Source organism: Helianthus annuus, chromosome 10 (genome assembly GCF_002127325.2).
Source record: "Helianthus annuus cultivar XRQ/B chromosome 10, HanXRQr2.0-SUNRISE, whole genome shotgun sequence".
In the NCBI taxonomy this organism is placed as follows: domain Eukaryota; kingdom Viridiplantae; phylum Streptophyta; class Magnoliopsida; order Asterales; family Asteraceae; genus Helianthus; species Helianthus annuus.
In genome coordinates, this window is record NC_035442.2 from 61,519,034 (window position 1) to 61,591,122 (window position 72,089).

The 72,089-nt window shown below is 36.5% G+C and overlaps 3 protein-coding genes and 2 long non-coding RNA genes across 7 annotated transcripts in view; 1 reads left to right on the top strand and 4 right to left on the bottom strand.

Moving 5' to 3' along the window:
* Positions 1–84, top strand: part of LOC110882312 — a 12,732-nt gene extending 12,648 nt beyond the window's left edge. For both annotated transcript variants that reach the window (XM_022130363.2, XM_022130364.2), the window contains exon 8: positions 1–84. This exon is cut by the window's left edge and continues 430 nt beyond it. The gene's annotated coding sequence lies outside the window, so the exon portion shown is untranslated.
* An 856-nt stretch (positions 85–940) lies between these two features.
* On the bottom strand, positions 941–8,232 carry LOC110882276. The gene is made up of 13 exons (XM_035978196.1): positions 8,175–8,232; positions 7,068–7,106; positions 6,933–7,025; positions 6,615–6,776; positions 6,381–6,527; positions 6,139–6,306; positions 5,895–6,041; positions 5,677–5,787; positions 5,138–5,576; positions 4,078–5,042; positions 2,688–3,905; positions 1,816–2,604; positions 941–1,749 (listed from the first exon to the last, which is right to left on the bottom strand). The coding sequence occupies exons 1-13, from the start codon at positions 8,230–8,232 to the stop codon at positions 941–943; spliced, it is 5,145 nt and encodes a 1,714-aa protein (XP_035834089.1).
* A 17,763-nt stretch (positions 8,233–25,995) lies between these two features.
* On the bottom strand, positions 25,996–29,604 carry LOC110882275 (replication protein A 70 kDa DNA-binding subunit B-like). The gene is made up of 10 exons (XM_022130340.2): positions 29,520–29,604; positions 29,296–29,437; positions 28,938–29,007; positions 27,642–27,839; positions 27,456–27,555; positions 27,142–27,354; positions 26,905–27,037; positions 26,629–26,834; positions 26,420–26,540; positions 25,996–26,336 (listed from the first exon to the last, which is right to left on the bottom strand). Exons 1-10 carry the CDS (start codon positions 29,528–29,530, stop codon positions 26,151–26,153), a joined length of 1,380 nt encoding a protein of 459 aa, XP_021986032.2. The 5' UTR covers positions 29,531–29,604; the 3' UTR covers positions 25,996–26,150.
* A 32,233-nt stretch (positions 29,605–61,837) lies between these two features.
* LOC110882309 lies at positions 61,838–64,305 on the bottom strand. 2 transcript variants are annotated; one of them, XR_004869429.1, is made up of 4 exons: positions 64,041–64,305; positions 63,229–63,299; positions 62,101–62,185; positions 61,838–62,019 (listed from the first exon to the last, which is right to left on the bottom strand). It is a non-coding gene; the product is annotated as an uncharacterized LOC110882309 (long non-coding RNA). The 2 variants fall into 2 exon arrangements; XR_002560052.2 differs by having other exon boundaries at positions 61,838–62,185.
* A 3,650-nt stretch (positions 64,306–67,955) lies between these two features.
* On the bottom strand, positions 67,956–70,276 carry LOC110882308. Its single transcript, XR_002560050.2, has 3 exons — positions 70,157–70,276; positions 69,345–69,415; positions 67,956–68,302 (listed from the first exon to the last, which is right to left on the bottom strand). It is a non-coding gene; the product is annotated as an uncharacterized LOC110882308 (long non-coding RNA).
* Positions 70,277–72,089: the final 1,813 nt, after the last annotated feature.

Here is a 72,089-nt window from a genome sequence, read left to right on the forward strand (position 1 = left end):
GTAAATCAAGGTTAACAGGTAGTCAGGTACATGCATGGTTGGTTGTTATTTTTGGGTAGAATAACTTGACTAATTTTGATATTATGTCTTACGTTTAATGGTAATAGACAGTTGACGTGTGACGCACGGGTTTAAAAAATACAATTAATAACCTATTATTCAATATGATGTTTTATATCTTAACAATCAAAATAACATCTAAGAGCATTGACATTGATGCCTTCATCTTCATTTATATAATTTAATCAAAAAATTTATTTTTCTCTAAATTATCTTAAGTTTTAAAAAACCTATCACGTCCATCTCTATATGTATATCTTTATCTAACTCACAAACACTAATTTTATTATTTATTTCTCTTTCCTACACACTCACAACGAAAAATATAGTGGATGGATATGAGCCTCTAAATATACAGGTTTACTTTAACGTCTTCACAAATTCTCTATTATAGAGATATCAATGTAATGGTATTTTTGTTGTTTCCTCTATTTCTTTACGTATGATTAATTATCGTTCGCATCCTTCTATACTTTGATTATCTAAATTATTATTACCATATGTAACAAATTTAAAATATAAATGTATAAGAGGTCTTTAAAATTAAATAGATGAAAAGTAATTATTTTGATATAACACAATTATAATTTAATAAATAAATACGTATATATGACTAAATAAGTTAAATATAAAAAAACACAACTTATACAATGTTAATACATATGATATAAATAAAATGTTACTTTAAATTTAAATTACATCTGAATTTTTATATATACTACTAAAGTTATCATTATATTACATTTTAAACAATGGCAATAAATGAAAATAAGGATAATAATATTCATACAATATACTAACGTGTCTGACTTAAACTAAACATAAAGCGACATACACGTACACTTCACTGTTACTGAACACATGATATTTTAAATTTACATTACAAATTTCTAAAAACTTCTTTGTATACGACATTTGAGGTTGTATCAGAAAGATTTCCATCATTATCTAGAATAACAATTTTGAGGCCATCTCGTCGGGTAACTCTTGATAATGCAACATACAATTGACCATGTGTGAAAACTGGGTTTTTCAAAAACAAACCAACTCTAGAGAGTGATTGTCCTTGACTTTTGTTTATGGTCATTGCAAAAGATACCGCAAGTGGAAATTGTCTTCTTTGTAACTTAATGTGAAGTTTTTTGTCTGTAGGTATCAACGTAATTCTAGGAATATAATGACGATCTCCAATGTGACTTCCAGAGATAATCTCTACCTGTATAACACGTTTACCCAAAGAGACCACCTTTAATCTTGTTCCGTTACACAAACCCCTTTTTTGGTCAATATTTCTAAGAAGCATGACCGGAACACCTACCTTGAAAACTAACCTATGATTCGGCAAACCAGAAGCTTTAATTCCATTAAGAATATCCGGGGAGCATAATGTATCATCTAAATTCTCATTAACCATTTCTGTTGGACAGATACTATCTGAGCTTAAATATTCCTTCTCAACTCCCGGAAAAAGTGACAGCATACGATCGTTAATTTCTTGAACAACATCATTTGTTGGAGCCAGAATGGCTCTTTGATGGAAGTAATTTTGTTCATTGAAATTATATATAAGAGAAGGATATACAAACTCGATTAACTCTGAAATGGGATCAGACGAATGTTTGATGAGAAGATCTTCGGGTATTTGTAAATTTGCATTGCCGTCATTCACACCACCGACATTACCTTCCCCTATATCCAAAAGCCAGTTTGCAAAGTTGGTAGTTTATTGTATTTCAGATGGATCATTTGAGGTACTCAACCTCAAATTTTTGGTCAATTTTAGGACTTTGCAAGTTCTCGAAATATAAGAAGAACTTAAAGAAGCATTTACAATTTGTTGTCTGCTTCCTCCTGGCACCACAGGTAGTATTTGTCGGAAGTCTCCTCCAAAAACTATAACTTTCCCACCAAATGGTAATTCTGATGATGCTCCGGATACAGATCTAAAAAGGTCTTTTAACGATCTGTCCAAAGCTTCAAATCCATGTTTATGTACCATTGGTGCTTCGTCCCAAATAATAAGTGATGTTTCTTGTAATAAACGTGCAAGATCGCTATCTGGCTTAATGAAACAAAAAGAATCCTCATCTAAATTGATAGGAATGTGGAACCGGGAGTGAGCAGTCCTCCCTCCTGATAGCAAAAGAGATGCAATTCCACTGGAAGCCACACTTAAAACAATTTTCCCTTCAGATCTTATAGATGCACATAAAGTCTTCCAAAGATATGTTTTTCCAGTTCCACCGTAACCATAAACAAAAAAAACCCCTCCTTTGTTGTTATCCACCGCTGTGATGATTTCTTCATATATAACCCGTTGTTCATGAGTTAATGAAGAGAAAAGGTTACGAAACTCTTCAGCTAATATCTCCTTATCGTAAGCCAACTCTTCACTAAGTAAAAGATTGTTTGCGGAAGATATACAATCATGATTAGGAAAAGGCATACTGGAATACCTTTTAAGAGTGGGATTATTTCGAAGTAAAAACTTTTGGATCTCAAACAATGTTAGGTTCTTAATTTGATCTTCGTTAAGTACTAAACCTGTCAAATAATAAAATTAACGTCTAAATTATATATTACATTAACTTAAACATTTATATAAAAATTATTATAATGGAAAATACCTGGATGTTTTAAAATACGACGTTGCTTGTAGAGAATGTCATCTGATAAGTAAGTGAAAGTTTTTTCCCACACAAATTCAGGTCTAGACATACTCTCGGACATTAACATTGTACAAAACAAACTTCTTAAATAATAACCCGATCCGGTGAAACTGGCTTCTATAATTGCTTCAACATATTCATTGTCATCATCCAAAAGGCCATATGCATAACATACATCTCTAAAAGTAGGATACTCAACATCATTTACGGTTCTAATATCCTCAAAATTTCTTGGACCTTTCACCTTGTTCAACAAAATCCTCAAATAATAAGCTTCACCGACTGAAGGAGAAACCGAATGAATTCTGCCAATTGAAAACCCTCTTTTCCTTGGTTTCCACTTATGTTTGTTGCTCTTCCAGACAAATTTTGTTGGGAATTCGACATAAGTAAGTTGACGTGCGGCTGGGTATTTTTGATTACAAAGAAACCACTGTAAAAACATTGAAGCATTCACTGACGGTTTATCTAACACATCTTCTATTTCTTCAAATTCTTCATAGATAACATGTTGTTGTCCTGGAAGATGAAAAGGAAGCCTAATGACAGAAGGATTCCTATAATGTATATCATAAGAAAAAATCCGCCAAGACGCTTCACAAGCAGATATGTATCTACAACTATAGTAGTCTTTGATTTCATCAACCGTCTTTTCTTGATCATTTGCTTCTTTACTTGGTACAAAACAAATTGATGCCCTATCATGACCTTTGTTTATATATTTAAACAAATATTTTATTGATCCGGCCTGATTGCACCACTCAACATTGATGTGTGCTTGATATCTTTGTAACAGAATTTTGTTGTATGGCACAACACTGCGGTTATCTAACTTGACATCTGACTTCTCAATAAAAACACCATTGTTACGTCTTCTATAAACGGGAAAACCATCACCATCTATGCATGTAGATTCACGGAATTTTTTGGGAAAGTTTTTTGAACACTTTCCGTCAATCATGCAGGGACAATTCATATTTTCAACACCACAAGGACCATGAATCATGAACTCACTTACAAGAAAATATAACTCTGGTTCTTTGTCTTTGTCAGGTATTTCGGCAGAAATGAATGGATCGATATAATCAACGGTTGGAAGTTTGTGGTCGGCATGCATAAATAAGCACAAATGAGCATGAGGCAAGCCACGCTTTTGAAACTCCACCGTATATACAACTAAAAATAGAAAAAAACAAATTTTAAATTGTGTATTATATTTACTTTTTAATGTTTCCTACCGTTTACTAACTAAATACGCATATATAACATAGTTTATAGTTTATTTATTATAAATGTCGAAAAAAATGTAGAAACGTTTGAAGACAAAAACAAAAAAAAATTAAAATACCTGCTTGAAGCTTTCCCAGAATTGCATTATCCCTTAAGTCTTTAATGATGGAATCCAACTTGATTTTAAATAACCTACATAAAATATCAGGCCTATCTTCCAGGTTAAGAGTCGTGTCCTTATGAAACCTCTTCACTTCAGGCCATTTTGGGTTACATGTGATTGTTATGAAAAAATCAGGATATCCATACCATTTACAAAGGGACATGGCATCTAAATAATTTTGAAACATGTACCGTGCACTACCAGTAAAAGACGAAGGTAATATAACACGCTGACCGATTTTAGAGACATCACTTTTGCCTTGTTCTTTAACGGAACATAAATTCTCAAAAGTCTCGCATCTTAATTTCTTTTGTTGAGTACGTATGTATAAGAGCCTTTCGCTTTCAATCATAGTATACGCATCAACCAAAAATTGTTGAAAAAGCCTTCTGGAATTAAGAACCAAAGAAAACGTATTCAATCTGTCTTGGATTCTATAGCAAAAGTATTCTCTCATTGTGCACGTATGTCTTTTACTGGTGGTTGAAGTAGAAACATCACTGCTGGTTGAAGTAGAAACATCACGATGAAGGATATCAATTCTATAACCATCATCACCGTACACAAAAAGTAGGGGATATTGAAGAGCTAAATAAGAAGGATGTAGTTCACTAATACGCTCGAGATAACCTTGTTTACTCTTCACAATAATATCTCTAGGTTCAAACAAAGTGTCAATATCTCCAACTATTAAAGCAGCAACTTCAGAAGCAGTTGGCAAGTTATATGTCCTACCATCTTGATTCCTTTTTGCAATAAGGCGTATCTTTAGATTCTCACGAGGATTTCTTTGAAAACAATATCGCGCCATTCTGTAAGACTTAACCAACTGATTGTGTGAATCTAACATTGCCTTCAATTCTGTAATAATTTCAAAATCCAAATTTTCGGTACTTGAGGTGGAGTCTTTTTTGCTTTGCCTAATTAAAAAAATTAAAATATAAAGTAAATAAGGATTGATAAAAAAAGGTATTTTTGGAATATGAAATTTTGAAATATTACATAAAAAACATACCCTAAAACAAATTGTCTGTTTGCAACCTCATTCTCAGTATCATATATATATAACTGAGAAAATTTAGGCTTGGATCCATTCGTTGGTATAAGACTTCCAATACTATGATAATTTTCACCACTAAGTCTGAATACATACGGAGATTTACCATTGTTAATGGAGTTATCTACTTTTCCACCCATCGAAGTAAAAGAAAACATTGAGTTGTAACGACGAATGTTTTTCAAAAAATGAATGCTTTTTGAGTCCGAAGAAGTATAAAGACTTTTATAATCAGAGGGCGGGGGCTTGAAATCGGGAAGTTTGACTTTGCTGTAACCACAACATAGAGAAAAACTTGATTTAGTCTTTCTTTGATAACTTCTTAAGACTTCATCTTTCCATAATTTTGCATGACATGTTTCACATATATGACTCTGATCACCATGATCCAAGTAATCTGTTAATTGTAAAGTTTAATTTTAGTAGTATATAATTATAACATAGTATTGTTAAATTGAAAAGAATAAATTTAAAAAGCTTTGTAAATGGAATATTACCTTTTGATATGCCACAAAATATATTGGTTATAAATTCTCCGGCAAAATGGAGTTTTTCTCGATAATTGTTCAGGGAAGATAATTGAATATTCTTATTTGACGTATAAGTACCTGAAAAAGGAATTCGTATTTAACAATTGTGAATATATATATATATGTTAACTACTGATAATAATTTGAATTTAGAGTTTGAAAATATAAATAAGTAAGTAACATACTTTGTGGTAATTTGATAGATGCTTGTGTACTTGACCTTTGAAAGTTTACTGATGGAGATTTAATTGCTTGTTTTTGCCTATCACGATATTGTTTCCTGATGCTCCGACAAAACTTTGGGCTAGTATAATCATCATTGGTGATTGAAGCTGTGAAAGATAGAATGTTGTATACAAAGAGAAAAAGTAAATGGAAATATGTACTTTTTTATTAAATGCAAAACAGGAAAATTAATAATTTATATACCATTAGTAATATCTGATAGCATAGGTGTAAAATAGATATTGGAAGAATGAACAGTGGTATGTTGATTTGGATTTGATTGATAAGGAATAACAACTTCCTTCACATAAGGGACAGTTCTATTAATTGGTGAATTGTTATAACTGAATTGGATATTTGATGAAGAAGTACCTGCCAAACATATGACAACTATTAATAATAATTTGAATTAGTATTTTGTAATTAGAAAAATGAGACTACCATACTTTGACAAAATGTGAGACATGGTTGTGTACTTGAAATTGGAATGTTTGGTGATGTAGAATTCATGACTTGTTTTTTGCTATCCAGATATTGTTTCCGGATGCGCCGATTAAACTTCGGGCTAGTATAATCATTATTGGGGATTGAAGCTGTGAAACAAAAAATGTGGATAACAAAGACAAAAACATAATGAAAATATGTAGTTTTTAAAGAATTGATTATAATTAAATATGTACCATTTGTAACATCTGATAGCAATGGTGTATAATAGATATTTGAAGCAGTGTCAGTGGTATGTGTGTTTGGAATTGATTGATAAGTATTGACGACTTCCTTCCCATAATCGGCACTTCTATTAGTTGGTGATTGGTTAGAAGTAAGTGGGACATTTTTCAAACCTGCTTTATGAAAACAAATATTTAGTATTGTAATAATAGTGTACGGTTAATATTTGCATAAAATGAAATTTTTAAATTAAAAAATATGTGAGTAATGAAAATTAACTTTAAAATATAGCTTATTCATAAAAAATTAATGGTAAACAGATAAATTACCTTTAGATTTTCTGTGGGAATTCCTTTTATCGATCTCTTCTTTTCGCATAACTATTCTTTCTTTACAATCTAGAATGAATACAGCTATTTCAGCTATAATCAAATAGGTGAAAAGTAAATAAAGTAAATACATACCATTTGTAATGTTAGAAAGCGGACTTCGCATTTGAAAGTCTGAATAAATATAAAAAACTTTCATTAGTTTCAAATTATTGTTTTATAACCAGGCAAAAATTAATATTGAATGGCATATATTATTGACAAATAGGAGAAGGTAATGAAAACATGACCTTTCCCTGTGGAAGTAAAATCACAAGGTTTCGTTTTTTTAACTGCCATATGTAATTTCCTTTTTTGTCGCATAACCTTTGCTTCAAAAATTCCCTCGTTTTGATCTGTGGATAATATATGGTATAAGTAAGGAAATAAATATTTTACATAGACTCAAACATAAGCCATATTTAGAGAAGTATTTGAAAATTTAAAATTTTCACATGTTGAGTTTTAAAATTACATAATAAGAAGTGGAATACTTTGACATTCAAGGATATGAATGTTTAAAGGGTATAAACTTTTAAAAATGATGTTTTTTGATAAACTATGTAGTACAATCGCAATATAAAGATCAAAGTTAAGTTTAGAATAAAAATTAGTGTTTATCATGTATTATATGTGAATGTCGATATTTACAAAAGATTTGAGGGTTTCCTGTAACTACTATCAACTGAAGATGATAATATATATTCTTAAAAAAGTTGTTGATAAAGGAGCAGAGTTTAAAAAGTGATCAACCTTATCTAGTTATATTTACATTATAATGACATAAAATATAATGTTGTCAAAAATAAAAAGAGAAATGTAACAAAACATTAATACATTAAAAAACAAAACATAATAGTTGCTTTGGAATATTGTCAAGAAGCATTCAGTACAACAAAAGGAAATTAAACTTCTTAAACATAAAAGCTGGAATGATCCAAAGCTTTTGAAGTAGTTCTTAAACGATAAACATAAGTTAAAACACATTAAAATAACATAGGAAAACAACACTTAGAACATAAAGACTGTAAAGTCTTCATTTTTCAATTTTTGGAATTAGGAGAGTTGGTTTCCCAGGTTTAACTGGTTTGGTGGTTGACATTTCTCCATTTTCATCAACATCATAACTCTCAACCAAGTTTTTCTTGAAAGCAGGTTTTTTGGTTTTCCTCTTAAAAATCGCAGGCTCACCAAATGGCTTACTTGCCATGGCATTGTCATCCAAATTTTTGGCCAAAGGGGTGATGACATTATCATCCATGGACTCAGTAGCAACCTAAAAATGATATACAAAATTGGTGTCAAAAAAAAACTGAAAATTGGTCTTAATTATATAAATTAAATTGTAAAATTAAAAGTATATAATTAATTTTACATACCTTCGATTTGACATCTTCGTTTGATTTGGTACCAACAGTGACTCCCATAATAACATCAGTGGAGTTATCATCCTGCATTTTTTGTATAGTACAATTTTTATATCAAATAACTAAAATACTTCATAAACATATAATTGAAGATAAAGTTTAATAATGAGTAATTTTAAAGAGTACACAATGCATACATTCAGGTTAACAGTATCTTCTGAATCCATATCAGTGAACCTGTTGTTCAAAGAAGCAGACTTTTCCACCTACAATGTTTTTCAGAAATTGAGTATGTCAAATATGTTTAAATAGTAAATGAACCGGTAATTAAGTACTGAATCTTAATATTACCTCAATGTTGTTTGCTTTCTTCTCAAGCTCAAATATGATATCCTCATTGTGACAACCCGGACTTTCAAGGTTAGTATCTTTCTATCTTTCTGCCTGGTGATTCCTCATTAGTTCTCTTGCACGTCCTCCGCTTTAGTGAATCTGTTAAAAGCTTGTAATTTCTATAAACTTGTTCTACGCATAACGTATTTGAGTATGTTTGTGTGTGTAGTGTAGTGGGTTTTCTATTGGGTCAATGGCTAGGCTCGGGCCGCACACTTTAGTTCCTCGTATTATCTCGACCCACATGTGAAACCGGCCTGAGTTGAATGAGCCCATCTTCTTTGTCTAAGTAGAGTGTGTATATGAATACTTAAATTATTTGCAAATCCCCTATCAATTGTACCAAGATTATCGGCCCAAAACACTTTGCCAAACCAAGCCCAGTCTTGTTTATAACTTGTGCATGCGGCTATGTATAGATATACGTATAACTCCCTAACCTCGTGGAAACCCTAAGACCTTGAAATCCCACCACAAGTTTGGTGACAGCAGTTCCTTGTCCTCCGATCGGCCATCTCTTCGAAACACACCCACTCTCGTCTCAATTCATCCGTTACTATCTCCTGGTTAGTGTATTATACTTGTTGTGATTCTTGGATGATCATGTTTGATTAGTGTTATGTATTATCCTATTTGTAATTTGTATTATTGTTAATTATGAATATACGTTGACATGAGGGATGGTTCATTCACACAGTCGGAATCCATGAATAATATTGCATAACCAGAATTGTATGTATACCTGTGATGTTTGTATAATTGATTATGCATGGATCGATGATAATGTGATGAATGGATGGTGATTCAGACCTGCATGATGTTAAATAACCATTAATTGATGTTGTTCGATTTGGGTGTAGATAGGATAATTATTAAGTATGACTTAGGGTTGTTGCTAAATTCAATGATAATGTATCACATGGTTGAGTGTTTTGTTGCCGTCAACAGTGATGGGCCACTCAAATTGATGCACTCCATGATTTGACCAAAGACCACTTAGGTACACCTGATTGGGCCGCACAACCATATCCATGTGACTGTCTTACCTTTTGATTCTATTCAAGGTGGGTTAATAATAAATGGCTATGCTAGTTATAGGGGCTCTATGAAACCCAAAATGTATGATAGGTGCTTTGGTTTTTGTTGAGTAGCATAGGATGGATGGGGTATAATGATGATAATATGAAACAAAAGGGTATGCAAGCTCATGAAACCTTGTACAGTAGCCTGCGTAGTGTATGTCCAAATATGTGAATGTATATTGCAATTGTATGGTCATAATATGTAGAATTAAGTGGCTATATATATTAATTAAAAGGAGCAGCACTTAACTATTAATTAATAGGTCTGACTTTGTATATGTGAATATATATGAATTCAGATTTGGCCGAGATGTGATATACATGTGTATGTAAGTCTTTGAATTTAATGGAATTTGATAGTGGGCCGAGGGGTGTAAGATGTTAGCACGTGTATTTCGATTCCCTTTTCATTATTAGTTAGGATACATTACATTGTTCGGTATTATTGGAATAAACAAACACTGACTTCATCAAATCTAATATATTTTTTCAAAGTAATATTATATTTTATGTGGGCTGAAGCCTTGGTTTCTAAGGTGGGCCGATTGAGTAGCCAATGAAATAGAACAATTGATTGGTTAATATGTGTGTATGTAATAATGTTTAGTTTCCTTTTCCTTCTTCATAATTAAAATGTAATATAAATTATTAGATGTTAGAATCTAATATGTTGTAAACCATTACAGTCTAATATAAATGGGTAACCAATTTATGCTATGGGCATATTAGATCTCTAAATAGAATCATTTATATACAGATATGAGTTTGAAAGTAGTGAATAGGTGCCAAGTTTTGTTATTAACCCGATAGCTTAATTTCGCTAAACACTGGAATTGTTTGGACACTAGGGTAATGTGAAACCCTACTCGTATACTCACTATTATGACATTGTACCTTAGGTCGCGTGTAACGAAACTAATCATTAATTAACGTGTAGAAGTACGTTACCATACCGAGCAAACTAAGGTGAGTTCACTGCACTTTTCTAAGCATGCGTCTCGGTGGTTTGGGACATCTGGTAAACGTTTCTGAAGGGGATACTGGGTAAACTGTTTAATTGGGATGTTGGTTATTGAACACAGTATAGATCATGTAAGACCCCGTACATCTACCGTGTTGCTGAAGAAGCAACGAGGTATTTAGTTGATAGCGCTATTAGGTTTGGCACCCTCACACCGGGCTGAATGGACGGGCGTGAACTAATTACCTGGACTTCATGACCAATGCCTAGTTAGAGGCATTGGGGTTGGGCATTCTCAGCGTGTACATATAAGACCCCTTACATCTATTCAAGGTTGTCTGATACCTTGACCTCATGACCAATGCCTAAATGGAGGCATTGGGGTTGGGCATTCACATCTAGTCGCCACATACGGTAATCGAGTAATAACAACATCAAAACAAAACGTTGAACTGTCTTAAACATACATCTGGTAACTGAACACGTTAACAAAACTTTGAACTCACCAGCGTCGTCTGACACACTTGTCTGCATGCTTGCAGGTCGTTAGAATTCGTGACATGGACTTGCTATCTGGGAGTGCTGGAGTGGTCATGGATCGAGGTTCTTGGATTAACATATAGTTGATACATTGCTTTTGAACATTTATTATGAAACAATTGTTAAACGATTTACTATATGCTTCCGCTACACAACTCTTTGAAATAATCTTATGATTGACATTTACTATTGGTAATTAATGACATGTTTTGTTTAAATACTATGCGTGGTTCAATGTGATTGGTGGCTCGAATCCTGGTACGTCACACATCCCGCGGGGTTCCCGCATGTGGTATTTTGGGGGTGTGACAGTTTGGTATCAGAGCCACTGGTTATAGAGAACTTGGTTTTAAAACGTTTTTTATAAAACCAGACTATAACCGAACAGTTTTGACAACAAAGAATATGACCATGACACTCAGCTCCAGATTGCAAGGTTCGTCTTTCGTATACTCATTGTACTACGTAACTAGTGGACACTTACATATGATATTGCATGCTGGTGCACGTTAAACACGATAGTATGAACTTACGTATCCCTTGCACATGTTATATGACTGATAGGGTGGTATTTCCCTAAACATTCGTGACTTATGTTATGTAATGCTCTTTGTATGCTATTCGAGTTTGGGGGAAACATTCGACATGAGTTAGGAGGAACTGAGATGAGCATGCAAATCACAATATTATTGTGGGTGCACACATAATAATAATGTGGGGTGCATGCGAGTCCCAGTGAGGCTTAACAAGTGAAGAAGGGGTTCCGCTCTGTTAATTGATGTTATGTTAGAACTCAGCAGTCTATAGGAGTCACAGTAGTGATTGTCTCCTACCTGAATATGATCTTTTCACCCCTTTCTGAATCCTTACGGATCTCGATACTAACGAGTATCACCTGATCACGCATCCGAACGCCTAGCGAATTGTGTAGAATGTTAGGTGCTAGTACGAACGTCCCTGAGTTGGATGGCTCAGCGTCAAACGAGTAGACTATACTTTTCTCACTTATCTTTGTTTGCTGGAACTTAGCACGTTAATGCCTTAGATCCCGAAGTGCGATCACTTCTGCAGCACTCTCACGACATACCGTCCATTACTCAGTCAACTTGCAAGAACGATGGACAAGAGGGTAAACGTAGTACCTTACCGACTTCAGCATTTGAACGACCCTAGTTACCGGCATCGAGCAACAGCGATTTGACTCTAATCGAATCCTCAACCCCAGACAGCGACTCTTGGGAGTTGACTTTTACGAACCAATCGGGACAAAATCGATGACGATTGACTGTAGAGCGGACTGTGTAACCGCCCGCACTATGAGTAGTGCCTTAGAACATGGCACGGAGTGTGAAAAGATGGACCTTGATGGTGAAAGGATGCGGGACACCGTTACAGGCAACAATATTAGAGGCAACAGTCGTGGCAACATCAAGGTACTCGTGATCGTAGCTTACAATATGGAAACGAAGGCGACCTCGACAAGGATCGACAACCAAGGGAACGGCGGCAGAACTGGAAATTCTCGTGACGAAAACAACACTAGAAATGAAGCTCGTGGGAGGACATTTAGTATTGTCAAAGGCTATACTGGGCGTAATAGCAACACGATAGCTTGGACGGGTAGCTATTCGCTTCGTCTCTGTTCTGTTTAACCCTGATGCTTCTTGAAACCGAACCTGTTGTGGAGTCGGCTGATGCAAGTCAATTGAAGCCCTATATGTTCGCTGGGATGCAAGCTCGACCTTGGGGGAACAGGTGTTCGACATCGACCTTCCTTCCACTACCCCTGATGGTTACAATGCAGTAGTTAGCGTGGATTGGTTATTCGAAAATCGCGCACACATACCTTGTGAGGAGGAAATTTTGTGTGGAGAATCGTTCGAAAACAACAAAGTGTCGCAAAGGTTAGCGCCATATCAGCTATGAAGGCCTAGCAGTGTCTACGGAGGGATCGCCCTGCTACGCTAGCAACCGTTACTGATATTGAGGCTAAGGAAAAGAGGATCAAGGATCCATCAATTGTTCGTGATTCCTCTCAGTGCGCTACCCGAGGAGCTTTCAGATTTACTTCCACCACCGCTAGGCAGAATCTTAGTTTGATCTCACGAAAGGAGCAGCCATGATTGCTCGTGCTACATACCGTCTTGCACCAGGAGGGTTGCAAGGACTATCTACAGGAACTGTTGGACATGAGTTTTATTAGACTTAGTTTTGTTCGCTGTAGGGAGCCCCAGCTATATTCGGGAAGATAAAGCCTTTTCGTATGTGTACTGATTGTCGAAAACTCATCAAGGTGACAGTCAAGAACTGTTCGCTTCGACCATGTAGTAACACCCTGTTGACCAGTTGCGAGGGACGAGCTTCCATTCGAGGGTTGATTAACGAAACGAGCTATTATCCGATGGAAGTCCAAGGGGGGGAATGTTCTTGGAACGACATAGTGGACGCAATGCGGCCAGTGCGACTTTGTACACCATAACCACTGAATTAATCAGCACACCACCAGCTTTATGGATCCTATGGATCGACCGTGTTTATGGATGACGTTTTGGACCATTTCCAAGAGGAAGGAACATCATGGGCGGCATTTGTATCTCATTTTAGAGCTCCTGAGGGAGGGGCCACTCCGCGCGAAGTCTTGTTAAAGGTAATTTCTGGATTCGAGAGATACCTTTTTGGTCATATGATCAACGAAGTGGGAATACACGTGGATCTTGCTAAGGACCCATTTCGTTAGATATTGTTCGGCACCAAAGATCCCTTCGAGGATGCAGCAATTTCTTGGTCACACTAGACTCTATCGCAGATTCACCACATGATTTTCGAAGGTCACGCAGCTTAAATCTCTTTAGCACAGTAGGGTGTTGTGTTCGTGAAAGACAAAACAGGAGGACGTCTTTTCAGCTTTCGAATCCCAGCTCTGCAATGTCTACACACCGACGCAACACGAGAAAGTGATGACTTACGTAATGGACTTACAGGAAGAACTGCACGAGTCACGACCTGAGGTGGAAGCCGTAGTCTTTGGATTTAAATGGGAGGCATTACTTGGACGGTACCAAATATACCACTTAGACCTATCACAAGGGCCTCCCGTGTACCCTTGTTTCAAAAGAGCTAAACACGTGATGGTAACGTTGGGTGGAACTTTTGAATGAATACGACCGCGAAACTTGGACGTGCACGAGCTTTGCAGCCCGCTATCGACTCTAACTTACCTGATCAGACTTGCCTTGCTCAAACTGAAGAACCGAAGGAAGAGAGTTCTCAAGATTAACCCATGCGGGGCATAGGGAAGCAACTTTTTGTAGGTCGGACGATATTTGCTACTTCATGGAACGAATATGGACCTCCCTATACAACAACCTTTGGGAACTGGTACAGGCAAAGCACTCGGGTTTCGATATCCCATTCATTTGAGTTTTGATAGGATGAATTAAAACCTGAAGACCATGTACGGATGACCGGGCCTGAAGGCCCACATAGCAACGCATGAGATCGATGTTTGACTTGTGGGAAAGTCAATCTGGGATATTGGCAACCAGAAACACCCATTTGGAACTGAGAACAGAATTGCCATGGAATCTGTCACTAGTCTGCCTACAACCCGAAACAGAAACAATATCACCTGGGTGATCGATGATTGTCTCACGTAACCAGCACACTTTCTTGCAACCAAGGAAACTGACGAGCCTTCACAATTGTGAATATTCCTCAGAGAGAGGCGGCCTTTAGGCACGAGGTGTGAGCTCTTGTTACATTTGATTTTGAGCTATACCTGATTTATGACCGGCATTACTTATCACTGTAGGACAACCGGATAGAGTAGCGAACCATCCTGACACATGATGACATGCTGCGAGCATATGCGTGATTGACTCTAGTAAACAGTTGGGAAGGACCCCTATCTTTCGCAGCCGTTATCGTATTAGTATGCGTATAGCTCTGCTCGAGGCATTGCATGGATGATGATGCCAATCTCCTCGTGGACTGAGGTGGATTACAACCTAATCACGGGCTCAGGATTTGCACTCGAAACACTTGGAAAGATTAGATTGGCGGCAATGCGTGGCCGTCGGGAAAGTTGATAAGATTAGGGAAACGGGGAGTTCGTTGTAGACGATCGTATCATGTTGAAAGTCTCACTCTGGGAGGGTGTGGTACGCTTGGAAAGCGTGGCAAGCTTAGTTTACGATGCATTGGGAACATTCGGATTTCTGGAACGAATCGGTGACATGGCTCACAAACTCGAGTTAATTGACGAATTGGATAACGTGCACGATATCATTTATGTCTCGAATCTAGGGCAATGTTGTCCAATGAAACGTTTGTGATACCCTTATTAGAGTCTGAGGTTAATGACAAGTTGCAGTTGCTGAGGAATCTACTGAGATCATGGACTAGGACATCAAGATTCGTTAGCATAACTGAATTTCAATCGCGGGAGTTCGTTGGAACTTAAGATGTGGATTGGAGTTCACGTGGGAACGCAATGATCGGAGTAAACCCTAGTATCCCCAGATGATCAAATGGTTGTGTCAACTTCTGATATCGTTGGCGAATTTCGGGACGAAATTCCCTTTCAAGTTAGGGATGATGTGGCACCTGGGAAAAATTGGGAAAAATCCACAGTCATCCTAACCTAAAACATCGCTGTTTTGGATTGCTTATTAAATTTCGGGATGAAATTTCTTTCAAGTTGGGGATGATGTGACAACCCGGACTTTCAAGGTTAGTTTCTTTCTATCTTTCTGCCTGGTGATTTCTCATTAGTTCTCTTGCACGTCCTCCGCTTTAGTGAATCTGTTAAAAGCTTGTAATTTCTATAAACTTGTTCAACGCATAACGTATTTGAGTATGTTTGTGTGTGTAGTGTAGTGGGTTTTCTATTGGGTCAATGGCTAGGCTCGGGCCGCACACTTTAGTTCCTCGTATTATCTCGACCCACATGTGAAACCGTCCTGAGTTGAATGAGCCCATCTTCTTTGTCTAAGTAGAGTGTGTATATGAATACTTAAATTATTTGCAAATCCCCTATCAATTGTACCAAGATTATCGGCCCAAAACACTTTGCCAAACCAAGCCCAGTCTGGTTTATAACTTGTGCATGCGGCTATGTATAGATATACGTATAACTCCCTAACCTCGTGGAAACCCTAAGACCTTGAAATCCCACCACAAGTTTGGTGACAGCAGTTCCTTGTCCTCCGATCGGCCATCTCTTTGAAACACACCCACTCTCGTCTCAATTCATCCGTTACTATCTCCTGGTTAGTGTATTATACTTGTTATGATTCTTGGATGATCATGTTTGATTAGTGTTATGTATTATCCTATTTGTAATTTGTATTATTGTTAATTATGAATATACGTTGACATGAGGGATGGTTCATTCACACAGTCGGAATCCATGAATAATATTACATAACCAGAATTGTATGTATACCTGTGATGTTTGTATAATTGATTATGCATGGATCGATGATAATGTGATGAATGGATGGTGATTCAGACCTGCATGATGTTAAATAACCATTAATTGATGTTGTTCGATTTGGGTGTAGATAGGATAATTATTAAGTATGACTTAGGGTTGTTGCTAAATTCAATGATAATGTATCACATGGTTGAGTGTTTTGTTGCCGTCAACAGTGATGGGCCACTCAAATTGATGCACTCCATGATTTGACCAAAGACCACTTAGGTACACCTGATTGGGCCGCACAACCATATCCATGTGACTGTCTTACCTTTTGATTCTATTCAAGGTGGGTTAATAATAAATGGCTATGCTAGTTATAGGGGCTCTATGAAACCCAAAATGTATGATAGGTGCTTTGGTTTTTGTTGAGTAGCATAGGATGGATGGGGTATAATGATGATAATATGAAACAAAAGGGTATGCAAGCTCATGAAACCTTGTACAGTAGCCTGCGTAGTGTATGTCCAAATATGTGAATGTATATTGCAATTGTATGGTCATAATATGTAGAATTAAGTGGCTATATATATTAATTAAAAGGAGCAGCACTTAACTATTAATTAATAGGTCTGACTTTGTATATGTGAATATATATGAATTCAGATTTGGCCGAGATGTGATATACATGTGTATGTAAGTCTTTGAATTTAATGGAATTTGATAGTGGGCCGAGGGGTGTAAGATGTTAGCACGTGTATTTCGATTCCCTTTTCATTATTAGTTAGGATACATTACATTGTTCGGTATTATTGGAATAAACAAACACTGACTTCATCAAATCTAATATATTTTTTCAAAGTAATATTATATTTTATGTGGGCTGAAGCCTTGGTTTCTAAGGTGGGCCGATTGAGTAGCCAATGAAATAGAACAATTGATTGGTTAATATGTGTGTATGTAATAATGTTTAGTTTCCTTTTCCTTCTTCATAATTAAAATGTAATATAAATTATTAGATGTTAGAATCTAATATGTTGTAAACCATTACAGTCTAATATAAATGGGTAACCAATTTATGCTATGGGCATATTAGATCTCTAAATAGAATCATTTATATACAGATATGAGTTTGAAAGTAGTGAATAGGTGCCAAGTTTTGTTATTAACCCGATAGCTTAATTTCGCTAAACACTGGAATTGTTTGGACACTAGGGTAATGTGAAACCCTACTCGTATACTCACTATTATGACATTGTACCTTAGGTCGCGTGTAACGGAACTAATCATTAATTAACGTGTAGAAGTACGTTACCATACCGAGCAAACTAAGGTGAGTTCACTGCACTTTTCTAAGCATGCGTCTCGGTGGTTTGGGACATCTGGTAAACGTTTCTGAAGGGGATACTGGGTAAACTGTTTAATTGGGATGTTGGTTATTGAACACAGTATAGATCATGTAAGACCCCGTACATCTACCGTGTTGCTGAAGAAGCAACGAGGTATTTAGTTGATAGCGCTATTAGGTTTGGCACCCTCACACCGGGCTGAAAGGACGGGCGTGAACTAATTACCTGGACTTCATGACCAATGCCTAGTTAGAGGCATTGGGGTTGGGCATTCTCAGCGTGTACATATAAGACCCCTTACATCTATTCAAGGTTGTCTGATACCTTGACCTCATGACCAATGCCTAAATGGAGGCATTGGGGTTGGGCATTCACATCTAGTCGCCACATACGGTAATCGAGTAATAACAACATCAAAACAAAACGTTGAACTGTCTTAAACATACATCTGGTAACTGAACACGTTAACAAAACTTTGAACTCACCAGCGTCGTCTGACACACTTGTCTGCATGCTTGCAGGTCGTTAGAATTCGTGACATGGACTTGCTATCTGGGAGTGCTGGAGTGGTCATGGATCGAGGTTCTTGGATTAACATATAGTTGATACATTGCTTTTGAACATTTATTATGAAACAATTGTTAAACGATTTACTATATGCTTCCGCTACACAACTCTTTGAAATAATCTTATGATTGACATTTACTATTGGTAATTAATGACATGTTTTGTTTAAATACTATGCGTGGTTCAATGTGATTGGTGGCTCGAATCCTGGTACGTCACACATCCCGCGGGGTTCCCGCATGTGGTATTTTGGGGGTGTGACAGTTTGGTATCAGAGCCACTGGTTATAGAGAACTTGGTTTTAAAACGTTTTTATAAAACCAGACTATAACCGAACAGTTTTGACAACAAAGAATATGACCATGACACTCAGCTCCAGATTGCAAGGTTCGTCTTTCGTATACTCATTGTACTACGTAACTAGTGGACACTTACATATGATATTGCATGCTGGTGCACGTTAAACACGATAGTATGAACTTACGTATCCCTTGCACATGTTATATGACTGATAGGGTGGTATTTCCCTAATCATTCGTGACTTATGTTATGTAATGCTCTTTGTATGCTATTCGAGTTTGGGGGAAACATTCGACATGAGTTAGGAGGAACTGAGATGAGCATGCAAATCACAATATTATTGTGGGTGCACACATAATAATAATGTGGGGTGCATGCGAGTCCCAATGAGGCTTAACAAGTGAAGAAGGGGTTCCGCTCTGTTAATTGATGTTATGTTAGAACTCAGCAGTCTATAGGAGTCACAGTAGTGATTGTCTCCTACCTGAATATGATCTTTTCACCCCTTTCTGAATCCTTACGGATCTCGATACTAACGAGTATCACCTGATCACGCATCCGAACGCCTAGCGAATTGTGTAGAATGTTAGGTGCTAGTACGAACGTCCCTGAGTTGGATGGCTCAGCGTCAAACGAGTAGACTATACTTTTCTCACTTATCTTTGTTTGCTGGAACTTAGCACGTTAATGCCTTAGATCCCGAAGTGCGATCACTTCTGCAGCACTCTCACGACATACCGTCCATTACTCAGTCAACTTGCAAGAACGATGGACAAGAGGGTAAACGTAGTACCTTACCGACTTCAGCATTTGAACGACCCTAGTTACCAGCATCGAGCAACAGCGATTTGACTCTAATCGAATCCTCAACCCCAGACAGCGACTCTTGGGAGTTGACTTTTACGAACCAATCGGGACAAAATCGATGACGATTGACTGTAGAGCGGACTGTGTAACCGCCCGCACTATGAGTAGTGCCTTAGAACATGGCACGGAGTGTGAAAAGATGGACCTTGATGGTGAAAGGATGTGGGACACCGTTACAGGCAACAATATTAGAGGCAACAGTCGTGGCAACATCAAGGTACTCGTGATCGTAGCTTACAATATGGAAACGAAGGCGACCTCGACAAGGATCGACAACCAAGGGAACGGCGGCAGAACTGGAAATTCTCGTGACGAAAACAACACTAGAAATGAAGCTCGTGGGAGGACATTTAGTATTGTCAAAGGCTATACTGGGCGTAATAGCAACACGATAGCTTGGACGGGTAGCTATTCGCTTCGTCTCTGTTCTGTTTAACCCTGATGCTTCTTGAAACCGAACCTGTTGTGGAGTCGGCTGATGCAAGTCAATTGAAGCCCTATATGTTCGCTGGGATGCAAGCTCGACCTTGGGGGAACAGGTGTTCGACATCGACCTTCCTTCCACTACCCCTGATGGTTACAATGCAGTAGTTAGCGTGGATTGGTTATTCAAAAATCGCGCACACATACCTTGTGAGGAGGAAATTTTGTGTGGAGAATCGTTCGAAAACAACAAAGTGTCGCAAAGGTTAGCGCCATATCAGCTATGAAGGCCTAGCAGTGTCTACGGAGGGATCGCCCTGCTACGCTAGCAACCGTTACTGATGTTGAGGCTAAGGAAAAGAGGATCAAGGATCCATCAATTGTTCGTGATTGCTCTCAGTGCGCTACCCGAGGAGCTTTCAGATTTACTTCCACCACCGCTAGGCAGAATCTTAGTTTGATCTCACGAAAGGAGCAGCCATGATTGCTCGTGCTACATACCGTCTTGCACCAGGAGGGTTGCAAGGACTATCTACAGGAACTGTTGGACATGAGTTTTATTAGACTTAGTTTTGTTCGCTGTAGGGAGCCCCAGCTATATTCGGGAAGATAAAGCCTTTTCGTATGTGTACTGATTGTCGAAAACTCAGCAAGGTGACAGTCAAGAACTGTTCGCTTCGACCATGTAGTAACACCCTGTTGACCAGTTGCGAGGGACGAGCTTCCATTCGAGGGTTGATTAACGAAACGAGCTATTATCCGATGGAAGTCCAAGGGGGGGAATGTTCTTGGAACGACATAGTGGACGCAATGCGGCCAGTGCGACTTTGTACACCATAACCACTGAATTAATCAGCACACCACCAGCTTTATGGATCCTATGGATCGACCGTGTTTATGGATGACGTTTTGGACCATTTCCAAGAGGAAGGAACATCATGGGCGGCATTTGTATCTCATTTTAGAGCTCCTGAGGGAGGGGCCACTCCGCGCGAAGTCTTGTTAAAGGTAATTTCTGGATTCGAGAGATACCTTTTTGGTCATATGATCAACGAAGTGGGAATACACGTGGATCTCGCTAAGGACCCATTTCGTTAGATATTGTTCGGCACCAAAGATCCCTTCGAGGATGCAGCAATTTCTTGGTCACACTAGACTCTATCGCAGATTCACCACATGATTTTCGAAGGTCACGCAGCTTAAATCTCTTTAGCACAGTAGGGTGTTGTGTTCGTGAAAGACAAAACAGGAGGACGTCTTTTCAGCTTTCGAATCCCAGCTCTGCAATGTCTACACACCGACGCAACACCAGAAAGTGATGACTTACGTAATGGACTTACAGGAAGAACTGCACGAGTCACGACCTGAGGTGGAAGCCGTAGTCTTTGGATTTAAATGGGAGGCATTACTTGGACGGTACCAAATATACCACTTAGACCGATCACAAGGGCCTCCCGTGTACCCTTGTTTCAAAAGAGCTAAACACGTGATGGTAACGTTGGGTGGAACTTTTGAATGAATACGACCGCGAAACTTGGACGTGCACGAGCTTTGCAGCCCGCTATCGACTCTAACTTACCTGATCAGACTTGCCTTGCTCAAACTGAAGAACCGAAGGAAGAGAGTTCTCAAGATTAACCCATGCGGGGCATAGGGAAGCAACTTTTTGTAGGTCGGACGATATTTGCTACTTCATGGAACGAATATGGACCTCCCTATACAACAACCTTTGGGAACTGGTACAGGCAAAGCACTCGGGTTTCGATATCCCATTCATTTGAGTTTTGATAGGATGAATTAAAACCTGAAGACCATGTACGGATGACCGGGCCTGAAGGCCCACATAGCAACGCATGAGATCGATGTTTGACTTGTGGGAAAGTCAATCTGGGATATTGGCAACCAGAAACACCCATTTGGAACTGAGAACAGAATTGCCATGGAATCTGTCACTAGTCTGCCTACAACCCGAAACAGAAACAATATCACCTGGGTGATCGATGATTGTCTCACGTAACCAGCACACTTTCTTGCAACCAAGGAAACTGACGAGCCTTCACAATTGTGAATATTCCTCAGAGAGAGGCGGCCTTTAGGCACGAGGTGTGAGCTCTTGTTACATTTGATTTTGAGCTATACCTGATTTATGACCGACATTACTTATCACTGTAGGACAACCGGATAGAGTAGCGAACCATCCTGACACATGATGACATGCTGCGAGCATATGCGTGGTTGACTCTAGTAAACAGTTGGGAAGGACCCCTATCTTTCGCAGCCGTTATCGTATTAGTATGCGTATAGCTCTGCTCGAGGCATTGCATGGATGATGATGCCAATCTCCTCGTGGACTGAGGTGGATTACAACCTAATCACGGGCTCAGGATTTGCACTCGAAACACTTGGAAAGATTAGATTGGCGGCAATGCGTGGCCGTCGGGAAAGTTGATAAGATTAGGGAAACGGAGAGTTCGTTGTAGACGATCGTATCATGTTGAAAGTCTCACTCTGGGAGGGTGTGGTACGCTTGGAAAGCGTGGCAAGCTTAGTTTACGATGCATTGGGAACATTCGGATTTCTGGAACGAATCGGTGACATGGCTCACAAACTCGAGTTAATTGACGAATTGGATAACGTGCACGATATCATTTATGTCTCGAATCTAGGGCAATGTTGTCCAATGAAACGTTTGTGATACCCTTATTAGAGTCTGAGGTTAATGACAAATTGCAGTTGCTGAGGAATCTACTGAGATCATGGACTAGGACATCAAGATTCGTTAGCATAACTGAATTTCAATCGCGGGAGTTCGTTGGAACTTAAGATGTGGATTGGAGTTCACGTGGGAACGCAATGATCGGAGTAAACCCTAGTATCCTCAGATGATCAAATGGTTGTGTCAACTTCTAATATCGTTGGCGAATTTCGGGACGAAATTCCCTTTCAAGTTAGGGATGATGTGGCAACTGGGAAAAATTGGGAAAAATCCACAGTCATCCTAACCTAAAACATCGCTGTTTTGGATTGCTTATTAAATTTCGGGACGAAATTTCTTTCAAGTTGGGGATGATGTGACAACCCGGACTTTCAAGGTTAGTATCTTTCTATCTTTCTGCCTGGTGATTTCTCATTAGTTCTCTTGCACGTCCTCCGCTTTAGTGAATCTGTTAAAAGCTTGTAATTTCTATAAACTTGTTCAACGCATAACGTATTTGAGTATGTTTGTGTGTGTAGTGTAGTGGGTTTTCTATTGGGTCAATGGCTAGGCTCGGGCCGCACACTTTAGTTCCTCGTATTATCTCGACCCACATGTGAAACCGGCCTGAGTTGAATGAGCCCATCTTCTTTGTCTAAGTAGAGTGTGTATATGAATACTTAAATTATTTGCAAATCCCCTATCAATTGTACCAAGATTATCGGCCCAAAACACTTTGCCAAACCAAGCCCAGTCTTGTTTATAACTTGTGCATGCGGCTATGTATAGATATACGTATAACTCCCTAACCTCGTGGAAACCCTAAGACCTTGAAATCCCACCACAAGTTTGGTGACAGCAGTTCCTTGTCCTCCGATCGGCCATCTCTTCAAAACACACCCACTCTCGTCTCAATTCATCCGTTACTATCTCCTGGTTAGTGTATTATACTTGTTGTGATTCTTGGATGATCATGTTTGATTAGTGTTATGTATTATCCTATTTGTAATTTGTATTATTGTTAATTATGAATATACGTTGACATGAGGGATGGTTCATTCACACAGTCGGAATCCATGAATAATATTGCATAACCAGAATTGTATGTATACCTGTGATGTTTGTATAATTGATTATGCATGGATCGATGATAATGTGATGAATGGATGGTGATTCAGACCTGCATGATGTTAAATAACCATTAATTGATGTTGTTCGATTTGGGTGTAGATAGGATAATTATTAAGTATGACTTAGGGTTGTTGCTAAATTCAATGATAATGTATCACATGGTTGAGTGTTTTGTTGCCGTCAACAGTGATGGGCCACTCAAATTGATGCACTCCATGATTTGACCAAAGACCACTTAGGTACACCTGATTGGGCCGCACAACCATATCCATGTGACTGTCTTACCTTTTGATTCTATTCAAGGTGGGTTAATAATAAATGGCTATGCTAGTTATAGGGGCTCTATGAAACCCAAAATGTATGATAGGTGCTTTGGTTTTTGTTGAGTAGCATAGGATGGATGGGGTATAATGATGATAATATGAAACAAAAGGGTATGCAAGCTCATGAAACCTTGTACAGTAGCCTGCGTAGTGTATGTCCAAATATGTGAATGTATATTGCAATTGTATGGTCATAATATGTAGAATTAAGTGGCTATATATATTAATTAAAAGGAGCAGCACTTAACTATTAATTAATAGGTCTGACTTTGTATATGTGAATATATATGAATTCAGATTTGGCCGAGATGTGATATACATGTGTATGTAAGTCTTTGAATTTAATGGAATTTGATAGTGGGCCGAGGGGTGTAAGATGTTAGCACGTGTATTTCGATTCCCTTTTCATTATTAGTTAGGATACATTACATTGTTCGGTATTATTGGAATAAACAAACACTGACTTCATCAAATCTAATATATTTTTTCAAAGTAATATTATATTTTATGTGGGCTGAAGCCTTGGTTTCTAAGGTGGGCCGATTGAGTAGCCAATGAAATAGAACAATTGATTGGTTAATATGTGTGTATGTAATAATGTTTAGTTTCCTTTTCCTTCTTCATAATTAAAATGTAATATAAATTATTAGATGTTAGAATCTAATATGTTGTAAACCATTACAGTCTAATATAAATGGGTAACCAATTTATGCTATGGGCATATTAGATCTCTAAATAGAATCATTTATATACAGATATGAGTTTGAAAGTAGTGAATAGGTGCCAAGTTTTGTTATTAACCCGATAGCTTAATTTCGCTAAACACTGGAATTGTTTGGACACTAGGGTAATGTGAAACCCTACTCGTATACTCACTATTATGACATTGTACCTTAGGTCGCGTGTAACGGAACTAATCATTAATTAACGTGTAGAAGTACGTTACCATACCGAGCAAACTAAGGTGAGTTCACTGCACTTTTCTAAACATGCGTCTCGGTGGTTTGGGACATCTGGTAAACGTTTCTGAAGGGGATACTGGGTAAACTGTTTAATTGGGATGTTGGTTATTGAACACAGTATAGATCATGTAAGACCCCGTACATCTACCGTGTTGCTGAAGAAGCAACGAGGTATTTAGTTGATAGCGCTATTAGGTTTGGCACCCTCACACCGGGCTGAAAGGACGGGCGTGAACTAATTACCTGGACTTCATGACCAATGCCTAGTTAGAGGCATTGGGGTTGGGCATTCTCAGCGTGTACATATAAGACCCCTTACATCTATTCAAGGTTGTCTGATACCTTGACCTCATGACCAATGCCTAAATGGAGGCATTGGGGTTGGGCATTCACATCTAGTCGCCACATACGGTAATCGAGTAATAACAACATCAAAACAAAACGTTGAACTGTCTTAAACATACATCTGGTAACTGAACACGTTAACAAAACTTTGAACTCACCAGCGTCGTCTGACACACTTGTCTGCATGCTTGCAGGTCGTTAGAATTCGTGACATGGACTTGCTATCTGGGAGTGCTGGAGTGGTCATGGATCGAGGTTCTTGGATTAACATATAGTTGATACATTGCTTTTGAACATTTATTATGAAACAATTGTTAAACGATTTACTATATGCTTCCACTACACAACTCTTTGAAATAATCTTATGATTGACATTTACTATTGGTAATTAATGACATGTTTTGTTTAAATACTATGCGTGGTTCAATGTGATTGGTGGCTCGAATCCTGGTACGTCACACATCCCGCGGGGTTCCCGCATGTGGTATTTTGGGGGTGTGACACTCATCATCAGTCAATTTAGAAACACCAAAAAACCAAAAGTTGTTTTCAATGTTGAACTCACTTATATCAATCTTAAATGCAAATTTTTTCCCCAAAAGAGCTTCAAACTCGTCAGGATACAGACCCTTATCACCACCCTGTAGTATATATACAAAAATATTATTGACATATTAGATGGGACAAAAATAAGAATTTGCAAAATTAATAAATGCAAACTTACAGCAACGTGTTTCTCAATTAAGTTAGCTGCAGTTGTTTTTAGAATTCGGCAAGCATCTCTGTCAAACAATGTCAATGACACAGTTCCACTTGAATCTTGAACAGTCAATGGAATTTTAAGCCTAAATCACAAAGTGTCAAAATGTAAGGAATGAAATATAAACAGCTAAGAGAAACAATAACTTTCAAACAATTTAAATTTCTTTAGACCTTTGAGTATATTGAATCACAGTGTCCTTGCAAGTTGCCGTTTTGCACTCATAAACCTCTTCTTCATCAACCAAGACACCAACCGTAGGTGTATCATTATTAACTTTTTGGAAAACCTTCTTGTTACAAGCTTTACAAGCAAAATAATACCATGGCAAATCTTCGGATATCATTTGAACAGTACCAACAACAACAACAGACTTGGCCTATAAAATAAGTAGTTTAGTTATAATGACAGAAATAATGTTAATATAAAAACATAGTCATGTACTTTACCTGATTGAGATTTACTTCAGCTATGTTGTTGAATTCAGATCTAACAACATACTCATCATACAATGATAAAAAAATTCCAGAAAGCCGAGAAGATTGACTCGAACATGAAGAAGCAGCAGAGTTTGTAATAAGCCTGTTACAAATAATTAGATTACATTAATATTTCTGTATTTATAATAAATTACCGAAAAAATTGAATAAATGAATTCTGGGTTTTCATTAATTGAAATGATTAACCTGTTACGAAAAGAAGTCATTTCACCAACATCAGAATTGATGAAAAGCTTTGAAACATTGAAACAGCTGTTAACATAACCAAAACGACCAAAGTACTTCAGTGTAGCAAACTGCAGAATGACAACAATAACACCATGTTGTTCTCTGTTTTCCCAGTGCTCTAAAATCCGATCAGCATAAGAATCCCACAAAGACAGGTATATTGAATCCATCCTTCACAAAAAATATTCTAAAATCAGGCTTAAACTAAAAGGGTAAAAATTATAAATTATGAATTTATAATCAATAGATTGAATACGAATTAAAATACATACTCTAGATCTTGAATGATGACATTGAGTTTCTTGGTGTCTTTACCCCTTGCTGTCTTAAACTTCTTAAGGTCTTTAACATCAACAACAAAACCAATAACATCTAGAAAATGACAGTCGGGTTAAATGTGAAAACATATTACAGTATTTAAAAATTTAACTAAAAACATGTATGAGGTTTTTAGTCACCTATAGATTTGTTTTCTGGAACAGTTTTGTCGATGATATCCTTAAAGGATGTGAATGAGAACCCATAGATGGGACCATTGAAATCCTTACATGGATACACATCGGTATCACAGTAGATTCCCAGCTTGTTTTTGTTGGCCACATACTTGTACTTGGACTCATTTAACCCAATAGTGGGTTTGACAATGAAATAGCAATCTGTTAGAAAATTTGAAAAATAAACATAAAAGAATTTAAAAAACAATAAAAAGTGAACATGTAAGGTACATGTAAAAAAGTTGGTATGTAAAACTTAAAATTTAAAAAATATTTAGAAACTAAAAATACTAAAGTTACAATGCAATGTTGTATTATTAACTTAAAATTAAAACCACCAAACAGTGTACAAATATATTATGCAGTTGCTTATTTATACAGGTTATAAGTTATTGCATATACCTAAGTTATAGGTACCTTTTAGTTCTACACTATGTGGATGTCACCAATTTATTTTTAATAAATTTAAGGATAAGGTAAATGTAAGTATACAAATATTATATGATGTTTAAAATATAAGCATATAAGGTACTTCAATGAGAATGTGGTCAAAACTTGTGGTTGTTCCATTTGAAACTACTCATAACTTATTAGGGATAACATGATAATACAATTGAATATACGTTATTGAATATACCTTAACTTATAACTACCATTTAGTTCTACACTATGTGGATGTAAATAATTTCTTTTAAATAAATTTAAGGATACGGAAAATGGAAGTATACAAATAATTTATGATGTATAAAATAGAAACATGTAAGGGACTTAAATGAGAATATGGTCAAAAGTTGACGTTTTAACATTTGGAACTACTCATAACTTTCTAGGGGTAACATGATATTAGAAGTCCTAAATTAATGACATGTGACTAAAAATAATTTAAAAAAAAAACACATAAACAACCAACCTCCATAATCTGCCATGTATACAGATAAATACAAAAACTAAAATTTCATAACTACATTTATTTAAAACTAACACAGCTGTGAATAACTCTTTATGTAACAATTAAACATGCAAGTTTATGCATAACCAAACATTGTTAAAATATACATGGCAGTTGCTTATTTCAACGGTTATAAGTTATTGAATATACCTAAGCTATAACCCCCTTTTAGTTTTACAATATGTGGATGTAAAAAATAACATTTTATTATAACTAAGGCAGCTGTAAATAAGTTAATATGAAACAGTTAAACAGGCAAGTTGTTGCATTAAATATAACTTTAACAACTTTAAAAGGTTTTAATAATATACCTGATTCATTCAAAAGATGTTCAAATTTCGGAAACCATCTTCGGAGAACATTGGCTTGCATGGTGGTTCCCTGTCAAATAAAACATGAAAAGTAAAAATAAAAAGGTTAAAAAGCACAAAAAATATAAATACTTTACGGAGATTACAGAGGAAAGAGACAGGAAACTTCATTTTGGCATGTTACAGTGAGATGTTCATAAGCAGAAGGATAACACTTTAAATTAAACGGATAAGTAATTAGATAACCAAAACTTTAACAAACTGACTGGATGCAAAGGTTATAAGTTTGTTTGAGATGTAAAATAATTCAATTTGTTCGTTATTTCAAAAACCTCTTCTTGATATGAGAAATATATACCTCTTCATCAACAACGATCATTTCGATTGAGTAAAACTGCTCTGGATTGTTATACATGGGTTGCTTCCATAAACGGAGTACACGAACCTTCACAGTGTAATCACGGCGAGCCAAATCCAAATCCTTCAAATAGGTGATGTTACTGTATCAAAGAAATATGCGTTAATATTAGTATGTATAAAATAGGATATGAAACAGTAAATGGAAAAAAATTCGATCCCTACCCGTGCTCCATTAGTTCACTAAGTTGCTTCACAGATCAAATGGAAGGAGGAGAGTTCTAGTTGGTGAAAAGGAGGAAGGGGGAGTGGATATAAATAATGATGGATGGAAGAAAAAAACAAAACTATATAAGGTATATGAAAGTAAACAGATTCAGTTTTCTTTCTTGGATAGGTAGTAGAATAACTAAAAGGTGAAACAATTTGAATGGTTTATTTGTCCTTATAGTTGACCGAGAAAAAAGTTAAACCTTACATAACCTGCAAATTTAAAAGCATGAACCGTTGAAAGTCCATTTTTTAAAGGAACAAAGAATTCAGTCCCATTTTAGGCTTTCAGTTTTGTTTGTATTATTCTGTTTTTATAACTGTTGTCTTTTCAGGGCCTTAATAGGCTGTATGAATATCAATTGGGTATGTAGAGTTTTTTAAGTTAATACTTGTTCTTAAAATTATTTAAATACATATGTATATCAAATATCCTTTACTATTGTTAAGGACTACTGTTGTAAAGGTTTAAATTATTGATCTTTGTAAAAAAAAAACAGGTTTCCGGTCTTTAAAATGTTTACAAAAGTATGGTTATGAGTAGAAATCGTGACATAATGATTTACCAAAATCAAAATCATATGAACCAAGATTTAGTTTAAATTTTAAAATCGTTCATCCTAAACATGTTAGTAATCAATTTGTGAGTACATTTACAACGATAAGATAAAATGAGACTTAAAAACTTATATACCTTTGGACCATTTCAAACTCAGCTGACTCAGATTTTGGATTCAGGTATGCATCCATCCAATGCTGAAAACTGATGATTCCAGAGAAACTTATTTGTATCACCTACAACAAAAAAAAATTGCTGAAAATCAAAACTCTATTATGAATCTGATATGAACTGAAAAAAAAACATGTTATCCCTTTTTAAAAACTAAAACTAATATCATGCTAAAAAATAGAGGGGACATTATTTCTTGCAAACATCCAGAACACAAATTGGACATTTAACACAATATTTGATTATCAAATATGAAATCATATTCAGATTCTAAATAATTGGTTTTCCAAATCCATAACGCTAAAAAAACCCCAATGTTATTGAAATTAGTTCAACATTAGAAATCTTAATTCGACTTATCTGATTATGGATTTCCAAGAATCGTGCAAAGAAATGTCAATCACATGAAGCCGACCAAGTTGTTTGACTTCGAATCTTAGAATAAACCCTAATATGTTCAACCAAAAACAAAATGTTAGAATAACAAAATGGAATCACAACTCATAAAACTGCTATGAAAGAGAAGAACGATGAAAAAAGATGAAGAAACCCTAACCTGTAATACACGTGGTTCAGATCTACAATAATCACTAACAAAATCAAGTCAACAAACGCCTAGAATCAAGAACAGTGATCAGAAACATGACGAAAACATAACCTATTAAACGCGCTGTTTAAATCTTCATAAAAGTTTAAAAAAAAACAAAAGATTTTTAGGGAGAATAAAACCTGAGACAGAAAAGGATGCAAATTTGGGAAAATTAAAACATCTGCCGATACAAATAGCTTGAACAAACCGTAATATGATCAACGGGTGGTTCAGATCTACAATAATAAGTAACAAAAACAGGTTCAAAACCACCGACAATGAAGAACAATTAACAAAAAAGGAGGAATCCCATACATGTTAATCGCGTGGTTAAGATCTTCAACCATGGATGAATGATAGACATGAACAATGGAAGAATAAACCCTAATATGAAATACGGGGGGTTCAGATCTAGAATAATCAGTAACAAAATCAACTCAACAAACTGCTAAAATCAAGAACAATGAACAAAAATAGAATAAAACCATACCTGTTAATAGCGTGGTTAAGATCCGGAACCATGGATGAGTGATGGAGAAGAAGAATGGTTGAGCGAGTGCAGAGGAGAGAAGAAGGAATCGTAGCGGCTGTGGGGAAGTATTAGGGTTTGTTCAAAAGTGAAACAAAAAACCCGGTTCGGCAAAGGTGTAGACGTGGACCCCTTCTTTGTTGAACACGGTAGTAAAGTGAAGGAGGGGTTGACATGTGTTTAGGGGGAATGTGGGGGTGCCAAGTGGCAGAACCTAGTTCTTTTATTAGAGATAGAGATAGTGGCTTGAAAAGGGTAGTGGATCAACTAGAAGGATGCCTTGTTGGTTGATTTGAGGTGACATAATTCTATTAGTTAGCTTTATGGGTTAAAAATGGGTGCCTCTTCCCCCTAAGAAATCGTAACGTGATTTACTCGATTGCCACCATACACAACAATTAGCGACACAACTTTGAAGGGACGGGGGTGCCCCATTTCGTTGTGAAATGGACTAAGTGTTGGGCTTTGTTTATCTTGGGTATGGATCGTTGCGCGCGACCTAAGTTTGCTTCGTGTGGTCGGCACAAGATTAAGGACCATACCCCTTCAGTTACTAACTTCTCAGCATCCCACTCGTCAAAAGTTGAGGTCACGATGATGAGTTCAAGGTGAGACAACCAACAAACTCCAGACATATGCAGGAAAAAATGGTTATTTCTCAACACAATGGTTTATTAAATGGGATTTTGGAAGGAAATATATGGATGAAGCCTAGAGGATAGGGTAAAATACATAAGTTACCTATTTTTATTTTTTTTAGTTGTGGACCTTAATAAAGTTATATGTATAATGAGTAAAATAACAAAAACCTCTTTCGTTTTTTTATTTGTGTGGCATAAAAAAATAATATGTATAATGATTCATGCATTTCCTAGAGTGACATAAATAAATTAATACTTTTGCTCTATGTGTGAATAATATGAGTGCTAAAAGAGCTGTGTTCCAGATGTGACAATCGTGAACTAGACACAAATATGAAAATCCAATAAAAACACGACTTTCTAACTTTATTTTTACATTTTTTTCTTCTTTAATACTCTTAAATTATAAATCTATAACTAAAATACCAATGTACACAAAGCAGTTATGTTTGCATTACAAAATCCTATATTTAACTATTAACTTTTATTAAAAAAGGACAACAAGCTTAAATATCATTCATTTCAAAGGGAGAAACTTGTTACTTGTTTCGTTCATTTCTTTTCGATTAACTGTTATTTTTTTAAGGCGACGATTAATGTTCTTTAAAACAATTAAAATAAATCTTATTGACCATAACAAATATCACTTAGCTTTAAAAGCAAGATTGGGTTCCACGATAACACCGCTGCAACTCATGTGGGATGGGTACATAGGATCAATTATGGCTTCCCGTTACACAAGTTTATAGAAAGGTAAATGATGTATTGGATAATGATGTGACACAATATTATTGAATAGTGGCTTGAAAAGGGTAGTGGATCAACTAGAAGGATGCCTTGTTGGTTGATTTGAGGTGACATAATTCTATTAGTTAGCTTTATGGGTTAAAAATGGGTGCCTCTTCCCCCTAAGAAATCGTAACGTGATTTACTCGATTGCCACCATACACAACAATTAGCGGCACAACTTTGAAGGGACGGGGGTGCCCCATTTCGTTGTGAAATGGACTAAGTCTTGGGCTTTGTTTATCTTGGGTATGGATCGTTGCGCGCGACCTAAGTTTGCTTCGTGTGGTCGGCACAAGATTAAGGACCATACCCCTTCAGTTACTAACTTCTCAGCATCCCACTCGTCAAAAGTTGAGGTCACGATGATGAGTTCAAGGTGAGACAACCAACAAACTCCAGACATATGCAGGAAAAAATGGTTATTTCTCAACACAATGGTTTATTAAATGGGATTTTGGAAGGAAATATATGGATGAAGCCTAGAGGATAGGGTAAAATACATAAGTTACCTATTTTTATTTTTTTTAGTTGTGGACCTTAACAAAGTTATATGTATAATGAGTAAAATAACAAAAACCTCTTTCGTTTTTTTATTTGTGTGGCATAAAAAAATAATATGTATAATGATTCATGCATTTCCTAGAGTGACATAAATAAATTAATACTTTTGCTCTATGTGTGAATAATATGAGTGCTAAAAGAGCTGTGTTGCAGATGTAACAATCGTGAACTAGACACAAATATGAAAATCCAATAAAAACACGACTTTCTAACTTTATTTTTACATTTTTTTCTTCTTTAATACTCTTAAATTATAAATCTATAACTAAAATACCAATGTACACAAAGCAGTTATGTTTGCATTACAAAATCCTATATTTAACTATTAACTTTTATTAAAACAGGACAACAAGCTTAAATATCATTCATTTCAAAGGGAGAAACTTGTTACTTGTTTCGTTCATTTCTTTTCGATTAACTGTTCTTTTTTTAAGGCGACGATTAATGTTCTTTAAAACAATTAAAATAAATCTTATTGACCATAACAAATATCATTTAGCTTTAAAAGCATCCCTGGCTTCCCACGAGATAAAAGATTGGGTTCCACGATAACACCGCTGCAACTCATGTGGGATGGGTACATAGGATCAATTATGGCTTCCCGTTACACAAGTTTATAGAAAGGTAAATGATGTATTGGATAATAATGTGACACAATATTATTGAATAGTGGCTTGAAAAGGGTAATGGATCAACTAGAAGGATGCCTTATTGGTTGATTTGAGGTGACATAATTCTATTAGTTAGCTTTATGGGTTAAAAATGGGTGCCTCTTCCCCCTAAGAAATCGTAACTTGATTTACTCGATTGCCACCATACACAACAATTAGCGGCACAACTTTGAAGGGACGGGGGTGCCCCATTTCGTTGTGAAATGGACTAAGTGTTGGGCTTTGTTTATCTTGGGTATGGATCGTTGCGCGCGACCTAAGTTTGCTTCGTGTGGTCGGCACAAGATTAAGGACCATACCCCTTCAGTTACTAACTTCTCAGCATCCTACTCGTCAAAAGTTGAGGTCACGATGATGAGTTCAAGGTGAGACAACCAACAAACTCCAGACATATGCAGGAAAAAATGGTTATTTCTCAACACAATGGTTTACTAAATGGGATTTTGGAAGGAAATATATGGATGAAGCCTAGAGGATAGGGTAAAATACATAAGTTACCTATTTTTATTTTTTTTTTAGTTGTGGACCTTAATAAAGTTATATGTATAATGAGTAAAATAACAAAAACCTCTTTCGTTTTTTTATTTGTGTGGCATAAAAAAATAATATGTATAATGATTCATGCATTTCCTAGAGTGACATAAATAAATTAATACTTTTGCTCTATGTGTGAATAATATGAGTGCTAAAAGTGCTGTGTTCCAGATGTGACAATCGTGAACTAGACACAAATATGAAAATCCAATAAAAACACGACTTTCTAACTTTATTTTTACATTTTTTTCTTCTTTAATACTCTTAAATTATAAATCTATAACTAAAATACCAATGTACACAAAGCAGTTATGTTTGCATTACAAAATCCTATATTTAACTATTAACTATTATTAAAACAGGACAATAAGCTTAAATATCATTCATTTCAAAGGGAGAAACTTGTTACTTGTTTCGTTCATTTCCTTTCGATTAACTGTTCTTTTTTTAAGGCGACGATTAATGTTCTTTAAAACAATTAAAATAAATCTTATTGACCATAACAAATATCATTTAGCTTTAAAAGCATCCCTGGCTTCCCACGGGATAAAAGATTGGGTTCCACGATAACACCGCTGCAACTCATGTGGGATGGGTACATAGGATCAATTATGGCTTCCCGTTACACAAGTTTATAGAAAGGTAAATGATGTATTGGTTAATGATGTGACACAATATTATTGAATAGTGGAATAAAAGGGTAGTGGATCAACTAGAAGGATGCCTTGTTGGTTGATTTGAGGTGACATAATTCTATTAGTTAGCTTTATGGGTTAAAAATGGGTGCCTCTTCCCCCTAAGAAATCGTAACGTGATTTACTCGATTGCCACCATACACAACAATTAGCGGCACAACTTTGAAGGGACGGGGGTGCCCCATTTCGTTGTGAAATGGACTAAGTGTTGGGCTTTGTTTATCTTGGGTATGGATCGTTGCGCGCGACCTAAGTTTGCTTCGTGTGGTCGGCACAAGATTAAGGACCATACCCCTTCAGTTACTAACTTCTTAGCATCCCACTCGTCAAAAGTTGAGGTCACGATGATGAGTTCAAGGTGAGACAACCAACAAACTCCAGACATATGCAGGAAAAAATGGTTATTTCTCAACACAATGGTTTATTAAATGGGATTTTGGAAGGAAATATATGGATGAAGCCTAGAGGATAGGGTAAAATACATAAGTTACCTATTTTTATTTTTTTTAGTTGTGGACCTTAATAAAGTTATATGTATAATGAGTAAAATAACAAAAACCTCTTTCGTTTTTTTATTTGTGTGGCATAAAAAAATAATATGTATAATGATTCATGCATTTCCTAGAGTGACATAAATAAATTAATACTTTTGCTCTATGTGTGAATAATATGAGTGCTAAAAGAGCTGTGTTCCAGATGTGACAATCGTGAACTAGACACAAATATGAAAATCCAATAAAAACACGACTTTCTAACTTTATTTTTACATTTTTTTCTTCTTTAATACTCTTAAATTATAAATCTATAACTAAAATACCAATGTACACAAAGCAGTTATGTTTGCATTTCAAAATCCTATATTTAACTATTAACTTTTATTAAAACAGGACAACAAGCTTAAATATCATTCATTTCAAAGGGAGAAACTTGTTACTTGTTTCGTTCATTTCCTTTCGATTAACTGTTCTTTTTTTAAGGCGACGATTAATGTTCTTTAAAACAATTAAAATAAATCTTATTGACCATAACAAATATCATTTAGCTTTAAAAGCATCCCTGGCTTCCCACGGGATAAAAGATTGGGTTCCACGATAACACCGCTGCAACTCATGTGGGATGGGTACATAGGATCAATTATGGCTTCCCGTTACACAAGTTTATAGAAAGGTAAATGATGTATTGGATAATGATGTGACACAATATTATTGAATAGTGGCTTGAAAAGGGTAGTGGATCAACTAGAAGGATGCCTTGTTGGTTGATTTGAGGTGACATAATTCTATTAGTTAGCTTTATGGGTTAAAAATGGGTGCCTCTTCCCCCTAAGAAATCGTAACGTGATTTACTCGATTGCCACCATACACAACAATTAGCGGCACAACTTTGAAGGGACGGGGGTGCCCCATTTCGTTGTGAAATGGACTAAGTGTTGGGCTTTGTTTATCTTGGGTATGGATCGTTGCGCGCGACCTAAGTTTGCTTCGTGTGGTCGGCACAAGATTAAGGACCATACCCCTTCAGTTACTAACTTCTCAGCATCCCACTCGTCAAAAGTTGAGGTCACGATGATGAGTTCAAGGTGAGACAACCAACAAACTCCAGACATATGCAGGAAAAAATGGTTATTTCTCAACACAATGGTTTATTAAATGGGATTTTGGAAGGAAATATATGGATGAAGCCTAGAGGATAGGGTAAAATACATAAGTTACCTATTTTTATTTTTTTTTTAGTTGTGGACCTTAATAAAGTTATATGTATAATGAGTAAAATAACAAAAACCTCTTTCGTTTTTTTTATTTGTGTAGCATAAAAAAATAATATGTATAATGATTCATGCATTTCCTAGAGTGACATAAATAAATTAATACTTTTGCTCTATGTGTGAATAATATGAGTGCTAAAAGAGCTGTGTTCCAGATGTGACAATCGTAAACTAGACACAAATATGAAAATCCAATAAAAACACGACTTTCTAACTTTATTTTTACATTTTTTTCTTCTTTAATACTCTTAAATTATAAATTTATAACTAAAATACCGATGTACACAAAGCAGTTATGTTTGCATTACAAAATCCTATATTTAAATATTAACTTTTATTAAAACAGGACAACAAGCTTAAATATCATTCATTTCAAAGGGAGAAACTTGTTACTTGTTTCGTTCATTTCTTTTCGATTAACTGTTCTTTTTTTAAGGCGACGATTAATGTTCTTTAAAACAATTAAAATAAATCTTATTGACCATAACAAATATCATTTAGCTTTAAAAGCATCCCTGGCTTCCCACGGGATAAAAGATTGGGTTCCACGATAACACCGCTGCAACTCATGTGGGATGGGTACATAGGATCAATTATGGCTTCCCGTTACACAAGTTTATAGAAAGGTAAATGATGTATTGGATAATGATGTGACACAATATTATTGAATAGTGGCTTGAAAAGGGTAGTGGATCAACTAGAAGGATGCCTTGTTGGTTGATTTGAGGTGACATAATTCTATTAGTTAGCTTTATGGGTTAAAAATGGGTGCCTCTTCCCCCTAAGAAATCGTAACGTGATTTACTCGATTGCCACCATACACAACAATTAGCGGCACAACTTTGAAGGGACGGGGGTGCCCCATTTCGTTGTGAAATGGACTAAGTGTTGGGCTTTTTTTATCTTGGGTATGGATCGTTGCGCGCGACCTAAGTTTGCTTCGTGTGGTCGGCACAAGATTAAGGACCATACCCCTTCAGTTACTAACTTCTCAGCATCCCACTCGTCAAAAGTTGAGGTCACGATGATGAGTTCAAGGTGAGACAACCAACAAACTCCAGACATATGCAGGAAAAAATGGTTATTTCTCAACACAATGGTTTATTAAATGGGATTTTGGAAGGAAATATATGGATGAAGCCTAGAGGATAGGGTAAAATACATAAGTTACCTATTTTTATTTTTTTTAGTTGTGGACCTTAATAAAGTTATATGTATAATGAGTAAAATAACAAAAACCTCTTTCGTTTTTTTTATTTGTGTGGCATAAAAAAATAATATGTATAATGATTCATGCATTTCCTAGAGTGACATAAATAAATTAATACTTTTGCTCTATGTGTGAATAATATGAGTGCTAAAAGAGCTGTGTTCTAGATGTGAAAATCGTGAACTAGACACAAATATGAAAATCCAATATAAACACGACTTTCTAACTTTATTTTTACATTTTTTTTCTTCTTTAATACTCTTAAATTATAAATCTATAATTAAAATACCAATGTACACAAAGCAGTTATGTTTGCATTACAAAATCCTATATTTAACTATTAACTTTTATTAAAACAGGACAACAAGCTTAAATATCATTCATTTCAAAGGGAGAAACTTGTTACTTGTTTCGTTCATTTCTTTTCGATTAACTGTTCTTTTTTTAAGGCGACGATTAATGTTCTTTAAAACAATTAAAATAAATCTTATTGACCATAACAAATATCATTTAGCTTTAAAAGCATCCCTGGCTTCCCACGGGATAAAAGATTGGGTTCCACGATAACACCGCTGCAACTCATGTGGGATGGGTACATAGGATCAATTATGGCTTCCCGTTACACAAGTTTATAGAAAGGTAAATGATGTATTGGATAATGATGTGACACAATATTATTGAATAGTGGCTTGAAAAGGGTAGTGGATCAACTAGAAGGATGCCTTGTTGGTTGATTTGAGGTGACATAATTCTATTAGTTAGCTTTATGGGTTAAAAATGGGTGCCTCTTCCCCCTAAGAAATCGTAACGTGATTTACTCGATTGCCACCATACACAACAATTAGCGGCACAACTTTGAAGGGACGGGGGTGCCCCATTTCGTTGTGAAATGGACTAAGTGTTGGGCTTTGTTTATCTTGGGTATGGATCGTTGCGCGCGACCTAAGTTTGCTTCGTGTGGTCGGCACAAGATTAAGGACCATACCCCTTCAGTTACTAACTTCTCAGCATCCCACTCGTCAAAAGTTGAGGTCACGATGATGATTTCAAGGTAAGACAACCAACAAACTCGAGACATATGCAGGAAAAAATGGTTATTTCTCAACACAATGGTTTATTAAATGGGATTTTGGAAGGAAATATATGGATGAAGCCTAGAGGATAGGGTAAAATACATAAGTTACCTATTTTTATTTTTTTTAGTTGTGGACCTTAATAAAGTTATATGTATAATGAGTAAAATAACAAAAACCTCTTTCGTTTTTTTATTTGTGTGGCATAAAAAAATAATATGTATAATGATTCATGCATTTCCTAGAGTGACATAAATAAATTAATACTTTTGCTCTATGTGTGAATAATATGAGTGCTAAAAGAGCTGTGTTCCAGATGTGACAATCGTGAACTAGACAAAAATATGAAAATCCAATAAAAACACGACTTTCTAACTTTATTTTTACATTTTTTTTCTTCTTTAATACTCTTAAATTATAAATCTATAACTAAAGGACCAATGTACACAAAGCAGTTATGTTTGCATTACAAAATCCTATATTTAACTATTAACTTTTATTAAAACAGGACAACAAGCTTAAATATCATTCATTTCAAAGGGAGAAACTTGTTACTTGTTTCGTTCATTTCTTTTCGATTAACTGTTCTTTATTTAAGGCGACGATTAATGTTCTTTAAAACAATTAAAATAAATCTTATTGACCATAACAAATATCATTTAGCTTTAAAAGCATCCCTGGCTTCCCACGGGATACAAGATTGGGTTCCACGATAACACCGCTGCAACTCATGTGGGATGGGTACATAGGATCAATTATGGCTTCCCGTTACACAAGTTTATAGAAAGGTAAATGATGTATTGGATAATGATGTGACACAATATTATTGAATAGTGGCTTAAAAAGGGTAGTGGATCAACTAGAAGGATGCCTTGTTGGTTGATTTGAGGTGACATAATTCTATTAGTTAGCTTTATGGGTTAAAAATGGGTGCCTCTTCCCCCTAAGAAATCGTAACGTGATTTACTCGATTGCCACCATACACAACAATTAGCGGCACAACTTTGAAGGGTTGGGGGTGCCCCATTTCGTTGTGAAATGGACTAAGTGTTGGGCTTTGTTTATCTTGGGTATGGATCGTTGCGCGCGACCTAAGTTTGCTTCGTGTGGTCGGCACAAGATTAAGGACCATACCCCTTCAGTTACTAACTTCTCAGCATCCCACTCATCAAAAGTTGAGGTCACGATGATGAGTTCAAGGTGAGACAACCAACAAACTCCAGACATATGCAGGAAAAAATGGTTATTTCTCAACACAATGGTTTATTAAATGGGATTTTGGAAGGAAATATATGGATGAAGCCTAGAAGATAGGGTAAAATACATAAGTTACCTATTTTTATTTTTTTTAGTTGTGGACCTTAATAAAGTTATATGTATAATGAGTAAAATAACAAAAACCTCTTTCATTTTTTTATTTGTGTGGCATAAAAAAATAATATGTATAATGATTCATGCATTTCCTAGAGTGACATAAATAAATTAATACTTTTGCTCTATGTGTGAATAATATGAGTGCTAAAAGAGCTGTGTTCCAGATGTGACAATCGTGAACTATACACAAATATGAAAATCCAATAAAAACACGACTTTCTAACTTTATTTTTACATTTTTTTCTTCTTTAATACTCTTAAATTATAAATCTATAACTAAAATACCAATGTACACAAAGCAGTTATGTTTGCATTACAAAATCCTATATTTAACTATTAACTTTTATTAAAACAGGACAACAAGCTTAAATATCATTCATTTCAAAGGGAGAAACTTGTTACTTGTTTCGTTCATTTCTTTTCGATTAACTGTTCTTTTTTTTAAGGCGACGATTAATGTTCTTTAAAACAATTAAAATAAATCTTATTGACCATAACAAATATCATTTAGCTTTAAAAGCATCCCTGGCTTCCCACGGGATAAAAGATTGGGTTCCACGATAACACCGCTGCAACTCATGTGGGATGGGTACATAGGATCAATTATGGCTTCCCGTTACACAAGTTTATAGAAAGGTAAATGATGTATTGGATAATGATGTGACACAATATTATTGAATAGTGGCTTGAAAAGGGTAGTGGATCAACTAGAAGGATGCCTTGTTGGTTGATTTGAGGTGAGATAATTCTATTAGTTAGCTTTATGGGTTAAAAATGGGTGCCTCTTCCCCCTAAGAAATCGTAACGTGATTTACTCGATTGCCACCATACACAACAATTAGCGGCACAACTTTGAAGGGACGGGGGTGCCCCCCCCCCCACCCCACCCATGTTTAAGTTAGAAGGATAATATTTCCGATTTTTCGTCCAAAAATTTTAAAATTATATAGCCCCCGTATTATTTTGTCTAAAAATTCTCTGCCCCTACCAAGTTTCGCCTGTGGGTTCAAAAAGATTTCACCGTTGCCATTTTAGTCCACTGGGTTAAATTCAACCATTTTTTCTGTTAACGAGAAAGACAATTCGTTCATTTTATATGTAATTCTGTTAACTAGAAGGGCAATTCGACCATATAAAATGACTGAATTACCCTTCTCGATAACAGAAAAAATGGATGATGTTAACCAGTTGACTAAAATGGTGAAACCTTTTTGAACCCACAGGCGAAAACGAAACCTTTAGACTAAACTGTTAAAATGGCCCAAAACACAGAACTAAAATGACATTTAACTCTTATTGTTTGGTCCGACCTGAACATATAACCCGAAACATAACAATAGGAAAAAAAAATTGGGTCCCATGACTTCCCGCCCCCTCTCTGAAACTTTTGGTCAAGCTCCGCCACTAACAAGAATTGAATAAAATAGATATTATATTATTATATCCGTTATAAAAAAATTACAAAATGAATAGTATCATCATATATCGTCTTACAAACAAAAGAATCATTGAATCACAAATCAAATACATCTGTGACGAAATCCTCAACAATCATGAAGTACAATCAGTTCCTGAAGAGAGCCACAAGAGACAGAAGCATAGAGGATCCAATCAAAACTCCGGAAACCGGAACAGAGAAGGCGGCTCCAGCATCAGGAGAAGGTGCTGGGGCTGTCGCTTGAGCCGACACGGCTGCAGCCGCAGAGAGTGCTACGACAGCTACAACCGAGGCTTTCTTCACAATGTTGCTAACTTGGGCCATTTCGTTACAATTATATGGACTGAAATGTCAAATGTTAAATGAGAGAACTTATGATTGTAGAATTTGGTCGAGACCCTTGTGCTTTTATAGGGGCACAAATTAGAGGGACAGCTTGTTAACGGCTGTTTTTTATTACTTTATTATTTTAAGATTTTTATTTTAATTTTAGTTGAAGGAGTCACATGGGTACATGTTTCTGGTTATGATTGGTTTTCAACGGCTGAATTTTTAAAGCCGTGTACAGCTGTTGTAAAGATTGCAGATTTTTCTAAAATATTATTTTATTTTATTTGCGTAACTTATTTGTTTGATTATATTATACTATGTCTTTCTATCATTTTATTTTATTTTATTTTATTTGCATACCTTATTTGTTTGATTACATGTTATATACCAATTATTTTAATTTATTTGCATACCTTATTTGTTTGATTATATGTTATATACCATTTATTATATTTCATATATAACTCACAATCTTTTTTCTCACAATTTGTTGGTGTGTATAACACGTACCGATTCAATACGATGTGGTGTTCTCGCGTTATGAGCTTGTGACATTCTTGTTCATGGCTTACACACACTTGTTAGCTACTGGGCTGAGACTTGTAAAAAGCAGGGGGGGGGGGGAGGGGGGGTCTAATGTGCTTAATTAGTGTTAAGTGACACTAGCATAAAGTTTTATGTTATATGGTATCTCAATACTTTTTTTATGTGTATATACGTTCCATTACGTTCACTTCATTCAAAATCCACCTACCATCGAATCTGGAACCAAAGCGCAGTGGCGAAGCTTGAAAATTTTCACCGGGGGGTCGGAAGTCACTGAACCTAAAAATTCTATATAAGTAAATATTTTTTTGTAAAACCGGGGATCAAAAACGTATATACCTAAAAAATTCTATACGAAACGTACATACATAACACTACTGAGCGAAAAGTTCGGGGGGTCCCCCCGCCCCTTGAAAGGTGCGCCCTTAGTCCTTACCAAAGCGGATATCAATGTTAACAAAGATAAGGTGCTTTCTAGATGAAGATGAGTGAACGGCTAGAACATAAAACTATACAAGTTGGTGTAGCTTTCAGCTTGAAACCAAATGAAGAGAAAGGGTTTGAGTAATCACTAATCTGGCTAGATCAAATACCATAGAGGAATCGGTTCATCATGGTCAAGAGGGATTGAGTGAGGAATGGGTTGTCATGGTTTAGTCATTTGAAACATTCAAAATAATTTTCAAACCAAACACCTTATAACTTTATTATCATATTATTATTATTAATATAATTATTACTTATGATTTTGTGCTATATGCCAAAAACAACAAATTACAAGCAAATGACAGGTAAACGAACAACAAGCTGCGCAACAACCTCTTTTTAAATTGCAAAACCGATTCTACTAAAAACAAATCGACTCTTAGGGGTCGAGAAATTACTATTCCCGACCCGTTGGACTCCGTTTAGGAATTCCACGGCCTCCAAGGCTAGGGAACTAAATGTATCAATAGCAAATGGTATAAACAAATGTTGATTCTCCAAATTAACTTTCTCGTGTTTAGCGACTTTGCCTGACTCCGTCTTCAGTACAGCCTGACCAGCAACAAACTCATATCCCCGCTTTATTATATGTACCAATGGGGTGGTGGTCAATTGGAAAAGACAAAGCCTTTAAATACCATGGGAGAGGAGAGGTCTTGAGTTCAAATCCCACATACGATAGAAATAAAAGAAATTTACGGTTAAAAAAATTATATGTATGTGATCAAAATGGATCTTTCATCAGAAATAAAAGAAATTTACGGTTCAAAAAAATTATATGTATGTGATCAAAATGGATCTTTCATCTTTGCATAAAAATATCTTATAATTTTAGTAATATAAAATACAATCATTAAAACGCGTCAACTTTTAGCTAGGAAAACAAACGTGCCGTGAGGTATGGTGTAGCCGTATAAACCAAGTCGGCCAAGACGACGACGTGTCGACAACCCATTTGCTTTCAAAAACTAACCGTTAGGCGTCTATCATACTTTTCTTTTCATCACCGACACAATTCATTCACATTTCAAACCAACAATTATAGGTGACCTTTCCCTTTAACACCCCCTGAAATTTACCTGAAACTTCAAACTTCAAACCCAATCAACTCTCCTATAAATACCACCACTTCCACAATATATTCTCCACAAACACACACTCTTTTTTATCAAAGTTTCTACCTCTCTAGTAACTTGTGCTATTTTTCATCTTTAACTTGTTAACAAAATGGCCCAAGTTAGCATTGTGAAGAAGGCATCCACCGTCGTGGTGTTGGTGCTAGCCGCCGCTGCGACGGTGTCCGCTCAGGAGTTGGCTCCAGCGCCTTCTCCTGACGCTGGAGCGGCGTTCTCTGTTCCGGCTTCGGGTGTTATGATTGCAACTTCTTTGGTGCTCTCTTTTGTTGCTCTCCTCAGGAATTAAATTATTTATTAAGATCTTATTTGATGAGATTTGTGGATGATTTATTGTTATATATGGTTGTGTTTATATCCAATATTTGTATTGGAGTGATTCTTTTTCCATGTTTGTTATTGTATGATACTATGAGCTGAGGCTATATTATATTATATATGGATATCGATTTTATTTAAAGTTTAGTGTGTTTTGAGTTGTTTGGTTGGAATTTGATTTTGTAATAGTTGTTTTTGTGATTGTATATAACCATATAAATAATTGATCTTACAAACATAATAGAAAATTATAAATTTGAAGATGGTTTCGAAAAATAAATGGTATTAAGATTTTTTATACTAGCAAGACATTAGACGGAAAATATTAATGTTAATCTAATTAAAATAAAAAAAAAAGTTTTATAAAGAAATATATTGGTAATAGAAAAAAGGTTTTATATCCTCTGCCATTTGAAGATGTTTACCGAGTCTCCAAAAACAGCCCCATCATAACTTTCTATCAACGGAAGGCATCGAATAGCATTCCGGGGTTGTTAATCAATGGGGTTTGGGAAACGAAACCTTCTAAGATTAAAAAAGAAAGTGTTTTGTTTTTTCAAAAATAAGTTTGTGGAGGATATGGTGTCTAGACCAAAGTTAAGGTGTTACAACATCAATAAAGTGTCCGATGAAGATGTGGCTCTTCTAATAGCTCATTTTTCTGAAAGCGAAGTTAAGGAAACAGTTTTTGGTTGCGGAAGTGACAAGGCGCCAGGTCCAGATGGTTTCAGTTTCAAATTTATTAAAAAATTCTGGAATATTCTTTCGGCCGATTTCATGAACATTGCGAAGGAGTTTTATGATTCGGGTCTTATAAGCCGTGGGGTGAGTTTAGCGTTTATTACTCTTTTACCGAAATCTTCGGCGCCTTCGGGGTTAGGAGACTATCGGCCCATTACCCTTATTGGTGTTATTAGTAAGTTTATCTCAAAATTACTTGCTAATATGATGAGAAAGGTCACGGGGAGCATTATTTCAGAAACGCAATCTGCGTTTTTGAGTGGTAGGTTTATTTTAGATGGTCCAGTGATGATCAATGAACTTATCGCTTGGGCAAAACAAATGAAAAAGGAGATGTTCATTTTTAAAATTGATTTCCAAAAGGCGTATGAAAACGTTCATTGGAGTTTTCTTCTAGACATCCTTCGGCAATTAGGATTCCCTTCTAGATGGTGTGTGTGGGTGGAGGGCATTCTTACTTCAAATAGGGCGGCGGTTCTTGTAAATGGTGCGCCAACCTTTAAGTTTGATTGCAAGAAAGGAATTCGTCAAGGCGATCCGTTATCGCCTTTTTTGTTTGTCATTGTCATGAAGGCCTTTCCAAGTCTATTCAGGAAAGCAACTGATATTGGCGCTTTTAATGGTATTCGTCTGCCGAATGGTGGCATTGAGGTAAATCATTTTCTTTATGCAGACGACGCAATGATTTTGGGTGAATGGTCGGCTTTTAATTTTAATAACTTGAAATGAATTTTGAGAATTTCTTTCCCTGTTCGGGTCTTCGTATTAATATTAGTAAGTCGACATTATTTGGCTTTGGGATAAATTCGGAGGTCATTAATAGGGTGGCAGAGGGTTTCGGTTGTCAGGTGGGATGTACTCCGTTCGTGTATTTGGGGATAAAAGTGGGCGCCAATATGAATCGAATTTCGAGTTGGCAACCGGTTAAAGAGGTGTTTCAGAAGCGATTGTCTAGATGGAAATCTCATGTTCTTTCTATAGGTGGTAGATTAACCCTTATAAGGTCGGTTCTTGAAAGCTTACCGTGTTACTATTTCTCTTTATACAAAGCTCCAAAAAAGGTGATTATTGATCTAGAAGCTTTAATGAAGAAATTCTTGTGGGGAGGTAGTGATGTGGTGAAAAAATTGCATTGGGTGGGTTAGGATAAAGTGGCGGTTCCTATAGATAAAGGGGGTTTGGGAATTAACCGGTTGGAAAATTCTAATCGTAGTCTCTTGTTGAAATGGTTATGGCGTTACCGGTGCGAAGGGAATGCTTTATGGAGGAAGGTAATAGACTCCGTTCATTTGCAGGCTCGGAATTGGGAATTATATCCGTGTCAAGGAAGGTTTAAGGGTGCGTGGTTCCATATAGTTAAACTGGGTAGACTCTTGAAAGTTGCTGAGGTCGATTTTAATTCTCTGGTTAGAGCCGAGATTGGGAAGGGGGATACAATAAGATTTTGGTTGGACCCATGGATTTGTGATAAACCTCTAAAGGTTCGGTTCCCAAATCTTTATCGTTTAGAGACCGAAAAGCATTGTAAGGTGTCGGATCGTGTGTTGAAAGTTGGTGGTGCTAGTAGTTTTGTGTGGCGTTGGAAACACGACCCGACATCTTTAGACGTAACTATGGAATAGACGGATTGTTTTTTATTTCTTGCGAATGTGAAATTTTCTTCTAAGAAAGATTCATGGTCGTGGCACAGTACCGGTGCTGAGTTTACAGTGGGGAATATCAAAAAATGGATATCATCCACCGAAGTTACAAATACATCGGCTATTTTTGATTCGTGTCAATGGCTTCCAAAGAAGTGCAATATCTTCATGTGGAGGGCACGGCTCGAGCGTTTACCAACCAAAGAAGCTTTGCTTAAGAGGAATGTTTAAGTGGGAAATAACATGTGCATATTTTGTCAAGACAGAGAAGAAACGGCAGAACACCTATTCACAGGTTGTATGTTTTCAAATTTTCTATGGCAAGCAATCGCTAATTGGCGTAGATTTCCAGTTTTCTACGTGTGTGATTTAAAAGGCCTCACGAGTGTGTACAAGAATTTGCGGCTCAATTCGGTGACAACGAATATGGTTCACGCCCTAATGATTATCGGATGTTGGAGAATTTGGAAAGCTCGTAATGATCGTATCTTCAATAACAAAGAAACAAAGATTGATGAGGTTTTTTCGGACGTTAAAACATATGGTTATTTGTGGTATAACAATAGGAATAGGAATACAAATTGTACTTGGGAAGATCGGTGTAATTGTGATTGTTAGTGCATTACGTCTATTGACTTCGTCTTGTATCTTGTAATGAGATAGGATAGGATATACAGTGCACGAGGATCGAGAAACAGATTTTAGTGAATTAGGGTGTGATTCCGCTCGAAATGGACCAAGACCATTTCAAGCGAAATCAGAAGTAGTTGATTCCGATCGAAATGGCTTTGGTACCTTTCAAGCGAAATCAACACAAGTATATATAGTGCATTTGTGTTTTCATTTGGCACGGAATCTGGAATTTGTGACGAAGTGCTGCCAAAGTTTGTCCAGGTTGTAATCAGTGTTATATTCAATATAAGTGACAAATTAATTAGTATCAAGCCGTTTCCAAGTCCGTTTCACTGATTCCGCCTTTGAATCGGATAGAAAGCTCTTCTGAACGACTCAGTTGGATCAAACAACGATCCTACAAGTGGTATCAGAGCTCAGGAAGAAGAGTTTAGCTTGATATCATCAGTTTTCTGACTTCTGCACCTTCTTTTTCAAATTGGACAAGATTTCACGGTTAAAATCGGCCAAATTTTTTACAGATTGTGTAAAAGTGTGTTTTAACAAAGTCTTGAAAGAATCGGACTAAAATTCGCATCAAAAGTGGCAAAAATGGGCTGAAATTGTGATTCCGCTCGAACGAACTTTGGGGTTTCGCTTGAAATTGATTAGTTAATTCCGCTTCAAAACATGGTTCCGCTCGAAAATGTTACCTAATTTCGCTCCAATTGGCTATTCCGCTTGAACTTTCACATTGATACATGTGATTCCGCTCCAAAAACTGGACTGATTCCGCTTCAAACAGCATAAAGGGTTATTCCGTTTGAAATTGATTAGTTGCTATTCCGCTCGAAATAGAGATTCCGCTTGAAAAATCAACCTGATTCCGCTCGAATCTGCTATTCCGCTTGAAAAGTCATTTGATTTCGCTTGAAGTGGGTAATCAAGTGATTCCGCTTGAAGAACAGATCTGATTCCTCTCGAATTGCTATTCAAGTGATTCCGCTTGAAGTTATAAAAGTTGATTTCGCTTGAAGGATCAATCTGTGATTTCACTCGAAATTCTTATTTCGCTTGAAAAGAGGATTTTTGTATCGAGATTATTTCACGACAACCGAGTGTCAGTTTATTTCAGATTATTAGATACTGTTTAAACTGATTGTGTTTGTTTGTATTTCTCCAGGTTATTCAAGAATTTCACATTATGGCTGTTGATCATGATAGATGCTGGAGAAATGATTACGCAAGATGGGAAATCGAAAAATTCCGAGAACCATTCAAAGAAGCCTAAAGATCCAAAAGATGGAATGATGAGTTGGAATGTTACATGGATCCACGGGGTAATCCAGTTGTTGACCCATCAAAAGTGGATTATGAAGCTGTAATAAAATTGCTTCCCAGTGAGGCTACTTTCTACACAAGAAGATTATCTGATAAAGAATATTTTCCGGATTTGGTAAGCAAGATAAAGGAAGTTTGTGAAGCGAGTTTACCAAAAGTGGTAGAAATGAAGAAGAGAAAAGAAGAAGAGTTGAAAAAGCTGGTTGAAGAAGTGAAGATTACTGCGAAGCTTGCTGCTGAAGAGGAACAGAAAGCTGAAGAAGAACAAAAGAAGAAAGAAGAACCGGTGCTGAAAGATACTGAGGTAAAGATTGAGAATTTGAAGTCTGCTAGTGATGAAGGTGCTGGTGATGAGAAGAAGGAAGAGCTGAAACAAACAGAGACAGCTGAAAACACCGATGTGCCAATCACTGAGGTAAATACTGAGTCTAAAATCTTAAAACCGACTGAACAATGCAAGAAATGCATGGAAACATGCAGAGCTTGTACTGAAAAAGATGACATCATAAAAACAAAAGATAATGAATTAGATAAACTTGAAAATGTTTTCACAACAAAATGTAAAGAAATGACTGACAAAGAAGAAATTTTGAAACAAAAAGTTGAAAAATTGACACAGAAATGTCAAGGTCTTGAAAAGGATAATGATGTTTATAGACAACTGTGTACTGCTAAATGTGTTGATTGTGTTGAAAAAGAAACTAAATTTCAAGATTTACAAAAACAGTATGATTCTTTAAAGTGGTCGAGTCAGAGAGTACAAGAAGCTTATGATACTTTGAAGAGCCAAGTCAAATGTTTTGATCAAAGATTGTCTGAAACTTTAGTCACTAAAGAAATGTATGAGAGAAAGTTTAAAGAAAAGCAACTTGAATTAAACAAATGTGTTGATGAAATTGCTAATCTTAAACAAGTTCTGGCTGAAAAGGAAAAGGTTGTTACCAAACTTCAAATCATAACTATTCGTACATTCTCGAACGCATTTTCAACATCACACCAACTGACAAAGATACTGATAAGAATGGAAAAGGTATTGGTTCAGAATTTCATCAGGTACCACCACCATTGAGAAACAATTATACTTTCTATGATGAGGAAAAGGTGGCAAAAGGTTTGAACATAGCTGACCAGTTACCTGAAAGTATCGATGTGACTTACTCCAAATCTGATGATGCTAATGATTCAGAGGTGGTAAGTAAGGTTGTTGAAAGCGTTTTGAAAGATGAGTCAAACAAAGGTAAGTCTAAATCACAGGATGAAAATGAGGGAAATTTTCATGATGGCTATCTTAAACAGACAAAATCCGAGAAAAAATTGAATGATGATTCAAAAGGATTGGTTTATACCATGATTGGATCGGACAAACTATTTTTAGATATTGTATTCCCGATTCAAAATGTGATTTCAGAAAAGATTGATAAAGTTTTTAAGATGGTTGAGATCGAAAAATCAGAAATTTCAAAATTTGCTGGGAAAAACAAGAAAACTTTTTATAACAAACCTGGTTTTAAAAAGAAAAACATGAAGGCTGGGTTGGGTTATAAGAAGAAACAAAGTTGGAAAAGAAATGAAATTCCAAGTTCTCAACAAAAAATGAATTTTGTTCAAGGAAAAAGTTTGAAAGAAGAGGAAAAACTCAAATTCGGACAACAGTCTAATGAGGAGTTTGATGCTAAGAAAAGGAAACAACAACAGACCAAGGTTGTTTCAAAGAAAGTGTGTTTTAAATGTGATCAAATTGGACATGTAGCACGAAAGTGTCAAACTCCAAAGTCTGTTGATGTTGAAAAACAGAAATCTGAGGATGTGAAACAAAGGTCAACCAGATTTGATTCGAAACAAACTTGGAGGTACAATACAAACAAGTTTGCTTCAAATCAAAATTGGAAATCAAACCCGAACAGGTTGGATTCAAGACAGACCTGGAATTCTCACACACCCAGATTCAGAACAACACAGAGTTGGAAAACATCAGTTGATATGACAAAACCTCAATAGTTTTGGAAACCAAATGTTGTTAAAAAACAAAGCGTTCAAAAAGATTCACATTTTTACAAAAGAGGTACTCCAAAAGGACAAAAATGGAGTGTTAAGAAACAAGTGATTTCAGTAAAAGATGAAAAAGTTGAAGATAAAATTGATAATGTTTTTGAGAAAAATGAAAGAAACTATCCAGTTTTACCTGGAAAGATTCATATTCAACTACCTGAGTCTAAATAGGCTTGGGTTGCATTATTCAAATGATTGAATTGTTGCATGTGCAGGTGCTCAAGAAATCCAAAGATTGCGAGAATACAAATTGGAGCAGCCTGGCACATGAAGAGGAGGAAGAGGTTGCTGGACCCTGGTTTGGTTGAACAGGGAGTTTAGTTTGATTGTTTTCTGTACATACATAAAAAAATGGTTGATTGAATACGCCGAAACCCTCACGGCTGAACAAACATGAATACTTTCACAAGATTGAAAAACGGTTTTCAAACTGTCAAAGATCAATGGGTTGTAAATCATGGGGATATTTACTGCTTTTTGTGCAATATGGTTCATAGTTAGCAGAAAATGGATGGCGAGTCAAAGCTATCAGTATCGGGTTGTCAAATTTTCTTTAAAATGATTTTGCATTTTAGGGGGAGAAAAATTGTCAGAAAATCCAAAAATATTAAAAAATTTGAAAAAGCCAAAAACATGATAAAATTTAAAAAAAAATTGAGTTTTGCGTAAAAATAGGAAATGATAGTACATCAGTAGACAATTACAGTATGCTAAAGAAATGTAATGATTAAACAGCGTTAAACAGTCTCACTGATGATATGCCGATAGATTTTTATACATTTAGTAAACTTTTTCGGGATATAAACCTAAATTCAAACTTACTTATTTCGTGGGGAACACTACTTGGATATATAGGTAACCCCTGAAATCTTGTTTGAAAGGTCCCTCTTTCTGAGATACTAGGTGTTTATACTCAGTGATATCTGGGGTATTATTCCGGGACTTCTGCTGAATGGAAGTTTTGACCTAGTCCCTGAATAATACTTTCCGCTTTGCTTGAAATATAGCACCACCCTCAGCATAAAAACGATGAACCATTGCAAAATGATAATCGTGTGCTGTTGAAACAAAAAGATCCTCTAAAAGGGGACACACCGAAAAGTCGAAGCCATCATCTCTCTGCGTATACGGAAGTATCGACCTGAGCTCTCACGGCCCTCGCATTTAACCCCTTACAGATATCATCTGTGGTATACTCACCTGTAAGACTGAATATTGGGATCTGGATACGGGAGTATATTCAAGAGGTGGGACACATGAATGAGTTTAAGTTCTTAAAACATCTAATTCGTATCCTGAATCAGTTGAAATTTGTGTGAAAATTTAAGTGGATCAATATATCGACAATCTAAGTGAATTGTTTAATTCTTAATGTGTAACTAAGCTCAACGGTACTTGTAACTTGTCATAAACTGATATGATCCTCTGACACATACTCAAACAACAATATTGTCTGTAAATATGTTTGTACATATTTTTTACTGCTTTATATTTTCAGAAAATACAAAAAGATTTTTGATTCCGCTTTATTTTCGACAACTGATGTCTGAGATGCTGAGTTTCAAAATCTAAGTAAGCTGATTGTGTTTCTGAAAATAAAACAAGTTCATTAATTTGAAACTTGAAATTTTTATCAAAAATCAAAAACAGTTTGTTATATCTCCAAGGTCATTAGTTTCGACTTGGATGATTAACTGTGGGGGATTTGGATGCTTATATTGTTATAGAGCTAGTTTCCGATACGATTCGATGAAATTGCCAAATTCATGAGGAGTGATTTTGAGGAGTTTGATTTGCCAGGATACGATTCCTGGTAGTCTAAAATGTTGTTACTTATAAATGTATGAGTGATTGCAGATAGTCCAGAATACGATCCCGAGAGCAGATTTTAAGGGGGGGTCTGAAGACAAGCTTGAAGTTAGGGGGAGCTTGTAACCGGAAAGATAGGTAACGATCCCTAAAAGCACGGAAGCTTGACGAAAGGGGGAGCCTGATGAAGCTGTTGATGATAGAGCCAGTGATGAGATCCTGGTATAATAGTCAAAGAGAAGCTGATCAAAGAGAAAGATTGATGGATGCTTACAATGTTAGACAATTTGGAAAGAGCATGAAGACTGATCAAGACTGAAGAGGTGTCATGATAGAGACTAGACACTGAAGACTTCGTCAATATCCGAGGGGGAGTCTGTTAGTGCATTACGTCTATTGACTTCGTCTTGTATCTTGTAATGAGATAGGATAGGATATACAGTGCACGAGGATCGAGAAACAGATTTAGTGAATTAGGGTGTGATTCCGCTCGAAATGGACCAAGACCATTTCAAGCGAAATCAGAAGTAGTTGATTCCGCTCGAAATGGCTTTGGTACCTTTCAAGCGAAATCAACACAAGTATATATAGTGCATTTGTGTTTTCATTTGGCACGGAATCTGGAATTTGTAACGAAGTGCTGCCAAAGTTTGTCCAGGTTGTAATCAGTGTTATATTCAATATAAGTGACAAATTAATTAGTATCAAGCCGTTTCCAAGTCCGTTTCACTGATTCCGCCTTTGAATCGGATAGAAAGCTCTTCTGAACGACTCAGTTGGGTCAAACAACGATCCTACAGTGATTTGATGTAATTTTTGCTCGTCCTGGTCCTCGCCTTGGGGATCAAGTGTGCGTTTTGTGTTGAAATTCAACTTTCAAAAAAAAAAACTTTCGTCAACGAGTGAACTTGGCTTACCCATCAACACCAGGATGAATTGGGCAGAAATTTAATATATTCTCTAACACCGTATTACCATTTTAGATTTGACACAGTCTTGGCGATATTTTGATTTTAATTTATAGGATACAAGTGTTAGGCCATAGGGTGTGGTCATGACCCTCATGACCACCATTACCCTCTACGTCAGTGACATGTCACCCACCTCTAATCCACCATCCTAAACCATTACCCTAAGGGTGTGGTCATGACCCAAACCACTATCCCCTTATTTATTTTAATTTATCTTTTTTCTAAAGAAAAAGGAAATGCTTTCTTGAAAAATGGAAAGGAGGACCATGGTTGTCATGGTTTAATCCATGCAAACTATGGTGGATCAGGCAAGGGGGTGGTGTAGCCACCCATTCATGTTACTACGTGGCGAATCATTTCCAACCATGACCCCCACACCCTTTAACCTTAGTATGGTAAAGATAATATCAAATAAGTTTATTTTCAATGATCTAGGAATATTCTCGAACTTATTTCTAATACGGAAACCATATTAGAATACTGGTTGAGGCCAAAAGCAATGAATGAATGAAGAGTTCTCATCTAGAGATTCCATGACTATTGGTGTCTCTAAAGGAAAATTGCCAAAGCAGTTTTTAACACCTTGTCACAAAAAATACATATGTACTACGAATGGATATGGATAGTAACGCCATGTGTCGTTAGTATAATAGGTTGTGTTACGGTTTTGAAAAGTCAGAAAGACTAGAACTGCCACCAGTGTTTTAAAAACCGGTAAATACCGCCGATTATACCGGTATAACTGGTGCCGGATGCAAATCTGGTACGAAACACCCTGGTAAATAAGTGAAACGGTATAAGATTCGTACCGGCGGTAAAATCCGGTATACCGGTTTGAACCGTAATACCGGTACCGGCCCATGGTTATTTTGGTTTGGGTTTATGGTATTCTAGAGTTGCATCAGATACATATGCCATCGATTAACATTCAAAACCATCATCACTTACAGTTCATCACTTCATCCACAAGATTCAAGTTCATCTTCATCGGTTCATCACTCCATCTTCATCATGCTTCCAGTTCCATCTTCATCGGTAGTTTTACTTATTTCAGTAAAATAATCTGAGAGTAAACATAGGGGCGGATCTACACTACAACGTACGGGTTTGCACGAACCCAGTAAGTTTCAAATTATTAGTGTTAATGATAATAGAAAAATAAGAATGAACCCAGAAAATAAATCTTGGATGAACCCATTACAGAAATTCAGTGATGACTGGGTAGTTAAGGCGATGTCTATAAATATAGAGGTCTCCGGTTCGACTCCTGTTGGAGCATGTTTTTTTGTGAATTCTTTTTTTTAATCTAAAATACTCCTAGGGTTTTATACATTATACAACAGCGCCCCCGTACCCACTTTTCTAAACTCGACTTTTCTTTTCTAAACTCGACATCATAGTTCCCTTACCTATCAATGCCAAGTATCAAATCTGAATTCTCTCATTGATTCACGATTTCACAAGCCACAACCAATGTTGTAAGAACAGTACCTGAGCACGTCCTTGGATCGAGTAACCTGATGAGAAGTGATCCAACCTCTAGTCTACAAAACAAAAGACCGTTAGGACTCGTTACAGGAATGGGGTTATTCCTGTAACCACCCTCCAGCGTGAGAATAAGTATTCGTTCGTGGGAGTATAGAAGAATCATAGAGAGAGTAGAATGTCCTTACCTTTATGAAGAGTTCCTCTATTTATAGTTATGGGTGGCTTTTAGGGTTTCCCTATATTTTGGGAAGTCGGTTATTTTATCGGAGATATACGTGGATGAAGATATGTGGAAATATCTTCCTTATTTATGTTTTGTCAACGATTGGTATTTGACCCAGAATGACCGAGTCGGGTCATTCCTCCACATGTCCCCCAGTCCAATTTTATGGGGCTTTGCATGGGGTCGGACTTAAAAAAGCGACAAAACCAATACCAAAAATGTATGTATAAAAAATGAAAGAAAATAAAGTAAATACGTCATCATACCTAGTACCTGAAAGGGCCTTTTTGGCGGCGTCAGTTGTCACATCAACAGCCTGCCCATCATTGCCTAAGTTGTCACACATTATTTTGGGCTCCATTTTCAAATTTCGAAAACGTGTAAATTAGGGATTGATTCCAAACAGTCAGAACTTTTCACACTACTTCAACCGTCGCTGCAAAATCTCTCAATTGCTCACAATGGCCCCCAAATCTACAGATTCTTCGTCTTGTGATGAAGCGTTATACTTCAAATGGAATAGGACCTCCTTCAATGCACTCCTGCAGACGTATTTCATAAGGCCGGAGTGGCATCCGGTAATGCCGTCGGAGAGAGAAACTACTTTCCCCTTGAAGAGTGGCAAGATCACTTTATTTGCCGAGTTCTTCAAGTTCTATAATTTCCGACTTCCGATTACGATTTTCTGTAAATCGATGTTAGATGAGTATGCTGCGCACATATCTTAAATGCATCCCTTTGGGCTCGCCAAGCTTCGTCATTTCGAATATGCTTGCTTGAGTTTGGGATTCTTGCCGGAACCACTGGTATTTCGTGCTTTGTACTCTTTGGTTTGGAAAGCACCCTTCTTCACCTTTGACCGGCGAAGCACTGACAAGATGTGTGTTCGACTCGTGCCTGCCAGTTGTCGGGATAAGGACTGGAAAAAGAAGTTCTTTTATGTTGATGCTCATGTGATCCTAGGGGAAATGCATTGGCGTTCTATGTCAGCCAAGGAAAAAGTGAAAGATGTTGCTCCGCCGAAGGCGGAATATCAAGATAACGCCCGGTCACTTTAACACCCCCTAAAACTTCAAACTTAAAACCCAGTCAACTCGACTATAAATACCACCACTTCCACAATATATTCTCCATAAACACACACTTTTTTTTCAAAGTTTCTACCTTTCTAGTAACTTGTGCTATTTTTCATCTTTAACTTGTTGAACAAAATGGCCCAGGTTAGCATTGTGAAGAAGGTATCCGCCGTCGTGGTGTTGGCGCTAGCCGGCGCTGCGACGGTGTCCTCTCAGGAGTTGGCTCCAGCACCTTCTCCTGACGTTGGAGCGGCGTTCTCTATTCCTGCTTCGGGTGTTATGATTGCAACTTCTTTGGTGCTCTCTTTTGTTGCTCTCCTCAGGAATTAAATTATTTATTAAGATCTTATTCGATCATTTATTGTTATATATGGTTGTGTTGTTATAAAATATTTGTATTGGAGTGATTCTTTTGCCATGTTTGTTATTGTTGATGCAACAAATAATAGACCAAGGGTAGTAGCGAGGATGGTTAGGCAAAAGGGTAAAAGGGTTTAACCTTGCCTAACGCAGGTCGTGGGGTCCCCCCACGTTTGCAAGAAGTGGAAGGAGGTTCACTAGTTTATTTTTGTTGTTTGCTAAGGATCCTTCTCTGAAGTGTGTTCAGATTCAGATGAAGGAACAAATAGAATATGTGTGTGTTGGATGTGAAAGGGAGTAACTTGCATGAAGCAAGTACACGATGTGAATGACCAGAGTTTTAAGGAAACAGGCCTGGTCCGGAATGTCCCAACTCAGTAAATGAAGTGTCAATTATATAGGAGAAGACATCTCCCAAAGAGGCATTCTTTTGACTAGTGACCTTGCTTGCAGCGAGGGGCTTGCCCTTTCGGGGGTTGAAGCCTTTTGACCCCTGGATAATAGCGTGTGCTCTGCAGATCTGCGTTGCTTTTGCGGCTGTGGGTTGGTGAAGCAATCCCTGGATGTGACTGGCTACTATTTCCATATTGCTTTTCCCCACCTCACAGCTTTTTTAACCTTCGAACCATTTAACCTTTCGGACGTCTATGTACTTAAGTCATTTTTGGTCTTGGGCTACCCCCGTCATCAGGCCCCCAAGTCAGAGGTTTTTGTGGAATGTGCTCAAAGACGTCTGACTTTTGTACATGTATTTTATTGCCTGAAGGTTTCAAGGGTTCAATGCTTGAATGCTTAAAAGGTTGTAGGCAGTTAATTTTTGAATTTTAAATAACTGACAATCGATTTGATTGATGTGTGGTAGTTCATAGGGTGGCGGTTTTTGCAGTAGTTACTGTTTGCAATTATCACCCCTATTTAGGTTATTTTCTTTTTATATTTACATTTTTTCCTTCACTTTTTACATATTTCATCAAGTTCCTTCCTGCGATTTCTTTCCTCCTCTCCAAGGTTAGTTTCAGTTTCCTTTGCATTTTCCTTATATTCTTCGTTTATTTCGAAAATGGGTGCTCGTAAGGATTTAGCAAAATCCTTTTCCCGATTAACACAAGAAGAGGTAGACTTATTTTGTGTGGAGTATGGTATTGATAAAAAGTTTAAACCCATTGCTCCTGCTTGTGATGTTCCTGTTGATAAACCGACTCCTGGTTCGATTGCCCTTTATTGTCGCCACTTTGAGTTTTTGAACCTTCGCTATCCCTTTTCTCTCTTTGTTTTGAATCTGCTAGAGTATTATCGGATTTCCTTTGGGTAAGTTCATCCGAAGGGCATGGCTAGGGTTTTGCATTTTGAGGTTTTGTGCCGCGCCCTCGGATATGATCTTTCATTGTTTCTTTTTCGCCGTTTTTTTCGTTTGGCCAAAAATGGCGATTGGTTTACCTTTGAAACATCCAAGGTTGATTCTTGCCTTATTTCGTCTATGGTTACAACACTTGGGACTTGGAAGGATCGTTTTTTCTAGGTTTCCGATACTATTGTTCCATTCAAGATGGTGTGGAGACACCCAGATGCCGTTCTCAATGATCCGGAGCCCTCCGAATCGGAGTTGAATGATGTTTTTCTCAAAGCCATCCGGGAGTGCCCTTCGAGGGTTCGTCCCTTTCCTGAACATTTACTAGTTCATTTAGGGGTTAGTAAAATCTGGGGAAATGCCGATCGGGATCCGGTTCTAATGAGAGCTGGCATGGGTATGCATTTTCCTTTTTTGCCCTCTTTGCTTTTTCTTGACTTATGCCTTATGTGTTTTTGTTTTGTTATTTGCAGTTATGTCTGCTCTGGATTTCATTAAGAGTGACGACACCTCTGATGTTGTGTTTAGGGATGCTCCATCTATTCCGGGAGAAAATGTTGTTGTTAGAACTGCTGAGCAAAGGTTTGAGGGTTCCGGTTATATTAGTACTTCCAATGTCAAAGGGTTTTCTAAGCCTAGTGCTCCCAAGTCCTCAACCTGTCGATCTACCCGCCGTTTGTTGAAGGCTGCTCCTCAATCCACTTCTACTGAACCAGTGGAATTGAGTGATGATGTTGAAGTTTCTGAAGATCAAGGTGTTGAGGCAGGTGTTGAAAAGGAGAAGGGATTGGTTGTTCATGGCAAGAAGGCTTCGAGCAAAAAGGTTGTTGTGACCCCTGTTCAGAGTTCTTCAAGCAGGGATGTTGAAGGGTTAGATCCCGAAGAGGTTTATGTGCCTGCTTGGTCGGTGAAAAATGATGACAGCTTTAAGGATGCTGCTGTTTGTGAAGATGCTCTGAGTCATCTTGCTCCTCCTTCGGTTCACAATACTATTGCTGGGATGGATGATGACTTAATGTTATCCCGTATGATTTTGAGCACCTGTAACCTTGCTTCTATGCTTCCTCAAGGGATTGCTCGTTTTCGTAAGAGGATGCAGGAATATGAAGAATTTTCTAAGAAGAAGGATAAAATGAAATCCTCCATGGCTGTGATGAAAAAGGAGATAGCTGGTTTTGCTGAGAAGGAAGAGGCGTGGGACAAAAAGGTTAGTGAGCTTACTAGGGTGCATGAGATTGAGATGAGTAACTTGAAGAAAAGCTTTGAGGCTGATCGATTGAAGCTTAAAGCTGATAGGGAAGCCTTATTTGTTCAGCAGCGGGTTTTTGATGAGGAAAAGGAGGGGTTGAAGGCTTCGGTTGCTCGATCCACCCTTGATAATCAATGGTTAATTGAGCAGGGTTTTCATCAGGTTGTTACTTACCTTCTTCATTCCAAGGAGTTTAACTCTGCCCTTGGTGAAGTTTATACTAAGTTGCTCAACCTGGGGAAACACCAAGGCCTCATCGCTGGTTATAAGCTTCATGAATCCGGCCAACCATTGGAGAAGTCTCCTTTGTTTCGTCCCGAGGCTTCCGATGTTTTCAAAGGCTCCGTTGAGCAGATGGAGAAGCTGACCTACCCTTACATTCATCAAGTTTCTGCTTGTTTTGGTAAGCCTCTTGCTGTGTTGCAGGACCTGAAGCCGGAAGGCCTTAATGAAAAGGTCTGTGCTGAAATATTGGGTTCCCTTTCAAGGAAAAGGTCCTACTCGGGTGATAGTGATGACACTTTTTCAGCAGAACAAGGTGTTCCAAAGGATTCAAGCTTGGAGGCTTCAACGGTAGGCGGTGATGGGGATGCAAAGACTAAGAAGTCTAAGAAAGCAAAGAAGGTGAAGGGTGAAGGTTCCGGGGTTTCTAAGTCCTCTGCTGATGTTCGATTCGTAGCTTTCTTAGCACCCAAAAACAATTCGTGGTTTGTAATGTTAACTTGAACAATATTAGGTTTCCAGGAACCCTTAAGGTTCCTGTTGGTTGTGTCTTAGGCCTGTATGGCCGTTTGAACAATAGCTAAACTTGCAAGTCACTAGGACTTGCCTTAACTCTTATTTGAAAGTCTTTCAGGGCTTTCTTTGATATGGTATGATGTTTAACTATTTTCTTTGTGTTATGTTTTTATACTTATGCCTGTTTTGTTAAGGCAATTTGGTTGGCTTTAACCCTTCAAGCCTTTTGGCTACCCGTAGGTAGGTTGAAGCCTTCGGGGTTTCGAGTTGTCACGTAGGTGGCTTGAAGCCTTGACGACTCTTTATGACTTGATTTGGTTTGCATTTTTTATAATAATTTTTTTTCTTTTTTCTTGTGTCCTTCCTTAGATAATTTTCGTTTTCTTGTAACTTTGTCTTTGTCGAGTTTGTGTTGCCTTTATGTTTTTTACACCTTAAAGGGTTCAGTGCTGCAGACACTTAGCCTTGGTGTTTTTAACAAGAAGACATAGCACCTATCCTTTTTATCATTTCTTTGTTATTTATTTGACTTCATAAGCCTGTTTGTTGGTTATATTTCTAAGGCTTAAGGAACATTTGGTGTAGGTTGTTCAGACCTGTCTATGAGACAATTTTGCTTTGACTTAATAAATCTCATGGAGTTGTATTGATTTAGGAACTCACCCCTTATATAGGTTCGTTCAACCCTTGAACCCATTGAGCGATGTGGCCTGGGAGCTCATCCCCTTACATGGCCCTTGCCATGGAGTTTTTTGCTAGGTTCTCAACCTGATCTTAGGATAGAAAGACAAGTTTGATAGAACAACTTCCTTCATTCGAGCAATACTTGCTCTTTACAAAAGGTATTCATAGATGTTGTTCGAAATACATTTTGATACAAACCAAACTTTCCTGTCTAAACATGGAACCTTCTTAGGGTTTTGCCTTTCCAATGCCTTGGAAGCCTTTTGCCTTCTGAATCTGCTAGCTTGTAGGATCCCCCCTTGTGAGCTTCAAGGATGGTATATGGACTGTAACACCCGACTTGTTTAAAAACAATATTAAAATACTTTGCGGAAAATAGGCCCAGATTTTTTTTTTATCTTACTTAATAAAGTTTTTTTTTTTTATCTTCATTTAGAAAAATTTCGCCATGATCCATCTGCAAAACGACCAATCCTTACGAAAACAAAACCTGCTTAACAACCAAAGTTTTCATAAAATAAACATAACCCATTACCACATTGACATACTAGCATTTCGCTAAAATAAACATTGGACTTAAACTCCAAAATACAAATAATTAAGTCTAATTGGCCCAATAAGGAAACCTCTATACTTAGTGAACATATCACTAAATCCTCCTATCTTTGACCCGCTTCCAAGACTTGATCACTTTCGCCTTTCTACCACCCCAAACTGTCATATAACATTACCATATCATTAGCGTCGAACGAAAAACTATGGTAAGCATAATAATAACTAATATATTGATTGAACCGAATTATTTGTGAATGACTTGCGAGTCTTTTCTTCTTTCATGATTCCGGTTCAAGTCACCCCGTTGATTTTCATGACTTATCACCTACATTGAAAACACCAAAAATATTAGCTTTTGCTAGGTGAGGACTCATAATATGATTTTGTAATAAACATAACGGAGTATTCAATGCTCATAATGCCCAACGAAACAATATCGAGCCACCACTTCATTATCTGGAGTCACACATTTCGTGACTTTCTCCATTCTAATTTGGGCGCCCCTTTTTTTTATATCTCATGTATATCCCTGCTAATATAGAATCAAGGAAACTTCAAAGTAAATCATGATCAAACAGCTTCGGTCAATATAAATAAAATGGTAAACTGCCACATATCTATGTTGTAATTCATTTCACAATATATACGATTATCAACAATCATTATTAACTAACATACTCTTAATAATTCATACATGTATTCATAACATACTCCAATACGTTATATAGTTTTAACGACACAAGTGTCATTCGTTCATAAGCACTACTAAATGAACACATGTTTTTGCACATGCAGTTTACAACACCCGTGACTTTTTAATTTAGCATACACATCCATATTCAAGGAATCACTCACTTCAACTCATGTAAATATATATAACTACAAAGAGGTTTAAAACAACATAATCACATCTGATTGGTTCCTTATAAATTCCCTAAGAGTATGCAAGTACTATAAGATTTATGTTTTTCACTCAACTTTATGCAGCTGTAGTAATTCAGTATTTTCCCCTCTTTGTATTGAGTATTTCACTTCAAACGAAAATTCTTATTAACGGTGACTCTGAGACCTTTCTGTGGATATAAAATACGCCCCGAACGGACATTCGGTTGATTTTCTATGAATTTTTAAAGACTAGCAAAAATTTGGAAATAAGCTGAATTTTCAGCATTTGGGTATCTCGACCCATTAACATTGTGTACTCTTTCTTGATGGGTTAAAACCCCCAAAACATCGCTAAAACAATACGTTATTGTTAAGTTAAACCGTACTCAATAAGTTGTACTAAACCACCATAACTAATAAAACTAAAGTCAACAATTAGTCTATTTAAATCAATACGACTCTAAAAACATTCGAGTCACTCACCTTCGCCCGTAGGAGTGTTGTTGCTTTATTACTCGTTTGACTCGTTGCCATCCAGACGTTATTTCACCTATCTTGACAACAAATCACACTTGCAAATTATTAGAACACATAACATGGGCATTCATCTCATAATACCTAAGTATTATCCACCCATAACCAAACACGTGTTCTAAATCATTCTTTTACCCCAAATTTCTTTATTGGTTTATCACCACGCATTTGACCCGTTATCACGCATCTGTACTTAATCGTAACATACGAATCATTTTCATCATAAATTTACCAAAACTTAGTGTTTACTAAACACCAATTTATTATTAGCAAATCATCAAAATCAAGTAAAAATGGCAAATCTTTCAAAAACTCACTTTTATTTTGGTTTAGGCATTTAATCAAACACCTTGAGGGCATAAACTAAGATTCATCATTTTTATACTCATATGAACCTCCACACCCTCAATTCACCCTCAACGATGTCTACTTTCTTTGTAATTGTCAAATAGTACCATCTTTCATGTTTTTAAATAAAAGCATCGTTGTTTTAGAATCATCAAATTCTACTCAGATTTTGGTCAGCAAGTTTACACATTGTTTTTCATCTCATCCTATTAGTTAAACAAATTTAGTAATCAAACCATAACATGCATTTGAATCTAAAATCCAATAACATCAAATATTCATTCTAGCATCTCAATCAAGGTTTCTCCATAGAAAATCAAACACTAGTAACCCTAATTTCGTGGGTTTAGAACCCTTAACCTAACAACCCGAAATTCATGAATTTTACTAATTCAAGATGAAGGATTACATACCAAGAATGCTAGAAATTGATCAAAGAGAGCAGAGTTGGGGTTTTAACCATCCAATTTTGTGATTGTCATGATGAAATTGGCTCCCTCTTCTTCTTTTCTCCTGCTCGACATCACACCAGGCTCCCCTGGTCGATCTTTTTTTTTTCTTTCTTTCATTTTTTGTTTAACACCCTCTTAAACCTTATATTTCCTTTTATCACCACAACTATTAGTTTCTATTCAGTTTAACCCCCATAATTACATATATTCCATTACCAGAAATGTAATTATATTACATTTCACCCCTTGCAATATAAATATATTTTTTTTATAAATTTGTAACATGAGATATACTTTTTTTTTTATTAAAATACTATCTTGCCAAGACACTATCATTTTAGAGATTAAATTTTCACATTTAGAATATAATTTAATCTCATGAAATATTGGGATGTTACAAGTCTATCCCCCTTAAACAGGTTTCGTCCCCGAAACCAAATCGTACTATACTCTATGTTATCACCCAAAGATTTAATTACCTAGCTCGCCTACTCACTACTTTAAGCTTATGTAGGGAGTTAATTTAACCTCTAATTATCATCAAAACTAAAGGTATCCATTAAATGGATTTCACATTTAGAATTTACTTACGTGTACGATAAGTAGAGTATTCATCCATGCGCGTTTGAATTCCGTTGCACGCCTCCTATGCAACTCACACACGGCTTCCATCTTTCCACCTGTAACATCTCTATTTATACGTATTTAAAACACATGTTCACATTAAACACGAGTTCTAAAATGAACCCATTCCTTTATATGAGGCTATTCAACCTCTAGTCCACACTTAGCTCAATCAAGGTAACACCTCTTAATTACTTTATCATTAATTATCTTTTCACCACATATTAGTCCACTTCCAAGTATTTGTACGTTTGGAAATGAATACTAATTATTTTACACCCACATTTTGTGAAAGTAACTTTTCAACTATTACCCAATTACTTAACATTGATTTTACACGTTATAATTTATGGGGATTAAATCTTACTTGACACTCGTGAAGCTTAAGGCTTCAAGCTAGTCACTCATGAGGTACGTATCCTCATTATCATTTTCATGAAGTCCTTAGACATCAATGTTATTACCCCATGAAGTCCGGACACTTCATGTAAACACCCTTGAAGTTCGTATATTTCAAGTTATCATCCGCCACTACTATTATTACAATTTATCATTCTAATTTCTCTCTTTTTATTTGCATAATTCATTCATATAGGAGTTTAATGCCATTATCATATGCATAATTAGACATATTTATGTATTGTCTTCTCCTACATTAAAAAATATCTATATGAGCACTCGTACGTACTTATCGACATTCATATTTCCATATTACAATTTTATAAACAACTAAATACCTTTCCATACTTGCGTACTTAATAAGTAAGTAGGGGGCTCTTCGTATGTACTTACAAGTACGCACACCACACTTCTGTGTACTTAATACGTACACATGTCTCATAACCATTAACACTTGTAATTTAATCATTAGCCTTAGATGAGATATTTAAAACCTAATATTACCCGTGAAGTCCTTATACTTCACTTTACTTCTCTTGGAGTCCTTATACTCCAAGTATTATATGTGATGTCCATATATCATCACCATACATTCGTGATGTCCGTAGACAATCACCATTCATTCCATGATGTTCGTAGATATATACTTTATGTCACTTTTATTACCTTCGTTAAAATTGTCGTTACTGACTAAAACCAAGTTTTAGTTCAACGTTTTTTTTAACTTGTGTCAGTTACTCGCATCAAGGAATTGACGACCAATTGCTTTCTCTTTACCAATTTTATTTTACGCGGGGAATCGTAACCGATTCCCACGCCTTAACACAATTGAGCAACATGCCCTTTTTAATTTTACCCCGTAGGCTATTTCTTTAGGCATTTCTTTTTATCCGTGACCCGAATGTCACATTGGTCCTGTAGACCCTTGCCTTTATTTATAACCAGAAGGTCATGATGATCCCGTAGACCACCCTTTACCCGTGTCATCCATTAAATGTATTTGGTGTCACACATCCATTTTATGTTTTGAAAATTATTTATTTTCATGTTTGAAATCTATTAGGGTCTCGTGAACCCCTAGATCATTCGTTCTTATTATTATTATTTTCTTTTGTCGGCCCGTCATGGCCCTTTATACCATTCATTCTCATTTTTCCTTTGTCACATAAGGCCCTTTAGACCGTGAGTGCCAAAATTAATATTTTTTTTCTCCTTCCCACCAAGCATGGGCATTTAGGTCATCAATACAATTTCTGTTCTTTTCCAATCATAGCCCATGACTATGTATGATCATTATAGGCAATACCTCCATTCTATGACTCTGTGGGTCATTTACACATTGGTTTTACATGTGAATCCATCATTCATGGCCTTATAGACCATGAATGACGATTATCATCATCGTTTCTTTCTTTTACCTTTTTATCTTTTCTACGATCATTGTCCATGACTATGATCGTTTTCCACTTGGGCAATACCTCCATTTCTCACGCTCCCGTTACCCGGTTTGCGTTTACGTTTACTTGACCCATTATGATGTTTAAGCACTTAAGCTTAAACCATCCACATTCTTTTCATGGGATTATTCCATTTCCATTAACCTCATCCTTACTACATTGGACGCATATGCGTTTATTATAAGAAGTTCATGGCATCATGTGTTTACTAGTTACTTGGCCAAGGTAAGCAGTCAACACATGGTACGTATGACCTTATTATAACTAACACATTACCTCCCATGTAAGTAAATCCTTAGTTCATGTTCGTGTCTCCGATTTTATTTTATTTTTTTGGTAAAACCACTTTTTATTGTTATTTAAAAATTATTAGTTTTACCCATTTTCGTCTCCAAAACATGTAGAATTTTTCATTTTATAAAACTTTTATGCAATCGCATTCCTCAATGTAATCGTTACTTTTCCTCAGTAAGATCTTACTAAGAATATCTACTTGGATGGTCACCCTCATCCGAGTTTCTAAATCAGAAGTCTTTTGTACTTTAATTATTCACAATTATAAATGATGCGTATTACCCGCCCAATTTCTCTTGGGAGCATCACCCTGTATGGGTATCTCATCCAGTTTCCCAAGCCTTAATTCCGTATGCAACCGTTATTCATTACTTGAATGTTGCATACTATTATTCATATAATAAATTAAAGTGTGCACCTGGGTGATACTCGCCCTGGTGTGCTTTCATTGCCGTTCATCCTTTATTCGGTATCATCACTTAGCTTAGGTCCTTGATGAGCATGCCCTACTTCATACTTCCGACCCTTCTACCATCACGTCTACCAGACGTGATTCATCAAATTCCTGCCCTCTTCAGATGTGGGAATCATACCACTGAAATATTCACAAAATATTAGTAACATTACAATTTATGAGAGCCTGTACGATAATACAAGGCATTCCATATTACTCGTTAACATGAGTATCTCGTTATCAATACTGGTCAGATAGTTAGGCTTAGGCCGCCTTAACCGTCTTTGGCTTCGTGGTCAAGTCTCGGGTCAACTTTCATCTCCCCATAAGAGCACTAAGGTTGAGTTTGAATATCACTTCATATTCAATTCTCTCAACCCACGGCTCTGATACCAACTTGTAACACCCGGCTTGTTTAAAAACAATATTAAAATACTTTGCAGAAAATAGGCCCAGATTTTTTTATCTTACTTAATAAAGTTTATTATTCCGTAAAAATATATTAATCCACATATTCGGCTTAATAAAACATTTGCAAACAAGTCATTTAGAAAAATTTCGCCATGACCCATTTGCAAAACGACCAATCCTTACGAAAACAAAACCTGCTTAACAACCAAAGTTTTTATAAAATAAACATAACCCATTACCACATTGACATACTAGCATTTCGCTAAAATAAACATTGGACTTAAACTCCAAAATACAAATAATTAAGTCTAATTGGCCCAATAAGGAAACCTCTATACTTAGTGAACATATCACTAAATCCTCCTATCTTTGACCCGCTTCCAAGACTTGATCACTTTCGCCTTTCTACCACCCCAAACTGTCATATAACATTACCATATCATTAGCGTCGAACGAAAAACTATGGTAAGCATAATAATAACTAATATATTGATTGAACCGAATTATTTGTGAATGACTTGTGAGTCTTTTCTTCTTTCATGATTCCGGTTCAAGTCACCCCGTTGATTTTCATGACTTATCACCTACATTGAAAACACCAAAAATATTAGCTTTTGCTAGGTGAGGACTCATAATATGATTTTATAACAAACATAACGGAGTATTCAATGCTCATAATGCCCAACGAAACAATATCGAGCCACCACTTCATTATCTCGAGTCACGCATTTCGTGACTTTCTCCATTCTAATTTGGGCGCCCCTTTTTTTATATCTCATGTATATCCCTGCTAATATAGAATCAAGGAAACTTCAAAGGAAATCATGATCAAACCGCTTCGGTCAATATAAATAAAATGGTAAACTGCCACATATCTATGTTGTAATTCATTTGACAATATATACGATTACCAACAATCATTATTAACTAACATACTCTTAATAATTCATACATGTATTCATAACATACTCCAATACGTTATATAGTTTTAACGACACAAGTGTCGATCGTTCATAAGCACTACTAAATGAACACATGTTTTTGCACATGCAGTTTACAACACCCGTGACTTTTTAATTTAGCATACACATCCATATTCAAGGAATCACTCACTTCAACTCATGTAAATATATATAACTACAAAGAGGTTTAAAACAACATAATCACATCCGATTGGTTCCTTATAAATTCCCTAAGAGTATGCAAGTACTATAAGATTTATGTTTTTCACTCAGCTTTATGCAGCTGTAGTAATTCAGTATTTTCCCCTCTTTGTATTGAGTATTTCACTTCAAACGAAAATTCTTATTAACGGTGACTCTGAGACCTTTCCGTGGATATAAAATACACCCCGAACGGACACTCGGTTGATTTTCTATGAATTTTTAAAGACTAGCAAAAATTTGAAAATAAGCTGAATTTTCAGCATTTGGGTATATCAACCCATTAACATTGTGTACTCTTTCTTGATGGGTTAAAACCCCCAAAACATCGCTAAAACAATACGTTATTGTTAAGTTAAACCATACTCAATAAGTTGTACTAAACCACCTTAACTAATAAAACTAAAGTCAACAATAAGTCTATTTAAATCAATACGACTCTAAACACATTCGAGTCACTCACCTTCGCCCGTAGGAGTGTTGTTGCTTTATTACTCGTTTGACCCGTTGCCATCCAGACGTTATTTCACCTATCTTGACAACAAATCACACTTGCAAATTATTAGAACACATAACATGGGCATTCATCTCATAATACCCAAGTATTATCCACCCATAACCAAACACGTGTTCTAAATCATTCTTTTACCCCAAATTTCTTTATTGGTTTATCACCACGCATTTGAACCGTTGTCACGCATCTGTACTTAATCGTAACATACGCATCATTTTCATCATAAATTTACCAAAACTTAGTGTTTACTAAACACCAATTTATTATTAGCAAATCATCAAAATCAAGTAAAAATGGCAAATCTTTCAAAAACTCACTTTTATTTTGGTTTAGGCATTTAATCAAACACCTTGAGGGCATAAACTAAGATTCATCATTTTTATACTCATATGAACCTCCACACCCTCAATTCACCCTCAACGATGTCTATTTTCTTTGTAATTGTCAAATAGTACCATCTTTCATGTTTTTAAATAAAAGCATCGTTGTTTTAGAATCATCAAATTCTACTCAGATTTTGGTCAGCAAGTTTACACATTGTTTTTCATCTCATCCTATTAGTTAAACAAATTTAGTAATCAAACCATAACATGCATTTGAATCTAAAATCCAATAACATCAAATATTCATTCTAGCATCTCAATCAAGGTTTCTCCATAGAAAATCCAACACTAGTAACCCTAATTTCGTGGGTATAGAACCCTTAACCTAACAACCCGAAATTCATGAATTTTACTAATTCAAGATGAAGGATTACATACCAAGAATGCTAGAAATTGATCAAAGAGAGCAGAGTTGGGGTTTTAGCCATCCAATTTTGTGATTGTCATGATGAAATTGGCTCCCTCTTCTTCTTTTCTCCTGCTCGACATCACACCAGGCTCCCCTGGTCGATCTTTTTTTTCTTTCTTTTATTTTTTGTTTAACACCCTCTTAAACCTTATATTTCCTTTTATCACCACAACTATTAGTTTCTATTCAGTTTAACCCCCATAATTACATATATTCCATTACCAGAAATGTAATTATATTACATTTCACCCCTTGCAATATAAATATATTTTTTTTTATAAATTTGTAACATGAGATATACTTTTTTTTATTAAAATACTATCTTGCCAAGACACTATCATTTTAGAGATTAAATTTTCACATTTAGAATATAATTTAATCTCATGAAATATTGGGATGTTACATGGACCCTCCCATTTCAGGCCAAGCTTTCCTTGATTTTCTTTTTTGCTAGCTTCATTGCTTCTGAGGACCACGTCCCCTGGCTTGAAACGTTCGTTCTTGACTTTCTTGTTGTAGTAGGCTTCCATTCGTTGTTTGTATTTGGCTTCTTGAATTGCGGCTTGATCTCGGGCTTCCTCTAGGAGTTGTAAATTCAACATGGTCTCTTTTTGGTTTGTTTCGGGATCCATGTTGACAATTCGTTGGGTTACAACTCCTATTTCAGCGGGGATTACAGCTTCGGATCCAAATACCAAGCTATAAGGTGTTTTCTTGTGGCTTGTTTTTTCGGTTGTTCTAATTGCCCATAGAACACTAGGCAATTCTTCAAGCCAGTTGCTTTCGTATCTTCCCAATCTTGTCTTGATACCTTCCACTATGCTTCGATTTGCCCTTTCAACCTGGCCGTTTGATTGCAGGTAAGCCACTAAGCTGAAAACCTGGTTGATTCTGTACTCTTTGCGCCAAACGCTGAAAGGCTTCTCAGCAAATTGCTTCCCAAACAATTACTCCCGGAAATCCATAACGACAAATAATGTTTTCCCAAACGAAGTCAATGACCTGTTTGCCTATGATCTTTGCGAGTGGTTTAACCTCGGGCCACTTGGTGAAATAATCTATTGCTACTAGCAAGAATTTTACTCCTCCTTTGCTTGGAGGGAATGGTCCAACAATGTCCATTCCCCATTTATGGAATGGCCATGCCGATGTTATTGGGACAAGATCATGCTTGGGATTTTTTGGAATTGGTGCATGAATCTGGCAAGCATCACATTTCTTCAATTGCTCAGTGGTGTCATGATGCATTGAGGGCCAGAAATATCCAAGGTTCATGAGTTTTGCAACCACCGACCTAGCTCCAAAATGAGCTCCGCATATGCCTTCGTGAATCTCTTTGATCAAATACTTACTTTGCTCAGGACCAACACATCTTAGCAAGGGGGCAAGGTAACCTTTTTTGTAAAGGGTTTCTCCTTGCAGTACATATTGCCTTGCTTTGATTTTAACCCTTTCAGCTTCTACTTGATCATTGGGTAGTTCACCATTTTTAAGGAACTTTTTGATGGGAGTCATCCAGTTTGGATCTTCCTTGGTGACTACGTCTTGAACTTCCAATTCATTAATCGATGGAGCCTTCAGCACTTCTACCAACACCTTCTTGGTGAGGTGGGCAAAAGTGAGAGATGCTAGCTTACTTAAGGCATCAGCCTTTTTGTTTTGGGATCTGGGAATTTGTTTGATGCAGCATGCTTGGAAGGTATTCATCAACTCCTTAGATTTTTCCTTGTATCTTCTCATGTTGGGTTCTTTGGCAACATAGCTATCATTTACTTGGCTTGAGACTAGTAATGAATCTGTGAACACTTCAAGCTTTTGGACTTTCATCTCTTTGTCCAGCCTTAAACCAGCGATCAGTGCCTCGTATTCAGCCTTGTTATTGGTGGTCTGAAAATCAAAACG

Coding starts and splice junctions, on each gene's coding strand:
- LOC110882276 (XM_035978196.1), bottom strand. CDS start 8,232: ATGGATGATAATGTCATCACCCCTTTGGCCAAAAATTTGGATGACAAT. Junction 6,307..6,380: donor ATGTCTCACATTTTGTCAAA/GTATGGTAGTCT, acceptor TATGTTTGGCAG/GTACTTCTTCATCAAATATC. Junction 3,906..4,077: donor TCTGGGAAAGCTTCAAGCAG/GTATTTTAATTT, acceptor TTCTATTTTTAG/TTGTATATACGGTGGAGTTT.
- LOC110882275 (XM_022130340.2), bottom strand. Junction 27,840..28,937: donor ACATCTTTTGAATGAATCAG/GTATATTATTAA, acceptor ATTTTCTAACAG/ATTGCTATTTCATTGTCAAA. Junction 26,835..26,904: donor CTGAAGTAAATCTCAATCAG/GTAAAGTACATG, acceptor CTTATTTTATAG/GCCAAGTCTGTTGTTGTTGT.